Source organism: Gopherus evgoodei, chromosome 2, assembly GCF_007399415.2.
Source record: "Gopherus evgoodei ecotype Sinaloan lineage chromosome 2, rGopEvg1_v1.p, whole genome shotgun sequence".
NCBI classification, from domain to species: Eukaryota; Metazoa; Chordata; order Testudines; family Testudinidae; genus Gopherus; species Gopherus evgoodei.
In genome coordinates this window covers 245,258,172-245,319,119 of record NC_044323.1, presented here as the reverse complement: position 1 = coordinate 245,319,119, position 60,948 = coordinate 245,258,172, and the positions used below count along the sequence as shown (strand labels likewise).

The 60,948-nt window shown below is 42.1% G+C and overlaps 3 protein-coding genes across 3 annotated transcripts; 2 read left to right on the top strand and 1 right to left on the bottom strand.

Moving 5' to 3' along the window:
* Positions 1 to 4,099: 4,099 nt before the first annotated feature.
* On the bottom strand, positions 4,100 to 6,145 carry LOC115645207 (myelin P2 protein-like). The gene is made up of 4 exons (XM_030549580.1): positions 6,073 to 6,145; positions 5,060 to 5,232; positions 4,807 to 4,908; positions 4,100 to 4,244 (listed from the first exon to the last, which is right to left on the bottom strand). Exons 1-4 carry the CDS (start codon positions 6,143 to 6,145, stop codon positions 4,185 to 4,187), a joined length of 408 nt encoding a protein of 135 aa, XP_030405440.1. The 3' UTR covers positions 4,100 to 4,184.
* Positions 6,146 to 8,758: 2,613 nt separating this feature from the next.
* Positions 8,759 to 11,875, top strand: LOC115646908 (fatty acid-binding protein, adipocyte-like). Its single transcript, XM_030553346.1, has 4 exons — positions 8,759 to 8,885; positions 10,258 to 10,430; positions 10,638 to 10,739; positions 11,655 to 11,875. Exons 1-4 carry the CDS (start codon positions 8,813 to 8,815, stop codon positions 11,703 to 11,705), a joined length of 399 nt encoding a protein of 132 aa, XP_030409206.1. The 5' UTR covers positions 8,759 to 8,812; the 3' UTR covers positions 11,706 to 11,875.
* Positions 11,876 to 24,490: 12,615 nt separating this feature from the next.
* On the top strand, positions 24,491 to 29,065 carry LOC115646907 (myelin P2 protein). The gene is made up of 4 exons (XM_030553345.1): positions 24,491 to 24,649; positions 27,059 to 27,231; positions 27,481 to 27,582; positions 28,808 to 29,065. Exons 1-4 carry the CDS (start codon positions 24,577 to 24,579, stop codon positions 28,856 to 28,858), a joined length of 399 nt encoding a protein of 132 aa, XP_030409205.1. The 5' UTR covers positions 24,491 to 24,576; the 3' UTR covers positions 28,859 to 29,065.
* Positions 29,066 to 60,948: the final 31,883 nt, after the last annotated feature.

Genomic DNA, 60,948 nt, shown 5'->3' with positions numbered 1-60,948 from the left:
GTAAGAAAGTGAATGCCCCCACCCCCCAGGGTAATAAAGTTGCAAAGAAATCCATGCAGAGCTGGGACTAGAATCCAGGACTTCAGGCTCCCAAGCACATTTTCTAGCCCTATGAAGATCTATCTTTGTTTCCAATTGTGACTGTATGAACAAATGTCCAATCCTAGGTGGAATAGGTTAATAAAAGAAAGGGATTATGTTGTGATAATTGGGCCTACACATTTATCATAATTGTGATCTCAACTGTGAAAAGTGAGTGAAAGTTCATAAATTGTCACAATAACCTATGACAACAAATGTAGATGAGCAAACGCACAAAAGGAAAGACTGAATTAGAACAAACAAAAAGGCCTACTGGATATAATGCAGAGACTGTGTTAATAGCATGCCTGGAAACAAGAAAAATGTGGGACTGGCACTCAATGAACCAAATCTGGTGCATCAGAAATTACGGCAGTGGAGGAGTCAGCACACACGTGATTTAGCCTGCATCCCCTTTGTAAAGTGGGTGATTTCCAGCCCAAGAGTTCTGGATTCTAATCTATAACCCCAGCCAGGTAAGCTAGACTGGGTTTTAAACACTTCCTGGGTCAGAGAGTGTGTAGGGTGGACAATAGGAGAGTTAAGATAAAAACCAGGTAAGAGTCCCGGTTAGCTGTGTCATAAAGATATACCCTGTGTTCTAGCACTTTGAGGGAATCACTCTATGCTGGCACAGATGACTCCTCCCCCAGTTTGCTGTCTGTGGTCTGGATATGGCTGGATATTGTATCCTCCTTTTTGACATTGGGTTCCTTGGAACCAGTGCTATCTATTTTTTTCTCTAAAGGTAGAGATTATTTCTGGGCCTAGGTTCAATTAGCACTTGTAACCAAAGTCAGCAGTCAAATCCAGAATTATGGGTCAGATTCTGCTGCTCTTACTCCTGTGAAGTGGTACCTTGTTCCTTACCCTTTGCAATCAGTGAACTACATGAGGAGTCAGGGTGGCAGACTCAGGCCCCATCATGGCATTCATGGAAAATACTGTATGTTTAAGCAATAGAAAAAACACTTTAAAGTGCAGCCTTTAAACTTAGCTTGCCTGGGTGTGGGCTTGGACAAGCCAAGCTGGAACAGATAACTTGCTTCAGGAACCCTTGTATCTGCAGTTCTCAACTGAGAGAAGAAATTCACACCATTATCTGCTACCACAGCTTGTCCTTCGAACCTGTTTGTATGTGCTCCAAAATGCCTGCCTTCTCCTTCCAAGAGTTCAGGCTTTCCGGCTGGAACTGGGGCTTTGTTTTTCCCAAGACACCTCCACCCTCTGCTGTTTTTCTTGTCACCGCCCCAACATGATTCTTTTGATGACTCATTTTAGTCTCCTCTATATAGCCCACCACTGTCATCTTCAACCCTGTATAACGGGAGCCTCATGCTATCTTTTCCTTCACCCCCTGGAATGCCAAATGGGCAGAGTTTTTCTGATGCTGCCAGCTGTGTGCCTGGCTTTTTAACTAACTAAGCTGATGCTGCTTTCTTTATTTTGAACCGTACAGACAGTAGGCAAGATTTACCCCCTGGAGCTCAAGCATGTGCAATATCCCCCCCTTTTCCACTGGCAGGAAGACACCTTTAGACTCTGATGACCAGGGGCAGCTCCAGGCACTAGCGTATGCCTGGGGTGGCAAGCCAGGGGGGTGGGGTGGCAGCCTGCCAGTTGCTGTGGGGGCAGCAGCTAAGGAGCCTTCAGCAGCATGCCTGCAGGGTGTCCGCCAGTCCCACGGATTTGTCGGCAGGTATGCTAAAGTTGCAGGACTGACGGACCTCCCGCAGGCATGCCGCCGAAAGCCACCTAACTGCCTTGCCTGGGGCGCAAAAGACACAGAGCCGCCCCTGCTGGCAATGGTGAAGACTGCCCATGAGATCAGCTGAATCAGCACATTCCAAGCTGCCCTAACCTCTGTCATCTTGGGCTGATGACTTTGCAGGCTCTGCAAGCCTGTCTCCAGGCTGCCTGGATAGTAAAGTTATTAGGTAGCTACTACAAGGGTGCACCTTACTTGAGGTGGACATGTTGGTGGTAGGGCTTGGGTGCTGACATCTACAAACAAAAAAAGTCATCAAGACCCAAAAAGCAGAAGGAGTTGGGAAGATAAAATGGTAGGCTCCCTAGGGGAAGTGTATGAAAAGTTAAAAATTGGATCCATCCTATTGTCTTAGGGCCTAAAAGTATTGATGTAAAGACTAGGTATTAGTGTTATTTTCTCCCCTTTTTATCTGTTTACTTATGGCAGTGGAATTGTTTGTTGCTTTTCTAGTAATGGGATTGTAAGAAGATGCAGCTTCTTAATTGTCTTGTGTAAATTGAGTGACTAGACTAGCACACACCTGTGTTCTTCCTTCAAGAACTGATTCATACAAGAGAAGCTATAGTGCACACTACTGCATTCCAGAGACAGGTCAATTCTCTCTTCTGTACATTACAGAGTGAGTATAAAACACTAGCAGATCAGAGTGGCTTCATTGTAAACACGTGTGTAAATGTCTAATCAAGGTAACAGAGAAAGAGCTACTGTGCTTAGTCTCCCTTAGGGTATCATTTGTGCTGTCAGATTTATCCTCAAAGCAAAGCTGGCTGTGAATGCTGTGCTAAGGTTTGATTTCACTGTGGATTACATTTTCAGATAGAGCAATAGCATTCAAGGCTCTAGGGGACCACCGGCTCATCTAGTCTGATCTCCTGTATAGCCCAGGCCAGCAGGCTCACACTAGATCCAAACAACTGAAATTAGAGCTAAGTATTACAGCCTGTAGGAAACTAGACTATTATATTCCACAGGCAGAAGATAGGAGGGACTGAGGTGCACCACTGCCCATTGCCCCCACAATGGCAGGGAAATTATTAAGTGAGATATACCCAAATAATCTTAGCAAGAGACCCACCCACATATGCTGCAGAGGACAGCAACACAGACACCATGCTCAAGGTCACTGCCACTCTGACCTAGGGGGAAATTCCTTCCAAAACCCACATCTGGTGATCAGAGAGAAAATGCTTGCTGCCACCCCAGAACCCTGGCCCACCCCTTCCCATGTGCCAGCTCTAGTCATGGCCACCCCTGATGCTTCAGAAGGAGATCAAAAGTACTTTTCCTCCTTTGCATCAATATAATTCATTTCTTTAACATGAGTGTTTGAGAAAAGCAGCTGCCTCTATCAGTTGGTATTTTCACGTGAGGAAAAATAGACAGGAAATAGGAGTGTACTCTAAAGGGAAGCATTGAAGAAATGCAATGTACAACAGAATATACAGAGCAGCTATAATGGCATCCAGCCCATTCATGCATTAAACATAAGAGACTTTAGTGTGAAGTATTGGTTTGTGTATTACGAGCAATGTGATCCATCCTATGAACTGAGCAGTGGTAATAGTGGAAAACCAGCATACAGAATAGAGAGGTGGGGTGGGGGGGAAGATTGCACCCTGTCCCATCATGTGAGGATCCATGTTAAATTTGTTTAATCTCTAATATAGTCAGTTAGAGAAGGAGATACAGCTTTTAAGATTACATTAATATCTTAGTTCTTGTCCTCCCCACTGTTGTAGTAGTTATTTCAATGTCTGTGGGGAGATGTTCATGGTTTAGGGTAGATCAAGGGGATATAACTTGAGTAACGTTAGAGAGACAACTTAAAGCTTTCCTATAATATTAGGATGGAGTATTCACAAGTCTCAAGGGAGTTAGGCACTTATGCCTTTATACACCTTCCAAAATCCCAGCCTACATTTATAGGAAAGCTTTCTAGAAGTGGCCTTTCACTAAGCTAGATCTATTGGACTAGTTCAGAAAGAATTAGTGGAATTATAAAGCATTTTAAGCCTAGAATAGACAAGCAACTTGGAAACACTATTGTTCTACAAGAATGGAGGACAGAGTAGGCTGGAGAAGATAGACTAGACACCTTCATCTCATCTCCATTTTTACAGTTCTGAAGGTCAAGTCTCCATGAGTAGTTACAAGCTAATAAAGAATATGGACTCTAATATTCAGTGTTTGAAAGCTTGTTTGTTTAATACGTTACATGAGTACACTGTTTCTCTGAGACAAGCCTGTACGCACTTGAGTTGGAAACAGAAGCTTATAATGGAGCTTTCTTGTCAAGAGCCATCTCAGTGAGTTTTAGTCCAGTGGGCTGGGATTAATGTCCTCTTGCTTTCTCATATATTCTGATGCATGTGATGTTGTTCATGGTACATTCCTAAAAGTGTAAAGTTATCACAGTATGATTTTAAAATGCCTCCATATGCAGTTCAACAAATACTATCACATTGTTTTCAGAGAACACTATGGGTAGGTCTTCACTACCTGCCAGCTTGGCAGGTGGCGATCAATCCAGCAGAAATTGATTTATTGCATCTAGTCTAGACACAATAAAATCAACCCCTGAGCTCTCTGTCAACTACTGTACTCCACTGCTGTGCTAGGCACAGGCGGAGTCAACAGGGGGGGGCAGCAGCAGTCGACTCACATGGTGAAGACACTATAATAAGTCAATCTAAATATGTTGACTTCAGCTACGTGAATAACATAGCTGAAGTTGCTTAACTTTGATCAATCTCCCCCCAGTGTAGACCAGGGCTTAGAGAAGCAATGATGCAGTGCTGACATAAGGTAGTGTTCTTTGCCTCTAAGATTTTCCTCCAAGTTTAAAAAAAAAAAAACACCAAGTAACTTTTTTGTTATCTTTGCTACAGTTCAACTCATTCAGCATTTACTGTGGAGATACTAGTTTCAGTGATCAGATGCAGGAATGAACTCACCACCACCATCTTCCCATCCACTAATCTTCTCTTTATTGTGGTCTCCTTGCCATTCCACTTCTGCACCTGAGTCAGTGAGCCATCATCTAAGGTTACAATACTCTACCAAAAAACAAACAAAACCTCACATAAAGTAAAGTGTTTAGCCCACTGTCCTGCAGGTTAGAAGTGATTCAGTTTGCAGGGAGTTAGAAAAGATTGGGGTTTTACTTCTATAAGGCTTGTCGCTTTGCCCCCATTATTTAGCCCTCACCTTTGTTTTTCTGTCATCTGCTGTAGTTTCCTCAAACTCCTCCCCAAGCTTGAAGGAGACCTCAGTACTTTTGAAAGTGCTCTTGGTTTGGATTGTTAGCACATCCCCATCAATGCTGATAGTCACAGTGGGTTTGGTTAGGCTGCCCAGTTTCCTGGTGGCTAAACTCACACCTGCAAGTTAACATAAGATGTCTCAAATACTTCAAGATAAACATTAAGGTCATGGGATAAAAGTTAAAGGAATAAGAGTAGGACTAGTTTACTGTGCTCTCTGTACCAGCAGTTTGTTACTATAGTGTTTAGACCCTTTAGTTCAACTGAGGTGAAGTAAGATGTATATAGTAGTTTTACTAAGAAAGAGCATCAGTGTTACAAGCACAAGTGTATCATGTCTCATAGAGAAGTCCTCTCATGTACAGTTTGAGTTAAATTACAGAAAAGCACAATTAGTCAATTTCCTTGTTGAGGTAGAGTCTAAGTCAGCAAGATATTCCAGTTCACTTATAAGGTAAACAAAGCTTTGTTGAAACAATGCTGTGGGCTTAATTCTTCACTAGTTTGCACTTTGAGTCATTCATGCAGAGTGACAAAGAAAGACCAGTTAAGAAAGGTAGCATTTGATAGTCACTTTGCACAGGTGCAAAGTGACTACCTGAGATGCAATGCAGAGGCGGTCTAGGCCCCATGTTACCTAGAATTTAAGTTTCTTAATGTTTAGTTACTTCACCCCTGCTATTCTCTTTTCAGTAGTCCACTCACCCCCCAAAAGACATAGCCAATCTTCCATTAAGAGCAGCCCTAGGGGCAGCATTTATGAGAACAGTTCACATCAGAGAGCCACTTCCCCTTGTCAGCTTACAGTTCTCAAAATAAACCCCTCATTTCCCTTCTGAAGAAATGAGCACTAGGAGGCTGCAAAGCAAAGAATCCCCAGAGCCAAAGAGAAGAAATGTAGGAGCAGAGTTCAACTAGAGCATATCCTTTCTAAATCCCACACATTACATTACTCACCCAGCTCTTTCATGTAGTCATCAAATTTTTCACTGGAGCTGAGTTTCCATGTTCCCAGGAACAGGTCACACATTGTGAGGGTTTTCTGGGTAGACAAACTCAAGAAAACAACAGCAGCTCTGAGAGAAAAGCACAAACTCTATAGGCCCTGAAAGTCTGTTTTTAAAGCTGATTTGATCATGTGACATTCTGAGACAACCAATCAGGAAAGATATCATGGACTCCAGTCAATAGGTAATTTTAGTTTGATTTCTTTTAGCACAAGTCCACAGTCAGTAAATACAGCAAAGGGTAAAAAAAAAATCACAATTTTAGCCCCAATTTAAAACATAGCTTTTCCAGAAATAAAAAAACAAAAAAAAGAAAATCACCATTCCAAGACAAGAGCAGCACAGTCTTAAAGGGATGTGTGAAGGCTCAAGAAGTTCATTGTTTAAAAAAACTCCTAATATCCCATTCATAATGTTATTTATAAAGCACTTGGGCCCATAGGTGTTGGAACTAGAGGTCCTGGGGGTGCAGCAGCACCCCTTGGCTTGAAGTGGTTTCCATCACATACAGGGTTTACAGTTTGGTTCAATGGCTCTCAGCACCCCCACTATACAAGTTGTTCCAGCACCCCTGCTTGGGCTTAGATGCCCAACTTTAACTTCTAAAATGGCTCTACACCAGCTTTTTGGCACTGGAACTTCAAAGGCAGTTAGGAAGAGGGTTGAGCAAATGGTGCATTGGCCACTATAGTAAAAGCTCAGTTACCTTCTAATACTAATACTAGTTATTATTTGTGTTAGGCATAGTGCCTAGAGGCCCAATCAAGATCAGGGCCCCATTGTGCTAGGTGCTGTACAAACACATAACAAGACAGTCCGTGCCCCAAATAGCTGACAATCTAAATACACAAGGCAAAGGGTCAGAGAGGAAACAAAGGCACAGTGACCTGTCCAAGATTACACATCAGGTGAGTGCCAAGAGCTAAGAGTAGAATCCAAGGTCTCTGGGTTCCACTCTAGTGCTCCAATCACTAGACCACACTTTCCCTGATATAAATCACAATAGTGGAATTTATAAAAGTGGGTGTTACCAGATACATGCCAGGAGGGTGCGTGGGTGGGGTGGGTGTGGGTGTTAAGTCTCAAATATCACTAAGCCCCTTCCATGACTTTAAAAATTAACAAGACCACCTTAAAATCAATCTGTTACTTTATAGATAGCCCATTTAAGATTGCTGGTGATTGTGATCATCACAACAACGCTCAATCTTTACAAGCTATAAGTAATGAAGACTTGCTGGAAGCCCCGCTAAGGGAGATGTGCAGTAATTGACTCTCGGCATGTCTTGGAAGGCACATGTTGAGAAGAGAGCAGCCTGTGCATGTAATGCAGCTGGAAGGAACATCTAGTCAGACACATGGATTTCCTTGGAGCCCCCTTACAGCATCAGTGCTTAAACCAACCAAGAGCAGACACTTCACTGGAGAACCCTTTTAGATACTCCAGTACAGCTTCAGAAATTTACGACGTTTAACTGACCTGAAATCTCCTCCCTGCCCAAGTATACCACACTTTCTGCTACCCGAACCTTGGCAGAAAAAAGATCTGCTGCTTGGTTTGCTCAGAGAGGTCCGGCTTTAATAAGAATCTCCTCAGTGAGGTCCCTCTCCTCAAAACTCACTTCTAACATGAAGTCTAGGAGTGCTGGGTGTGTTCTGGTGTGTTGTGTGTGAAATCTGTTGCTTGTGTTCTGCAGGAGGTCAGATGATCATAATACTCCCTTCTGGTCTTAAAATCTATTACTCTAACTATATTTGTTTAATAAAGAGGGGAGAAATGCAACAAGAAGTAGGGAACATAAATTTCTATGATCAAACCTTCCCATGGCTCTACGAGTGTTTTTGCTGTCCATCTGTTTAGATTGTAAGGCTCAGATCATCAAAGATATTAGGCACCTATTTCCCATTGATTTCAATGAATGTCAGGTGCCTAAATACTTTTGGGGATCTGGATGCAAGTTTCTAACAGGAGGACCATTGTCTCCTTTCCTGTCTCATTCTGCATTAAGCACACCATTGGCACTTAACAAATAGCAATAGAATTCTGGGGATAGGAACAATATAATATATTTTAATAGATGTGCAACCCTAATGGGATTAGGATAAACTATGACCCAGATCCTGCAACTAACAACAGGGTTCCACGTGGACAGAGAGAGCCACTCATGCACAGTCACTTGCAAGAAAAGGGCAAAAATCTGTTCCTGGGATCATAGCAAGGTCTAAGCAGATGCAAGAAATGTCAGCTGACCAGAAGCTGAGTCAAATGCCAATCCTGCAAAAATTTACACATGTGCTTAAATTTATTAAGCACTGTGAGTTCTCGCACTGATCAGGGCCTAATGCTGCAGACTTTTCTTCCTGAACAAAATGCTTTTTAAATCTTTTTCTTTAATGCAAACTATTTTTGAATGCTAAAGACCATTAAGTGCTGAGGCCACAGTGATCCATGTGCCAATGAGGATAAAGGAATAACAACACTATGACCTACTAAGAAGGAAAAAAGGACAAATGCTCATAATTGGAGTTCCTGATATTCTCTCTCACCATTGGTCATCCCAGAGGGTCACATGGTCAAGAGTCCTTTTTAAAGAGGCTATGTGGTTTTGTAGAATTCATACTACCCTTCTGTCTGATAGTGAGAACTGTTGCCTGATTTCTGCAGAAGCCTGTTTAAAAAGCTCTACATAATGTGTGATCTATTTGTGGGCACCTGGAAACTCATTTCCAGTGAAAACTTTGAGGACTATATGAGAGAACTGGGTAAGGAATGCTATGTGGTGTTACCTCTGCTTATATCTGTGTCTGTATAGGGAAAGACTAGTGAATTTGCATTTTAATCCAGATTTTTTCTTCCTGGCTTTGGGAACTTTCCTGTACTATTCACTAAGGGCTTTTTTTATCCTGGCTGATAAATGGTCTTAGCCAGACAATCTTAAACTGCAGAGTTCTTGGGGAAGCTAGTTGCTTGGCTTAGTGTGGTGAGGCTTCTTAATGTAGAAAGAATTGGACTGGAGGGAGTGGTATCCTGTTAACTGAATAATGCATAATTAATTTCTAGCAGAAATAATTCAGTAGTGCTATTGTCTAGGGCAGAAAAATCCATTGACCTGCTCAGTGCCTTTGTGCGTTGGAAACACAAAGCAGTAGAATGCTGAGACTATAATAAGGTCTGTAATTAAACACTTGTCTAATCTGGATTTTTGTCTAAGTACCTGTTTCATTGAAATACAATCTTATGTTGATGTTGGAGTACTAAAATTTGTGGTTCTTTGGAATTGGAATTTGTTAGGTGCCCCAGGGACTAGAAGTAGTTGCTACTAGCTGGCTAGTGTGCCCTTAAATTAAGGAATTGCATATGACCCAGTCAAGACTTCTCCAGGTATCTAGTCAGGAGTCCATGCATCTCTTAAACTCCTAGTTTTAAGTTGAAGTTGGTTTTAAAGGGTCTTCTCTCCCATAGACTGGTGACTCTGACTAGCTTATTCTGAGTTAGTACTGTAATCTAACAAGTCTCATTTAGAGACTAGAAGCAAAAGTCTCAAACAGACTTCTAAGTCCTGTTTCTCTTAAGACTTGAGCACCCTGGAAAACTTGCTTAAATCTTAGAGAGCACTAGAGTTGCCAGCTTCTTTCTTAAAATTTTCCTTTTTAGTGTCACTTTTCAACTGCTACTAGTTCTGTAGCAAACAGTTTTTTGGGGGAAGTGGTCTGGGGAAAGTGGTGGGGGGGGGTTTCTAAATTACTCTAAAAATGTTTATGCTCTTTGGAGGTAAAAGGTTGCTTAACTTGGTGAAATTGACTCCCTAGCATTCTCTGGGCTCTTAAACATTCAGCTGCATATGCCCTTGGATTTCATTTGCATTGCACTTCAGAATAGTGGCTGTACAAAAAATATCCTGCTTTTGTATTCCCTGGACTAGGCTTGGAATGCCTTTATCAGAAGCTTCAGGCATCCTTGAAATGCAGGATTACTAAAACATACAGAGCAAGGGCAGATTCTTGTGGGGGAAAAAGTCAAACATTTTAAATCCCTGATCCCCTGCCTTCCCTTAGTTGAAAGCAACACTACTAGGTAAGCGGGTGTTCTGGAAGTGAATAGACTATCTAATATAGTCTCCTGTCTGATCTACAGGTGTGGGCTTTGCTACTAGGAAAATGGCTGGTGTGGCCAAGCCCAATGTGATCATAAGCACCAGTGGAGATGTGATAACCATCAGAACAGAAAGTACCTTCAAAAATACAGAGATCTCTTTCAAGCTGGGTGAGGAGTTTGAGGAGACCACAGCAGATGACAGGAAAGTTAAGGTGAGTCTTCCTTAAAACCAGCTGCAGTTGTGGGACGGGAGGGATTTCAAAATTGTATACCATGGAAAAAAGTGCCACAAGTGTTCTGCAGAACCACAGGCACACCCAGTCAGCTGGGTTCAATTAAATGTTGGACTTGTAGACAAATCTCCTTTAGTCTGCAGGACACAGACTAAATAGCAACACTTTGTTTCCTTGTCTCTGCAGAGCATCTTAACACTAGACAATGGCTCACTGATTCAGGTGCAGAAATGGGATGGAAAAGAGACAACATTAATAAGAAAATTGGTGGACAGGAAGCTGGTAGTGGTGAGTTAATGCCTGGTATTTAATCGCTGAATACAACGTGTTCTATATTGGCTTCTAATGAGGTGATGGGATGGGAAAAATGTAGGATATTAATTATGATAGAATGTGGGTGGGGATGTAACTTCCAAACTAGTGAGACTTGCACATTAAAATTCAGGAGTGTTAAAGATGGAAGATCTGGAGAAGTCTTCAAAGTATGTGCATTCTTGCTACCCTTCCCTCTACCTATCCCAAACTGAGGTGGAGGAAGATGTGCATATAAAGCTGTAACAATGAGTGGGTGAAAGTCCCAAACTCAAATTCTCATTAAAAGGGCCAAAACTTTCATGAAAATGATGTCTTGACCAGTTGTAATAAATACTGTAAAAGCTGGAATGGCTCTATCTAAATACTCCCCACAGAGCCATGGTCACAGCATGATAATCTAACACACTGACTGGCAAGCTTGCATCATTGCTTGTCAGTCAACATACCACAATGACGTGATCTGTCACTGCTGAATTGACAGTGTGACTCTGCCATATTTCTTCCTGCTCTTCTTGGTTTCTAGGGTGCTGGAAGAGAATTTTTGTAGCAATTCTAAACCCAGGATGTTGCAGAGAATATATAGAAGCTGCTCAAGCTAAGTAAATGGTGCCTGTGCTCACTCCCTCCCCAGGCTGTCTAGCATATTAAAAAATGCTCCTGTCAGGTTGGCCTCCAGCTGAGACCAAACAGTGATTGAGAGGCCTATCTGCCCCTTAGGTACAGGGAGTTCTGAATAAAAGCATGAAGCTCTCAGCCTGAGTTGTTCCATGCCTCCCTTCAAGCAAGCTGAAAGGGAGGCATGGAAGTGTTAGCTACAGCTTGCTGTTGGTAAAAAAGTGAGTGCTTGACATGCTGCCTAACATGCATTTGTTCAACAATCTGTCCTAGGAATGTACCATGAACAATGTTACCTGCACAAGAGTCTATGAGACTGCATGAAGAAACCCTATCTCCACAATGGACTGGGGATCTAAGTTGTGGAGAATCAGCTCAGTTCCAGGAGTGAAGCTCCACAAGTCTGCTTTGTGACGGAACCAGACGGTTTACAGACTCTTATGCCAAAGCAGTGTTATAGCCAATCTGAACTCTCATGGTTATACAATAAAATGTTCAACTGTCTAGAAATGGTGTTGGAATTTGTACAACATAGCACTAGTAATGGGTGGTGGGTCTTAAACTGGGACCAGGGTGTGCACTAACTTTGGACTCCATTACTATGGCAAGAGTAGGTAGACATAACATTAACAAAGATCAAGCAGTCAAGACATTCACCACTTTGTCAAGCACCTATCCCTAAGTAGGGCTTCCTGTGTCCACTCTCAAGGCCTAATTTACTCTAGCCTCTGTTCCTATAACAATTATCCTCTAGATCCAAAACAACTGAAGATCATTTGCTCCTCTGTCTTGATAAAGTCCTACTTATTTAACTAGTTCAATCCCTATAATAAGGTAGAGGATCATGATAGAGCGAACTAAAGTTTATTCTCACTTTAACACAGTCTTTTATGAGGTTTAATTTTTCCTGGTCAAAAAAGGCACTACACAAATCATTGTAGAGGCTTGCAGAGGTGAAGCTGGTACACCCTGGTATGGCATACCAGCAAGAGCCAGTGTGCTGTACCAGGGTAGATCAGCTTCCCCTGGCAGCAATTTAAAGGGCCTTGGCCCTTTAAATTGCCGCTGGATCCCTGAGGAAGAGGCAGGGCTTGGGTGGTGGTATAAAGGGCCCAGGGTGCCTGCCACAGCTACTGTGCTGGGCCCTCTAAATTGTCCCCAGAGCCCTAGGCTAGTGGCAGCAGGGCTCCCGTGGCTGGCCCCCTCTGGGGGTGATTTAAAGGGCCCCAGGGCTCCCAGCTGCTGCTACCACAGCCCTGGGCCCTTTAAATCCTGATTTAAAGCACCTGGGTATTTAAAGGCCATCTGTCTTCTGCTAGAGGCCCCACCCCCTCATAAGGACTCTAGAGTACCAGTAAGTGGTTTAAGTTACTTTCACCCCGTCTGCTAGCTTATGCGCTGGTATACTGACCAATGCTTAAATCCATTAGCTGTATCCCTGGGAGTGGGGGTGGCAAACATCCAGTGGTGACTTGTATGCATATGAGAGGGGAAATAATCTGACAGATTTGTATAATAGCTGTGTGAAGTCTGCTGAATTATAATGGGTGTAGTTCTGCTACCTTACTCTGCCTAAGTACTACCTTACTCAGGTACAGACCCCTTACCTCTAAGGGCTGTCTGCAGACAAAGATACTTCACTACATAAGTAGAGAGAGCAAAATCTGGCCCAATCCAAGCAGCAATCATGATTTAAATGAACTTGTTCCACTTCTAAAATTAGTATTTTTTGGTCAGTGATCCAGGTCACTTTACTAGTGTTTGCTGCTAGGAGGCTACAACTCTTCCTGATATGTTTCTGTCACACACCCAGGCCCTGAATGACTTTCACTCTCCTCTGCATTATTCATGGCATCCACTGATAGTTTCTGAATAAGTGTTCTCAGCTGTATTCTATCGTGTGCCTTTCCTTCTCCCCCTCCAACTCCCTTGGGTGTGATCTGGTTTGGTGGGAGGTAAAAATCAGGAAATGATGCAGACAGACTTGCTGGGAAGGGGAGGGGGGGGGATGGTCATGTTGATGGAGCAGTTTCAAGCAGTAGTGGGGAGAGGAGGCCCAAAGCACTGGTGGCTTAAAGCGAAGCACCTCCTTCAGGAGAAGAAATCTGCACTTGTGTAACATCAAAACAGGTGTTTTAAATTTCTAATTTAAAAGTTAAATCATAACTACACACTGATAGCAGTATTGTTCAGGATAATACTGCAGTTCAGATGGCAGAAGCACTCTTCCTTTAGAAATGAAAAACAGCTGATTCAGGGTTACAGCAATGGTGACAACACCTTTGTGTATCTGGCTATACTTCTCAAAGCTCTTCTGACAGAACTCATTTTCAGTATGCCTGAAACAGGTAAATAGTTACAATTTTCTAAAGGGGACAGGTGACACAGGACTGGAGTGATTCCTCCACAGATAGTCGTCTTGTATCAAATAATCCTCCTTTCTTCCTCCAATTTAATATTGGATCTTTGTTTTCCAATCTATGTGAAATGGAAGTTCTTTAGACTGAGAAAAATCACCTCTGTCACTGGGTGAGGAGCAAAAAAATCTTAAAACAGGAAGAATACCTTTAGAAATAGAAAACATTCCAGGGCAGGAGCACTAATACAGGCAAGCAGTGTACAAGTGTATAAAGGGATGGTGAATTCAATATAACACAGTGCCCTCAGAATGGCAGGCAGATACTTTAGTCAAGAGGTGGGATAGGTCTCAATGGGTCAGGTGTGCTAAAAATCCCAGGGTCTACAGGTGGGGCCATATTGTCAAGAGCTCAACTTCACTTAGCCCCTACATAAGGACCCCATTTTCCAATGTACTTGGTATCCAATGTACTAAGCTCCTTTTGAAAATCAAGCTGCTTATTTTGATGCCAAAATGGTGCTAAGCTCTTTTGCATGCACTTAGGCCTAGATTATCAACATAAACAGGGTACTTAAAACTTCATTTATTATAAACTCCAATACGTTGGCACTATAGTGTGTTTGGATGTTTTAATTCAACAATTCATAGTAGTGATGCTGCTTTCTTGAAGAAAGAGCTGCATGGAACTTTCTTAACTTAGCTGGAGTTTATCTGGTGTACAGAAAGATGGCATTGTCTCATATGTTCAAACCCTGCTGGAGGGAACATTGCATATCCCAAGGAGATGAAAGAACAATGAATATAATGTACTAAATGTCACAGTAGAATTTGTGATTGGTAAATAGTCTTTATAATTAACAAGCAAAGCCTCTTTTCTTGTATCAGGTGTGATATCTTGTATTGACTCTGTTATGATCAGTCTCTAATTGACTTCTCTATGAGGGCACGCAATGGCAGAAAGTTAGTAAGGAAGCAATTAGAGAATGACCAGAACAGAGATCCTGAACACAATCACCAATATGTTTTGGGGATGTTGAGATTCAAAGCTCTAAACTGACTGGTCTTCAGCCTTCTCAAATTGCTTTTCAGTTTAGGGCAAATAAATCATAATATAGCAGCATATTGGCTTCTAGTGTTGTCAGTTCATTATGGCTTCTCTTTTTCTTTGTCAACTTTCCAGCATCTACTTTTTCCTTCTTTTCCAGGGTTCCTTCCCCACCCCATCCCTTTTTTTTTTTTTGTCATAAACTACATCTAAAAGCCTAACTACATACAACATGAATTTCGCATGAAGGAGCTCCAATATTCTCTGTATCTGTGTAGCACTCAGGTCCAGATCGTCAAAGGTATTTAGGTCAGGGCTGGCACTTCCATTTAGGCGGCCTAGGCAATCACCTAGGTCGCCAGGATTATTGGCGGGCGGCATTTTGCCAGGGGGGCGGCAGGCGGCTCCGGTGGAGCTGCCGCAGTCGTGCCTGCGGACGGTCGGCTGCTCCTGCGGCTCCAGTGGACATCCCACAGGCACCACTGTGGCAGCTCCACTGGAGCTGCGGACCAGCGGACCCTCTGCAGGCACGACTGCGGCAGCTCCACCAGAGCTGTGGGACCAGGGTGCAGGGTGGCGAAATTGCCGTGCTCCTAGGGCGCTAAAACCCCTAGTGCCGGTCCTGATTTAGGTGCCTACCTCCCATTGATTTCCATGAGAGCTAGGCACCTAAATACCTTTGGGGATCTGTACCCCCAATAAATTGGTAGTGGGAAATTAAATCACCCCCACATTTTTTCCTATCTGTCAGCTTCCTGTAGTCTCTTCTCCATTCCACTTCTGCACTTGAACAAGTGAGCCATTCTCTAAGGTTACAACATTCTGAAGAGACACAAGGTTGGAAATAATGAGTATTTACCACCAAAGTCCTTCAGTTTAAAAATGAAGCAGCTCGCCTAATTCTCAACAAGTCCTGTGGTCTATGTACCTAGTACATGAGGCACCTTTCAGTTCCAGTAGGACATTTTCTCCAACTATTTTATTTGCCTAATTAATCATTTGCAGATTTCTTAATGAGTGACATTGAGAAAAAGCCACTCATTTATACCAATATCCAGAAACTATTTTTTACCTTGATTTTAATGTCACATGCGGTAGTTTCTTCAAACTATTTGCCCAGTTCAAAAGAAATCTCAGTATTTTTTACTGTGCTCTTGGTTTAGATTGTCATTACATCTCTGTCACGGCTGATGATCTCCCACTAGATTTTTCTGACTTCCTAGTTTCCTACGGTGTGGCTAAACCCATTTCTTTGAGTCAGACAAGATACCGTCTCAGGCTTTAAATATCATGCAAAAGTCATTGAGGGATGAAAGAAGGAAGACCAGGGTTAGTTTTCTGCCCACCATGTCAAACCTTAGTCCCAGATTTGGACCTTAGCGTCCAAAATATGGGGGTTAGCATGAAAACCTCCAAGCTTAGTTACCAGCTTGGACCTGGTACTTGCTGCCACCACCATAAAAATTAGAGTGTTTTGGGGCACTCTGGTCCCCCCGAAACCCTTCCCTGGGGACCCCAAGACCCAAACCCTTGAGTCTCACAACAAAGGGAAATAAATCTTTTCCCTTCCCCCCCCTCCAGGTGCTCCTGGAGAGATACACAGACACAAGCTTTGTGAATCTAAACAGAGGGAATCCACCCTCTGTAATTCCAATCCTGGAAACAAAAGCACTTTCCTCTTTACCCAGAGGGAATGCAAAATCAGACTAGTAAATCTAACACACACAGATCTCCCTCTGACTTCTTCCTCCCACCAATTCCCTGGTGAGTACAGACTCAATTTCCCTGAAGTTTCTCAGAAAAGAAAACTCCAACAGGTCTCAAAAAGAAAGCTTTATATAAAAAAGAAAGAAAATACATACAAATGGTCTCTCTGTATTAAGGTGACAAATACAGGGTCAATTGCTTAAAAGAATATTGAATAAACAGCCTTATTCAAAAAGAATACAATTCAAAGCACTCCAGCAACTATAGACATGTAAATACATGATCTCTGTACTCACAACTTGGAAACAGAAGATTAGAGAACAGGAAATAGAAATCACTCCTCATAGCTGAGAGAAAAGCAGGCAGACAGACAAAGACTCAGACACAAACTTCCCTCCGCCCAGAGTTGAAAAAAAATCCTGTTTCCTGATTGGTCCTCTGGTCAGGTGCTTCAGGTGAAAGAGACATTAACCCTTAGCTATCTGTTTATGACACTATGGTGTGGCTAAACCCATTTCTTTGAGTCAGACAAGATACCTGCTCAGGCTTTAAATATCATGCAAAAGTCATTGAGGGATGAAAGAAGGAAGACCAGGGTTAGTTTTCTGCTGAAATTCCCTACTTCAGCTCCTCCCCATTAGTGTGACCAGATGTCCCGATTTTATAGGGACAGTCCTGATTTTTGGGTCTTTTTCTTATATAGGCCCCTATTGCCCCCTCACCCCGGGTCTGGATTTTTCACATTTGCTGTCTGGTCACCCTACTCCCCATATACAGTTGATGGTGAATATTTAGGCACTTTGGCCTAAGTTTTCAAAACGTAGTGATTTTGGGTGTCCTGCCTGAGTGACTTAAAGGGGCCTGATTTTCAGATGTAGATACTCAGCACTTTCTGAAAATAAAGCCCCTTTATTTTGGATACTGAAAAATCAAGGCTTCCAAAAATATTAGTCACTTAAAAATATTAGGCACTGATGTAGAAATTGGGCCTCATTCTGATCTCACTTATCTAAAGTAATTCCACTGATGTCGGTAGAGTTCACACTAGTGCAAAAATGGTGTGAAATATGAATCAAGCCTAATGTATTAAATGGTTGACTAAAATATTGCCTCCATTATATTTCTGTCACACACTATTTTTGTTATTCTGTTTAAAATATCCAAGTTTGCTTGGCAATACTTTTTTCAAATAAAGGCATGCTTCTGGCTGTTTATGGCACTGTTACTCTCTAGGGTGCAATCCTGGCACCACTGAAACAGCAAAACTTCAATGGGGGTCGGAGTTTCACCCAAGGTTTTTTGTTTTTACTATTTTCTCCATTATTCCATGAGGAAATGAAGTTAAATTAATTGGATGATATTTGTCCAGATCTTCCTTCTTTCTTTCTTTTGTAAAATTTTGTAATTGGATTTGTTTTCTTTCAGTTTTCTAATTACATCCTCTTTGAAAAGGAGAATCTGCATCTAGACTTTACTCCTGGACTGTTCACTCATGGCTCCTGTGCGGTCTATTGTTTACTGCTACTAATTCACTGAGGTAAATGAATTTTATTCTGATCTTAATCTGACAAAGGAAAATGTAGCACCATCTTTCCCCCACTCACCTGAGCTCAGAATCCTTGTCTCTTTTTAATTTGCTTAGGAGAAATGGTTTGGGCTTCAAGATATGTTATTTCCACTTGTGATGGTGCTGGTATTTCTTGCTATTCTTCTTTCTTGGCTATAAATCCTTTAAATGAGCTGCTGTTTCTGCATAGGGGCACAAGGATGGATGGTAGTAACATTGACACTGTTTGAGTAGCTTAAGAATGGCTTTTTGTCTGTATAATTAATGCACTGTCATCTTCGTTCTTAACGGTACTGGTACTGCAGTATAGCTGCTGTATTCTGACTAACGGCCTGCACAATACATTAGTCCACGCTAGAGGGTGTAAATTCTAGTGCAGAATAATGTATGATGCATTAACTGGCCTGTATGGACCCTTTTGGTGTGCAATAAACATTGCCTAGTGCATATTAACTTAATACTGTTTGAAATGAGGCTACACTAGGGGACATTTTGTGCACCTGCAGGTTCCACATGGGTCAGTATATGCTAGTGGACACTTGAATTCACACTCCTCTAATGCAGACTAATACTCCAGGTAGACAAGCCTTAATCCTCTCTCCTAGCATGTCTTAGAGCCTGATCCTACAAGTTGCTGATCACTTTCAACTCCCAATGACAGCAACAACTAGTTGCCTTGTAAAAGTGCTGCCCTTTGGATGGGAACATTAAATGGAAAAACTGAAAAATTCCAGTTGACTAACCATAGTAGGATCCTTGTATAATTCACATGAGGAAGCCTTGTGAAACAACAGAAGAATCTGATTTAGAAAAAGTGTCCTAGCCTCCTGGGTAAGGGGGCTGCCTTTGTTTATTCTTTGAAACATGTGATAAATTAATCTGTGCTTTGGAAAATGTGTCATATGGACAACAGCTGCTAAGACTAACATCAGTCTTAATTTTGTGGATTTACTCTCATGTTGGCATCTTTATACTTTTTTAAAAAATGTTCTGCTTTTGGCAATTTTCCTTCCCTGTATTTCAGATATTCCTCAGTCACTGCAGCCCCGGGATCAGGACTGTGCCATAGAGCAGGGCAGAAAATGGATGTCCTGTCCTGCATGAAGTTTTGTGAGTTCAAAAAAATTCCAGTTTCACAGCAGGATAAAACTGAGACTTTTTGAAAATTTTCACAGCTATCAGAGGTGCAACCCCTCCCCACCACACCCCCAGTCACTCTGCTTTCCTCTTAAGAAAATAGAAAAGACTGTCTCTCTTTTGCCCATAATGAATATTTAATTATTTATACAAAGTAAAACAGCTTTAACAGGAGACTCTACCTCAGAAATAGCTAATAGCCTAGTGGCTAGGGCACTCACCTGGGCTGTAAAAGACCTGGTTTCAAATCCCTGTCTTGAATCAGGTAGTGCCGGGACCTGAACCTGGTTCTCCCATGTCTCCTGCATCCCCAGTGATTAGAAAGATGGCAACCCTAACTGGTCCTCTCATGGAAAAGTTTCAGGTTTAGCTAGTCAGCATTTTGCAACAAAAAACTTGTATCAAAACATTCCCAACCAACTCTACTGGTAGTAATGGAAGCTTAACTTGACTAGCTTACTTTTGTCAATATTATGAGATACCTGATGGAATAAAAGTAGATTATTTACATATACAGTTGCATTTAATAATGTAAGGCCCAATCCTCCCCCTGCTCTCATGGGATGACCAAAGAAAACAACATGTTATCTACCATTCTTCATATCAGTTCCACGCTCAAATATGATCCCTATTTCATTGCTCCTGGATCCCACATTTGGCATCTCAATATTGGATAGCCCCAAGCTCAAGCTTGAGGGGATATAAATACTGTTTCTTCTTTCCATCATGATAACCTGAGACACAACCCCACCATCTATATTCCCAGTATTCTGCATATCCTTACAGTGTAAGCCTGAGAACCCAGTGTGCTTAATATAGTCCAGAAGTATGAGCACATTATAATCATGCAAAAAAGATCATATGATCAGAATTCATCTACTTCAGGAAAAAGAATTTCATGTTTTCCAGGTAGCATAGTTCCCTGCCAACTAAAGAGCATTTGGGAAGGTGTGGCAGGATAGTGGTAAAACCTCCTTTAAAACCCTGCCAAAATGCTGGCTGCAGTCTGCTCTCTGACCAGGAGGCCAGGTGTAGAGATGCAGGTACTCTTCAGGGAGCCCAGCTGCAAGCCCTAACAAGGGCTGGCTCAGAGGAACATACTGAGCTAAGTAGTGACAGCTAGGCTGGAGCAGAAGAGGGCTATAAAAGCCCTGGGCACACCTCAGTGAGGGGGCTAGCCTGGGAGGAGGTAGGAGGGTAGTATTGCTGTCCCCTGGTTAACAAGGAAGCCTCAAGGGCCAGGAGACCTTGGGGAGGGTCTATGGGGTGCTAACTGTTGGGGATCTGGGAACTGCACAAGTACAGTAAATAAAGACACTGGGGTGATCCAACCAAAGGTGTGGAAGACTTTTTATAATACCAGCCAAAACACAGGGTGCAGGCCCAAAAGTGGGAGAGCCCACATGGGACCCTGTGAAGAAGATGAGAGGTAAAATATGAGTGATGTAGATGCTGGTCAAAGTTCAGGGCCTTATAGGTTGTTTCCAATAGGAAGATAAATGGATGATAGAGACAATTATTTTCTTTGATGCAATCTTGTTTGTTTACAAAGATTATACATAATGTCCTGTTTCCTGCATTCAGTAGGAATCAAACAGCAGGAGACAGCTACTTTGCTCACTATTTCAAACCTGCCTTTCCAGACAGCATTCTGTGCCCTAAAAGCTTTTTCTCTTAGCTTTTTGTCAGGACCTCATTACCAGTACTTCTGTTATATTTGTCTACCTAGCTTATGCTCTCTCTCTCTCTGTCTATGCCCCCTTCACCCCCAAACACACACACACCAATCAAAACCCTAGTCCAAGCATTTGAAAACCCTTGGGCCACATTTTTTTTCCTACTCAAGCTTTTTCATGTGCTTTTGTTTGGTGCTACTGAAATTTTCAGCCATTTCTTTACATTTATCCTAAAAGAAAAGCAGTGGATACACCCAACCCATAACAACAAGGTTTAACCCAACTCACAACAATACTTTCACTTCAGAGTTCCAGAATGTGCTGTAATTCAAAGAAATACCAAAATCTATACTCCTGCCTCTCAAATGTGTTTGCTAACTGCAATACCGTGAATGGTCCTTTTTAGAAGCTGAACTTTATATGTCTGCAAATACAAGTACATTGATAAATTTTAAGTTATGCATTTGGATAATGGAACTCTAAAACAGGGGTTCTCAAATCACCACTTAATGATCTCATCTCATGGTCATATCTCTGCCATTCATTATACCATGAATGACCTCTCTTCTCCACCTGTCCACTAGTCATGGGGGAAGGAAAAACAGCAGGGTTTTTTTGTCTTTTCTCTTAATAGTGTGATGAAAAGAGCATTTCACAGTTTGGGATGAGAGCTCCAAGTGGAAGGGTAAAAGACAGAGCAGAACAAAGAGATACATGTTAAAAAGATCAAATACACATGTCATTTTGAAGGTGATTCATGAGAGAAAGGTGGTTCAGTACTTAAGTACAGAATGTTCTGCCTCCAGCTCTTCTCTGTCTCATAGACTCGTGGCCAGAGAGGACCATCATGATCATCTAGTCTGACCTCCTTCACACTGCAGACCACAAAAGCTCACCCACCCACTTCTGTAATAAATCCATAATCTCTGGTTGAGTTACTGAAGTCCCCAAATCTTTATTTATAGGCTTCAAGTTACAGACAAGTCACCATTTACTTTAGTTCAAACCAGCAAGTGACCCATGCCCCACACTGCAGAGGAAGGCAAAAAAAAAACCACACCCCAAAAATGCAGGGTCTCCACCAATCTTACCTGGGGGAAGATTGCTTTCCAATCAGAAATATGGTGATCAGTTAGACTCTGTGCGTATGGGTGAGATCCACCAGCCAGACAGCTGTGAAAGAATTTTCCGTGGTAATTCAGAGCCCTCCCCATCCTAGTGCCCAGTGGAGAGATTTACTATTAGCAGTCACAGATGGGCCATATGCCATTGTAAGCAATCTGCTCATACATTTCCCTCCATAAATTTATCAAGCTCAGTCTTAAAACAAGTTAGGTTTTTTTGTCTCCACTGGTCCCCTGAAGGCTGTTCCAGAACTTCTCTGATGGTAAAAAAGCTTCATCTAATTTCAAGCCTAAACTTATTGACGGCCAGTTTATAGCCATTTGTTCTTGTACCAACATTGTCCTTAACTTAAAAAATTTCTTTCCCTCTCTCGTGTTTATAGACAGCAGTGATATCTCCTTGTTAGGGTAAACAAGTCAAGCTCCTTAAGTCTCCTCTTGTAAGGTAGATTCTCCATTCCTTTGATCATCTAAGTAGCCCTTCTGTGTACCTGTTCTCATTTGAATTAATCTTTTTTAAACATGAGAGGCCAGAATTGCACACAGTATGCCACATGAGGTCTCACCTGTGCCTTGCATAATGGTAATAACACTTCCTTATCTCTGCTGGAAATATCTCACTGGATGCATCCTAGGATTGCACTAGCCTTTTTCATGGCTGCATCACATTGGCAGCTCATAGTCTTCCTGTGATCAACCAATACACCCAGGTCTTTCTCCACCTCTCTTATTTCCAACTTATAGGATCCCTTCTTATATCAAAAAACCTTATTAGCCCCTAAGTGCATGATTTTTGCACTATTAAATTTAATCCGATTTCTATTCCAGTTTTCAAGGTCGTGTGCGATATTTCAGTTCTCCGGACTGGCAATACCTCCCAACTTTGTGTCATTCACAAATTTTATTAGCACACTCCCACTTTTTGTGCCAAGGTCATTAATAAAAATGTTAAATAAGATTGGTCCCAAGAACAATCCTTGAGGAACAACACTAGTAACTTCCCTGCAGCTTGACAGTTCAATTTTTGAGCATGACCCATGTACTCTCCCCTTTAACCAGTTCCTTACTCAGCTTTTGATTCTAGTATTAATTCCCATCTTTTCCAATTTCCCATGTGGAACTGTATAAAATGCTTTACTGAAATCCAAGTAGATTTGATCGACTGCATTTCCTTTATTTAGAAAATCAGTTATCTTCTCAAAGAAAGAGATCAGGTTGGTCTGGCACGATCTATCTTTTGGCAAACCATGTTGTATTTTATCCCAATTACCCCTATGTCCTTAACTACCCTCACTTTTAAAATCTATTTTAACATCTGACGTACAACTGAGGTCAAACTAATGGGCCTATAGTTTCCCAGATCACTTTTTAATCCTTTCTTAAATATAGGTACTATATTTGCAATTCTCCAGTCAGAGAGTATGACCTCTGAGTTTGAGTCATTAAAAATCCTTGCTATTGGGCTTGCAATGTCACATGCCAGTTCCTTTATGTTCTATTGGTTGGTGATTATTCAGGTCCTCTGATTTGGTCCCATTCATTTGAGTTTGGCTTCCATTTCAGAGGTGGTAAATTCTACTTCCATATACCTGTTCCCATTAGTTGCCCTGCCACTGCCCCCAATGCCTCATTACCCTCATTAAAAACTGAGGCAAAGTATTCGTTTAGGTGTTGGGCCATGCCTAGATTATCTTTAATCTTCACCCCATCCTCACTGCTTAGCTATCTCATTTCTCTTTCCCTGATTTTTTTTTATTTATATGTCTAAAGAACCTTTTACTATTGATTTTAATTTCCTTTGCAAGGTCCAACTCTCAGTGGCTTTTGGCAGTTCTCACTTTTTCCCTATGCTTACTGACCTGCAAGAGGTAGCTTTCCCTGCTGATCCATCCCATCTTCCATTTCTTGCAGGCTTTCTACTTTCTCTTAATAACCCTATTTGAGATGCTTGTTCATCCAGCTTGGTCTGCAACCCTTCCCTAAGATTTTTTCCCCTTGACTTGGGATGCAGGCTTCAGCTAGCTTCTGCAACTTTGACAAAGTAATTCCAAGCCTCCCCCACATTCAGATCCTTGTGAGATGATCCGTCGTGTGGCTTTAGCTTAATTCACTGGCACCAGGGTGACAATAGCAGTGATGATGGTGGCAATGGAAGATGTGCTGGTGTTGGGAGGAAGACAGCATTAATGTTCACAGTGGGGTGGTGCCGTGCTTGGCATCATGATTTGTCTCAGATTCTACAGCAACATCACTGAAATGTTCTCCTGGCACTGCAACAGTAACCTCATGTGCTGGCCCCCACGCCCTTCTCATTATTCTGCTTTATTCAGTGGAGGAAGCAGTGGCAGGCGCAACCCTGAGTCTTGGTACTAACACAAGTGGCTTTGGACAAGGTGTGCATTGTCTTGCCTCTGACGTTCTTTCTCCTGGTTGGTCAGTCTTGAGAAATACAAATTCAGGGCATCTTTATAAAGAAGCTATTGAGGCATGCACAGCTCACACAGTCCTTTTGCCACCCACTGAGAGCTGCTGCTATCGTTGCCTTTCTCCTGAGGGATACTGCCTCACAAAGCCAATATAATGTGTAACCGGTTTGTGGGAACCTGGAAACTTGTCTCCAGTGAAAAATTTGATGATTATATGAAAGAATTGGGTGAGAAATGCTATTTTTATAAGCTTTGCTTGGAAATGTCTCTTCTTCTATTTACTCCTGGAAAATGTCTTCTTTCCGGGCCTGGGGACTCTTCACTCTGGTTATATCTGTATTATAGTTCTTTTCTTTTCTTTTCTTTTCTTTTTTCCAATTTCAGCATCTTAAAATGAAAAGGAGAAATCTCTGGTTTGTTATAATAAATTTACTAACTAACTAATCTGCATCTCTAACTCCCATTCAATGAGAAATGGAAAAAAACATATTTTTTGTCCCTCTTGCATATACTATTAAACTTAGAACTTACAATCACTTACTGTATTCCGTCAGCTTGTGGTGGTGCTGCTGTCTCCTGACACTGAGCTCCCTGAGGTCTAAATCCATGAATGAATCCATCTGTAACTGAGAAATGCTGGGAATGAAACAAATTACGCATTGTTTTTTTCAGTTGAATACTGGCTTCATCATTTTGTAATGATTGCACTGGTAGTCAGTGTCAGCATTACTGTTGCTGAGGCTTTAATTCCCTTTACTTTAAAGATTAAAGAGAGTAGCAGAATAATTCCAATTGACTAACTACAATCAGTTTTGGGTATAAATTCTGCTAGGGAGATTTTTGTGACAATACCAGGCCTTAAGAAAATATTTCAGCATTGAATATTTGCAGTGAATAATGCTGTACTTTACAAATACTTTGATCTCACTATACCTGGTACCTTTCATAGAATTTAGAAAGATGGTAACTATTATTATCAGCCTTTTACATTTAAAAAACTGAGATACAGCAAGTCAGAGGCAAAAGGAGGAACAGAAGTCTCAGAGTACTGCTCTAACTAGTTGACCAGGATGTGGACTGTCCAGTATAGCAAACCTTGTAAAAGGAGCCTTGTAGATGGCAGTTGTATTTGTATCTTTTTGCTCCCATTCACTTTTGTATTTAAATTTTTCTCTATTTGACATGTTTATGTTTCACTGATATTTAGATGTTCCTGAGATACTTAGGTGTTGTAACTACCCTTCCGTAGCAGAGAATACTAAATAAGAGTACCGCACTTAGTCTCTTGTATATTTTATGTTGTGAAGTGCAAACAGAAATGCACTAGATTCTAGATACTTTGATTCTCTACTGTAGCAGCTGAAAAAAAATTGAATTTTGAAATGCTTTGACTAGTAAAAAGCAAGGGGCAAATGTTTCAAACATATTTTTGAGAAAAAATTTCCATGTTTGCCACTAGCTGTATTCTCTACATAGGTGCAGTGCAGATTAATAGCTGCCTGTGTTCCCACCTACCTAAAAATACATACTTCATGTATCAGAGGGGTAGCCGTATTAGTCTGGATCTGTAAAAGCAACAAAGAATCCTGTGGCACCTTATAGACTAACAGACTTTTGCAGCATGTGTAGTCAGTATATTCTGGTTTCTAACTAGACATACAGTATAATTCCAGTTATCTGAATTTAATTTATCTGAAAATCCTAATTTTCTGAATCCACAGCGTGTCCCCAAGTAGCCCTATGTGAATTAGTCACCTGATCATAACTTCTAAATTAGCCTCTGAGAGCCTCTTAGGACAGGTCGATACTGCAGCTGGGATTGGTGCTCTGAGATTGATCCACAAGTGGTCCATTTAGTGGGTCTAATGAAGACCCACCAAATTGACAGCAGATCACGCTCCAGTCAACCCCTGTACTCTACCCCTGATGAGAGGAATAAGGTGAGTCGATGAGAGAGTTTCTCCTGTCGACCCCCTGCAGTGTAGACCCCGCGGTAACTTGACCTAAGGTACATCAACTCCAGCTGTGTTATTCATGTAGCTGGAGTAGCATAGTGTAGGTTGACTTATGGCGGTAGTGTAGACATAGCCTTAGTGCTAATCAATGACTTTGTATTTTTGCAGTGGTTCTGAGGGCTTATCTGCAGTTACTGAGACCAAATCCAGTTTCAGCAGCAACAGCAGCTTGGAAAGACAAATTAAATTATGTTTAATTTGAATGAGTCAGAATTACGTTATGTCCACGATGATTCTAATACCACTGAGTAAAGTTGTTTTTTTATTCTTTTATAAAGTACAAAGTATTAAGCAAACATCAGCATTACACCCTTCATTCCCCATATTTCTCTATCAGTAAAACTGCAGCTCAAAATAGCACTTCTGTTTATCTCAGTGCCTGACTATCCAAAACTTTCAGAAGTACCCCCAGCCCATTCAGATAAACAGAAATGTACTGTACATACACTGGATTTGGGAATGCCTCAGCCTATGAAATGCAGCCTCTGAATCTGAGGAATTAGTGTCACATTCCAAACAGAGAAACTGTGGTATCTGTTTAAAAGGAAATTGCTCTGATGCTCTGTAAAGTGATAAGGAATTTCTTCCTTCACAGAAGGTATTTTTATGTCTGATTTTCAGGAGTGGGCTTAGCCACCAGGAAACTAGGTGGCCTGGCCAAGCCCAATGTGATCATCAGAATGAAAGGGGATGTGATAACCATCAGAACTGAAAGCACCTTCAAAAACACAGAGATCTCCTTCAAATTGGGCCAAGTGTTTGATGAAACCACAGCAGATGACAGGAAAACCAAGGTGAGTATAGTGATTTCCTTCTGAGGGTTTCTGATCTGCTAGATGACAAATGGGAGGATTTTTTAATCCTTAAAAGCATAAATCTACAAAGCACCATAAGAGGAGCAAATGTTGTGCTGAAACCAACATTGCTGAGTGGGCTATGTGTCGAGAGTGTGGAATTTGCTCAATGTTAAGTGAATTGTCTCTTTAACATGCAAGGCTCTGAGAAAATAGTCACATTTTGACAAATTCTTTGGGTCTTTGCAGAGTGTCGTAACCTTAGAAAAAGGGTCATTGGTTCAAGTGCAGAAGTGGAATGGCAAAGAGACCACAATAAGGAGAAAATTGGTGGATGGGAAAATGGTGGTGGTAAGTGACTAGACAGTTTAATAGTTTAAATTTAATTATAATGTCAATTTTCACCTTCTTTTTGGTTTCGTTACATTATTTCATGATAAAAATAGTGAGAGGACGGGGAGAAATAACTTTAGGAAGCAAATGAGAATGAAGTAAACATTATATTCCATGCACAAATCCCCCTCTACATAAAGGTGAAGTTACAGGTAAGACTAATTCATAGATTTGTAGATGTTAGAGCTCGAGGGGACCATTGTGAACATCTTTTCTGACCTCCTGCATAACACAGGCCAGAGGACTTCCATGAATTAATTTTTGCTGTGACAGAACTAGAGCAGATCTTTTAGAAAAAACATCTAGTCTTGATTTAAAAATCTGCCAGTGATGATGAATCCACAACAGCCTTTGGGTAAGTTGTTCCAGTAGTTAATTGTCCCCACGTTGTTAAAAATGTGTGCCTTATTCCTACTCTGAATTTATCTAGTTTCAACTTTCAGCCATTGGATCTTGTTATACCTTTGTCTGTAGCCGCTATTATTGAATTTCTGTTCCCCATATAGGTGCTTATAGACTCTGATCAAAGCACCCTTAACCTTTTCTCTGATAAACTAAATGGAGCTCCTTGAGTCTCACTAGGAGGCATGTTTTCCAATCCTTTAATAAGAAGGGCACGATGGAACTGAAAGAGGTAGAAAGTGCTATATACCGTCTTCCTGTCCCCCAGTCTTAGGAAGCCCCTTCGTTTATTTACAACTTATGAATTATAGGTGGTTCATCACTGCCCTTGCAAGGAAAAGTTCATTTATCTAGTGACAGTTCATGCTTGCAATCGAGTTACACTTTGAACTCTCTACAAGGAAGAGGGGACTTCTTTTTAAAATGAAAGCAGTCATGTGATCTTCTATATTAAGCTTACCAGAGCTGATGTTGGTGCCATTGCAATAATACTCCTGAAGGCAACATGTGTTCTTGAAAGAAATTTGAAATCTGTGACTAGCTATTACATCATGTCTAATTTTATGAAGTATGGTTTTCTTTAAGCACTCTTTTGAAAGTTTATGCTGTTGAAATAGAATCCCACTTGGAGAATAAAAAATAATGTTGCTGTTTGGGGATCTATATAAATTAATGAAATAATATACAGGAAATATTTCTATTGACTTCATTGGCCTTTGGATTAGATGCTTATGCACTGTCATTCAGAAGTTTCAATTAATCCTTCTTTTTTTAATCTTAGGAATGTGATATGAAAGGTGTTGTCTGCACTCGAATCTATGAGAGAGTGTGAGGAAATTCCATCTCTACACTGGACTAGAACTGGCTCTGGAAACTCAGCTTAGTTCAACAAGCAAAGCCCTACCTATTATGCACCGTTTTTCCTTATTTCCTTTATCAGGAAAACAACTAAATTATCAAATGATATTTCAAAGCTGTAGTGTAACTAATCCAAAGTATCGTGGTGATTAAATAAAAGCTTCCCGACATGTGAAATGTAGCTTTTGTCTGTGTTGTAGAATTGTTTTGATTTCCTTTATTGGGAATTGCATGCCTTTCCTTAGGGTTGATATACTGCATAGAAGATATGAACCTATTTTCCTTGATGTATGGACGAACAAGACTATTTCTATTTGAAATGGTACAGTACAGACTGCAAAGCACTATCTTTCTTTGGAGGTGGTAAGACATTTTTACCAAAAGCATCCTATCTGGAATAATCTTATTTTGTGGCTTTGAGATTACAGTTTCTCAAATGGTTTTACTATTGAACAGTACACATAAGGATATTATCTTTACCCTACAAAACTCATAAGGCTCTCCATACAATGTATAGTGGCCGTGTTTACAGAAGAAATTGCAGTACATCAGTATTACCACATTATTACTTCATTCTGAAATTCTAATCTGATCCCACATAGTTTATACCTTTAAATGTGGTGTTTTTGCCATCTTGGATCTTATTCCCAAAAAGACTTCCTGGAGAAAAAGAAGCATGTGTCTCATTCAGTATTTCTACCTGGAAAGGAATAGATTCTCTAATGTCAAATGGTTCTTTCACTGTGAAATGAAATGTGCTGTCTTGAATCCATTCTTGAAATCCCAGATCAACAAGCACTTGACCTTTGAAGGTGGTGAGCATTCGGGCTCAGATCCAACACAGGACTTAAGCATGTGCTTAACATTAAGCACAAGTGATCCCTGTGACTTCAATGAAATTACTCACATGAATAAAGTTAAGCATGTGCTTAAATGCACATTCTGCTTTGCACCTTGAAGGATCGAGCCCTAGAAGAGAAGATTTTCAGACTTTAACTGTACACATATTTTGAAGATCATTTGAACACCAACTCTTCCTTTTCACTTATCTGACTTGACTTAGAGTTAAGCGTATTGTGCTTCACTTGCAGGAACTAGCTTAAATGAAAGCAGAGCAGGAAGGTAGCATCAAAACCTGTTCTTAAATATACACATAGAGCTCACATTGACTAGAATGTGAGATGCACAAAGAAAATGCAATATCCTGAACTGGATGGTCACATTCTACAATCAGTTTACTCCCTATGAAGTTTCACTGGAGGTTTATACCAGTATAACCAAGGCTAGAATATGTCACTAGGGCCCAGATTTTTAAAGTTATTTAGGCATTGCTGTGCTCAGTGCTGCAATGCCTTTCTAAAGGGATTTAGGTGCTTAGCAGTCTCAATCCCATTGGCAGTCATGTTTGTAACTTACATAACAAAACTGTATTTAATTGAGCTGCATATTTGGCTGGTCAATACTTCTCTCCTTTAGTTCTTCCACTTTGTGATGCCAGGTCATTCAAACTGAGCACATCCAGCAGTATCTATTGACTCGTTAATCAGACTAGCCTCTGTACTATGGCCTAGCTATGTGGGAAGTTTACACTGGACTCCATGCCTTTTCCTGCTTGGCTAGAACTGATGTGATAGAAATGTGTTTACTTTGGCTTGATATGCAGCATAGTACTGGCGTTAATCTTATGCTGGCCAGCTGTATGACCTTGACTATATCATTTCAAGTCTTGGTCTTGATTTCCCCATCTGTAAAGTGGGGATAATGATATTTTCTTCCTTTGTAAAATGCTGTGAGGTATATGGACAAAAATCGCTCTCTAAGAGTTATGTATAATTATAGGGCTTCTATTCTGATTCCCTTAGACAAGTCAATGGGAATTTTGTCTTTGTCTTCAGTGTGAACAAGTTCCAGCCTTAACATTTGTGAAAGTGAAGTATGAACACTTATGATCTGAAGCAGATACAGATATAGACTCATTCTTGCACTACAGCAGGGTCCAATGCAGGGGCAGAACATAAGGCCTGTGTTCATGGAGAGCACTAAACATTTCCAGGTAGCCATCTTCTTAATACACCATGCTTTCTGTCCAGATCAGGAATCTTCAGTCTGCCGTGTGGCATTAGGACACTCTCAATATAGAAGAGATACCACTGATTTTAATACACAGGAGAATGCAGTTATAAATATTTAATACCAAGACTTTCCACATTTCTAAGAGGACAATGTGTTAAAGCAATCAGTATGTGGGACCATAGATCGACATTGCTAATATCGATATCATTTAAGTGGTCAGTACTCTGAAACTGTTGGGGGGGGGGAACATTAAGTGAGGCTTGTTTTTAGGGTTCAGCCAGTTTTGGGGTAGGGGAAACATATGTACTACAGCCAATTTCTGGAGTTGACTGTAAAGATATGAATTGTAGTTAAAAAAGAAGTGTGGCTGTCATTTACATGTACACTGAGGATATGTCTACGTTGGAGCTGGAAGGTGCAATTTCTAGCTTGGGTAGACATACTTGGGCTAGCTCTGATCAAGCTAGTGTGCTAACAGTAGCAGTGTAGCCATGCAGCATAAGCAGCGGGAAGGGCTGGCCACCCAACTCCATACCTACAGTCTCAGATGAGATTGTACTCAGAGTGGCTAGTATGTCCCACCACTCACACCACCAAGGCTACACTTCTGTTTTTAGTGCACTAGCTCAATCAGAGCTAGCAAGGATATGTCTAGCTGAGCTGGAAATTACATCTTTAAGAGATTCAAAGGCCAGAAGGGGCCATTGTGATCACCTAATCTTACCTCCTGTATAACACAGGCTATAGAATTTCCTCAAAATAATTTCTAGATAATATCTTTTAGAAAAAATTCCCAATCTTGATTTAAAAATTGCCAGTTATGGAGAATCCACCATGACCTCTGGTAAACTGTTCGAAAGGTTAATTACCCTCAATGTTAAAAATTTACACCTGATTTCCAGTCTGAATTGTCAAGGTTCAGCTTTCAGCAATGGATCATGTTATATCTTTCTCTGCTACACTGAAGAGCCCATTATGAAATATATGTTCCCCATGTAGGTACTTATGGACTGTAACAAAGTCACCCTTTAACCGTCTTTTTGTTAAGATGAATAAATTGAGTTCCTTGAGTCCATCACTATAAAGCATGTTTTCCAATCCTTTAATCATTCTTATGTCTCTTCTTGGAACCTTTTCCAATTTATCAACTTCCTTCTTGAATTGTAGGCACCAGAACTGGACACAGTATTCCAGAAGCAGTTGCGCCAGTGCCAAATACAGAAGGAAAATAACCTCTCTACTCTTATTTGAGACTCTCTTGTTTATGCATCGCTAGGTACTACTGAAATACAAGAAGTAAATAGTAATAATGGTATAAATATATAAAATTACAGAGAAGCCTAAACTGCTAACGTCAAATTCTGACCCGGCTCTAGATTCAAACTTTTCCGAAGTTCCAGGTCATTTCAGTTAAGCCCCGTCTCTAATCTCTGCTGTATTAAACTAGACCTATGGTGATTTTACTGTTTGGATGATGAACATGAAAGCAGCCAAGGTTTCAGAGTTTCCATTTAACTATCTCCTACAGTTAATGACAGCAACCGAAGTGCATGCCTCTTAATACTAACTTAGTCACTTAACACTTCACCTAGTGCTTAAATAAGCAAGATCAGCTCTTGTGAACAGTTCAAAGCTAGTCGGCAGACACATTGACATCATGCTGACCATACAGATCGGAAATGAAAATTCTCTAGACTCTTTCCTCAAGCATCCTTCTCCAGGAAGGTGACTCAAATGTTCCATTACATTCTAAATAAAGCCAAGATGCAACAAATGAGAGTAATAAAAAACAGGACAAAAGGGGGAAAGGAGGACAAAGGTAACAAATATGTGGTTATATAGGCTATTACTGGGCCCAATTCAAAGGTCACTGGAAGACTTTCCATGGACTTCAATGGACGTACCATCAGGCCTAGTGTGCACAGCCTGATGGTCCTGAATCATCGAAACTTTTTAAAGTTATAGTCTTAAAGATTCCTTATCAAATCATAAACTCTAGTGGTCCCTGGACATTTGCTGTCCACTCAGAAACACATACCTTGTGTTCACTGTCTGCCATTAATTCTTTATGGGTTTATTTGTCTTTCCTTGTTTTACCCCTTTCACTGGTATCTGGCTAACCCCTCATATTCTGCCTTGTCTGCCTAGTGTTTTTGGATTTCATTTCCCCCAGCAATTTGGGGCCATGGTAATTGTGGCTTTAGGTCTTTAGCTCCTGAATAAATGTTACTACTTTTATGAACTCGGTATTTGGCATGTTCACTCTACACAACAATCATTTTTAAACTGTCCTGGGAGCTGGGATTTTTCCAGAACAGGAAAAGTGCAACTTAGTTGATAGTGAAGAAAGCAGAGACAGCTGGAGCGGGTGCAGGGGTGAAAGTATCTTAAAGGACTTACCGGTACACTGGAGTCCTGAGTGGAGGTGTGACCTCAACCAGAAGAGGCGGAACCTTTAAATCAAGATTTAAAGGCCTTGGGGCTCCGGCTGCAGCTGGGAGCCCCTGGGATCGGGGCAATTTAAAGGGCCCAGGACTCTGGCCACTGCTACCCCAAGAGAGCTCCAGGCCCTTTAAATTGCCATCGGAGCCCTGCCACTGCTACCCTGGGGCTCAGATAGCGGGGCTCAGATGGTGCTTTAAAGCGCCCACGGCTCTGGCCACTGCAGGGAGCCCCGGGCCTGCCGCTGCTACCCCAGGGCTCCGGCAGCAGGGCTGGAAGGCGATTTAAAGGGCCTGGGGTGTCTGACGCTGCAGGGAGCCTCAGGCCCTTTAAATTGCCAGCCTGGGGAAGCCGGTCTGGTCTGGTCTGGCACGACGTACTGGCTCTTGCTGGTATCCCGTACCGTACCGGCTTACTTTCACCTCTGAGCAGGTGCTACATTCTATCAGTGACATGAAGAAGCATTTTATAACGCTAGTGTCCTTAAAGTAATGCTGGGAGAATCAGGAGAAACTTGTGGGGTTCTGAAACCTCAAGAACCTTTATAGAAACATATTTTTTTCCACAGAAAATTAGTTTTTCTCCACTTCTATGATTCTTAAATGGAACAGGTGCTGTTGAGACACACACCATGATAGTCTCAATGAACTACATCAATACATTTTGGTCTACACTTCGACCTGTGCTTACACTCAGACAAGCAAGTTTATTTGCTCTTTCCTCATCCCATGGGCCACAGTCAGGAACTTGGTTCATTCAGAAATACCCTTAGCTCATTCTCAATACTTGCATATACTCACTAGTCTGTTATTCAGCACTAATGGCCGGATCCAGCACCCACAGAAGTCAGTGGAAAGATTCCCTTTGATTTCAATGGCTTTATGTCCCTTACCATGCCAACCTGCTTATCCGGTCTGTAACACTTGTTTTTTTGGGGGGCGCTGTGAGGCTCTCTGTTGCCCTCAAGGAATACCTGTGGCACCTAGGGGCAGGCACATCACTGCCATCAATGCCCTCCTCTGTCCTCCCTGCCATCTCCTGTCATAGGATTGTGCCAGGGTTGAGAAAGGCAAGTGACTGGGCATGGCCACAGCTTGTGGTGTTCCACTTATTCTTGGTATGTAGATGACCCATAGGAGGCAGTATTGGGGCCACTGCAGCCAGAACATAAATTAGAGCTATCCTGAGAATGCTCTCACTCATGCCAGGGGATAGGAAGGTCTCATGTAAAGACAGAATACGAAATCAGCTTAAAGCCACCTATGCTGCCTCCGTGTCCCCTCCCCCAACCTCACACACATCTTTTTCCTGTACAAAGAATTGAGACCACTGATTTTAATGTGTGGATGTGACACAGCCGGGCCTCTCCCCATCTTGACAAGCACTCACTGCTATTCTCAATGTCCTTTCAATAGGTTTATTTGTCCAAACATAAACACATAACACAGTTCCTCAGCTCACCCTTTGTCCTAGGATTTCACAGCCTCCCGTCTCAGGGGAATCTGGTAATCCTGCTTCTTGCAGCTTCCAAATCCCAGCCAGCTCCTTTCTCACAGCCAGTTCTCATTCAGGCAGCTCTGTTCCCCCTCTGGAACACCAGCCCCAGGGTTACTTCCCTCAGCACCTAGCCCCTTGTTGCAGAGACCCACCATTGGAGTTAATTCCATTCCCTGTGGATCCTCTCCCCAGGCAGAGCCTGCCCCCATCACTCTCCTTCTTCTTCTTGTATTTAATGGCATAGCAGATTCACACTGGGAGTCTATGACTGCCAGGTGCTGGATTTCATGCTCTATAGTTACAATCTCTTTCTCTTCAAATATTTTTTTAAGAAATTGTAATATTGCTTGCTTAATGGTGCCCCATTAGCCTAATGTTCTTACAAAGTATTTTAGTGTAAATTTTGTCACTTCTGGATGTCCAAGTTTGTCATACAACCCCCGCTACAAATGTTACACTTTTTATACTCCCAGAGGATGTGATAAACTATTGTTTTTACCTTGTTTGTCTCACACTGCCCATCTTTGCATTTGTTAATTAAGGCCAAGTTACTGTTTAAGCCACAGTGTCTGGTAATTACTTGAAATAGAGCTACCTCACTCTTTCTCTCAGGTTCTTGCAGTATGCCAGCATTTTCAGTTCTAGGGCATATGTCATGAAATCTTTTCCCCCTTGTTTCTTTTGTCCAGTTCCTTCCTCTCAGTTCATGTTTTAATTAGCTTTTTAAATTCCTATTTACTAAGAGCAGTGGTCATCAACTGGTAGATCGCGATTGACTGGTGGATCCTGGAGCCTTTGACAGACGATCACGATCTCCAACCGCTAAAAGTCTGGCAGTGCAGCAGGGCTAAGGCAGGCTTCCTGCCTGCCCTGGGCCCACATCACTCCCACAAGCGGCCAGCATGCCCCTGCAGCCGGCGGGGTGGGAGGGGCAATGGACCTCCCAGTGCTGCTCCTGCCTGCAAGCACCACCCCCGCAGCTCCCATTGGCTAGGAACAGGGAACTGCAGCCAATGGGAGCTGTGGGAGCAGTGCCTGCAGGGAGGGGCAGCACACGGAGCCACATGCACCCCCAGGGGCCACGGGGTATGCTGGCATCTTCCAGGGGTGACCTGGGGCTGGGGCCAGGGCTAGGGCAGGCAGGGAGCCTGCCTTAGCCTTGCTGCACTGCCAACTGGGAGCTGCCCAAGGTAAGTGCCGCCTAGCAGGAGCTTCACCCCAGCCCTGAGCCTCCTCCTGGAGCCAGCACCCCACGTCCCTTGACCCAGCCCGGTTAAAGTGAGTGAAATGAAGGTAGAGGAGAGCGAGCGATGGAGGGAGAGTGATGGAGTGAGCAGGGCACGGCCTCAGGGAAGGGCATGGTAGATCCTGGGTTGCACTTAAATTCAAAAAGTGATCTTGTGAATAAAAAAATTGGAGACCACTTACTTAGAAGAATCTCTATGTCAAGTTTTTCATCTTTTACAGCATTTTTTTGCTACTTTGTCAGCTGCTTCGCTTCCTGCTATCCCAACATATGCTGGGATCCATGCTGTTTCAATGTTTGACCTTCCAGCTGTGCCAATTCTGTTGTTAGTAATAGTATTTCATTAATTATATTAATATGCTATCTGAATTTCCAGTTTTGAAAGCCAGTAGTCCTGATAGTGAATCTGACAAGATGAAAATGGAGGCAGGTTGCACAACTGATATCAAGTATAATACCAACATTATCTCTGCTAGTTCTGCTCTCATAGTGGGTACAAAATTTGATAATCTGATGTATTTCTTTATTTCAAGTGTTGGGATACAGAATGCTGTCCTCATTCTTCTGTTTTTTTCATTCTTAGACCATCCATAAATATTTGGCAATGTTGCTCAGTTTATCATATATACTGTGTATCAATCGGCTAAATTTAATACTTTAGCTCTCCTTTTCCCCTTTTCCACATTTTTAAGGGCGGGTGATTTTTTACCCTTATGTATTTTCCTATGGCTATACATGCTAACTTTCTTTTAGGTTTTTTTTCTTTTACTTCCTTTGTCCATAGTTTAATCCTATTAACATGATGCATTTTGGGTTTTTCTCCCTATGTTGTCCAGTATTCTTCATATATTTGTTTAGTGTTTCCATTTTTCCTGTTTCCTATGACGTTTGCTCAAAAGGTTAAGTCCAATAACTTCATTCTTAATGCTCCAGATATTTCACCAGCAGTTCTCTGCATTAAAAAAATGTCATGATGAAGATACCACATGCAATGTGTAATCCCAGGTCTTGGATTGAGTCTAGTTTCCTTCGGTTCATTTTTGATGCTGAACTAAATGGTTAGCATCTGGTCCCAGTGTTTGGATTTATTAATGCTCCCTAAAGCTTTACCCTTTCTGTCTCATCTCTGCCACAGGTGGTTTCAAAACTACTTTTAAGCAGATTGATTTTACCTTTACATTTTCAATGCGATCCTTCAAACGTTAGCGTGCTATCAAATATCACCCCAAGGAATTTGTAGCTCTTAACTATGCCTATTTGCTGTCCATATAGAGACAGCTGACATTTTTTTTGAGTTTTCCTTTTAGTGACTATCATTCCTTTAGTTCTGAGAATTGAAATTTATAGCCCATGTTTCCCAATTCTGCACTTTTCCTAAGTGATCCATTAATTTGCTTCCAGCTATTTCCAGATTTGTGTTTTTAGCCCATATGGCACAGTCATCTGCAAACAAGGAAAACCTATTCCTGCACTTATCCTTTTCAGAAGATCATTTATCATTATGTTGAATAAGATAGGGTAGGTGACCCTCATCTTGTGGAGTGCCTTTTGTAATTGTGTATATGCTAGAACAGGCTTTCCCCACTCTGACCTGCATAATTCTTTCTCTTAAGAAATCCTTTATCCACCAATATATTCTTAGGTTTATGCCCAGGGATGATATTTTTTGCAATAAGCACTTTCTCCATAATGTATCATGTGCCTTTTCAATATGTAGCAAAGCTGCTGTCATATATAGATTCGTAGATTCTAGGATTGGAAGGGACCTTGAGAGGTCATCGAGTCCAGTCCCCTGCCCTCATGGCAGGACCAAATACTGTCTAGACCATCCCGGATAGACATTTATCTAACCTACTCTTAAATATCTCCAGAGATGGAGATTCCACAACCTCCCTAGGCAATTTATTCCAGTGTTTAACTACCCTGACAGTTCGGAACTTTTTCCTAATGTCCAACCTAAATCTCCCTTGCTGCAGTTTAAGCCCATTGCTTCTTGTTTTATCATTAGAGGCTAAGGTGAACAAGTTTTCTCCCTCCTCCTGATGACACCCTTTTAGATACCTGAAAACTGCTATCATGTCCCCTCTCAGTCTTCTCTTTTCCAAACTAAATAAACCCAATTCTTTCAGCCTTCCTTCATAGGTCATGTTCTCTAGACCTTTAATCATTCTTGTTGCTCTTCTCTGGACCCTCTCCAATTTCTCCACGTCTTTCTTGAAATGCGGTGCCCAGAACTGGACACAATACTCCAGTTGAGGCCTAACCAGCGCAGAGTAGAGTGGAAGAATGACTTCTCGTGTCTTGTTTACAACACACCTGTTAATGCATCCCGGAATCACGTTTGCTTTTTTTGCAACAGTATCACACTGTTGACTCATATTTAGCTTGTGGTCCACTATGACCCCTAGATCTCTTTCTGCCATACTCCTTCCTAGACAGTCTCTTCCCATTCTGTATGTGTGAAACTGATTGTTCCTTCCTAAGTGGAGCACTTTGCATTTGTCTTTATTGAACTTCATCCTGTTTACCTCAGACCATTTCTCCAATTTGTCCAGATCATTTTGAATTATGACCCTGTCCTCCAAAGCAGTTGCAATCCTTCCCAGTTTGGTATCATCTGCAAACTTAATAAGCGTACTTTCCATGCCAACATCTAAATCGTTGATGAAGATATTGAACAGAGCTGGTCCCAAAAAAAGACCCCTGCAGAACCCCACTTGTTATACCTTTCCAGCAGGATTGGAAACCATTAATAAGTACTCTCTGAGTATGGTTATCCAGCCAGTTATGCACCCACCTTATAGTAGCCCCATCTGAATTGTAGTTGCCTAGTTTATCGATAAGGATATCATGCGAGACCGTATCAAATGCCTTACTAAAGTCTAGGTATACCACATCCACTGATTCTCCCTTATCCACAAGACTCGTTATCCTATCAAAGAAAGCTATCAGATTGGTTTGACATGATTTGTTCTTTACAAATCCATGCAGCCTATTCCTTATCACCCTACCACCTTCCAAGTGTTTGCAGATGATTCCTTTAATTACTTGCTCCATTATCTTCTCTGGCACAGAAGTTAAACTAACTGGTCTGTAGTTTCCTGGGTTGTTTTTATTTCCCTTTTTATAGATGGACACTATATTTGCCCTTTTCCAGTCTTCTGGAATCTCTCCCGTCTCCCATGACTTTCCAAAGATAATAGCTAGAGGCTCAGATACCTCCTCTATTAACTCCTTGAGTATTCTAGGATGCATTTCATCAGGCCCTGGTGACTTGCAGGCATCTAACTTTTCTAAGTGATTTTTAACTTGCTCTTTTTTTATTTTATCTTCTAAACCTACCTCCTTCCCATAAGCATTCCTTATATTAGACATTCCTTCAGACTTCTCAGTGAAGACCAAAACAAAGAAGTCATTAAGCATCTCTGCCATTTCCAAGTTTCCTGTTACTGTTTCTCCCTCCTCACTGAGCAGTTGGCCTACCCTGTCCTTGGTCTTCCTCTTGCTTCTAATGTATTGATAAAAAGTCTTCTTGTTTCCCTTTATTCTCATAACTAGTTTGAGCTCATTTTGTGCCTTTGCCTTTCTAATCTTGCCCCTGCATTCCTGTGTTGTTTGCCTATATTCATCCTTTGTAATCTGACCTAGTTTCCATTTTTTATATGACTCCTTTTTATTTTGTAGGTCATGCAAGATCTCGTGGTTAAGTCAAGGTGGTCTTTTGCCACATTTTCTATCTTTCCTACCCGTCCGAATAGCTTGCTTTTGGGCCCTTAATAGTATCTCTTTGAAAAACTGCCAACTCTCCTCAGTTGTTTTTCCACTCAGTCTTGATTCCCATGGGACCTTACCAATCAGATCTCTGAGATTACCAAAATCCGCCTTCCTGAAATCCATTGTCTCTATTTTGCTGTACTCTCTTCTACCCTTCCTTAGAATTGCAAACTCTATGATTTCATGATCACTTTCACCCAAGCTTCCTTCTACTTTCAAATTCTCAGCGAGTTCCTCCTTATTTGTTAAAATCAAGTCTAGAACAGCTTCCCCCCAGTAGCTTTTTCAACCTTCTGAAATAAAAAGTTGTCTGCAATGCAGTCCAGGAACTTATTGGATAGTCTGTGCCCCGTGGTGTTATTTTCCCAACATATATCTGGATAGTTGAAATCCCCCATCACCACCAAATCTTGGGCTTTGGATGATTTTGTTAGTTGTTTAAAAAAAGCCTCATCCACCTCTTCCACCTGATTAGGTGGCCTGTAGTAGACTCCTAGCATGACATCACCCTTGTTTTTTACCCCTTTTATCCTAACCTAACACTTCCGTCTCCTATGTCCATCTCCACCTCAGTCCAAGTGTGTACATTTTTAATATATAAGGCAACACCTCCTCCCTTTTTCCCGTCTATCCTTCCTGAGCAAACTATACCCATCCATACCAACATTCCAATCATGTGTATTATCCCACCAAGTTTCAGCAATGCCAACAATGTCATAGTTGTGTTTATTTATTAGCACTTCCAGCTCTTCCTGCTTATTACCCATATTTCTCGCATTTGTATATAGTCATCTAAGATACTGGTTTGATCTTGCCTCCCAGTTTTGCCCTGACCCTCCTTTCTCTCTGCCATTATAGCCCACGCTCCCTCTTGTTTCCGACCCATCTCCCAGGTCTTCATGTTCCCCACTTACCTGTGGGCTTTGCTCACCTGACCCGTCAAACCTAGTTTAAAGCCCTCCTCATTAGGTTAGCCAGTCTGTGTGCAAATAGGATCTTTCCCCTCCTCGAAAGGTGAATGCCATCTCTGCCTAGCAGTCCTTCCTCGAATAGCATCCCATGGTCGAGGAAGCCAAAACCCTCCTGACGACAACCATCTTCGCAGCCAGGCATTCACCTCCATGATGCATCTATCTCTGCCCAGGCCCCTACCTTTGACAGGAAGAATCGAAGAGAATACCACCTGTGCTCCAAACTCCTTCACCTGTACTCCCAGAGCCCTGTAGTCACTCTTGATCCGCTCAGCGTCACACATGGATGAGTAGCATGAGGTAGCAGTCAGAAGGCTGGATAATCCTCAACAATGCCTCTGTAACATTTCGGATACGGGCCCCCGGAAGGCAGCATACCTCCCGAGATGAAATGTCAGGGCGACAGATGGGCACCTCCGTCCCCCTCAGCAGAGAGTCTCTGACCACCACTACCCTACGTTTCCTATTTTCAGTGGAGGCAGCAGACCTCCCAGCCTTAGGGGTATGAGGCTTCTCCTCCTTTACTGCAGGGGGTGATTCCTTCTCTCCTGTATCAAGAAGAGCATAACGGTTACCTATTACCACGGCAGGAAGGTTCGCAGCAGGGGTGGAGCACTGCCCGCTACCAGAAGTAACCAGCTGTCAGTGTCCACCCTGAGCCAACTCCTCCTCCACCAGTGGTGTGTCAGCAGTCCTGTGAACTGGGATAGCTACCTCAGCTGTCTCTACATGGACACTGTCCAGGAATTGCCCGTGGATACGGATGCTCCTCAACCTAGCCACCTCCTCCTGTAGCTCTCCCACCTGCTGCCTGAGAGATTCCACCAGTAGGCACCTTTCACATTGGATTCCCCCCCCCCCCCACCAGCCTGGATATCAGTAAGTGGAAATTGCAAGTTACAGTCTTTGCAAAACCACACCAGTATCTGGGTAGAAGCATCCATGCTCTGGTGCTCTGTCTGGCTACAGGCACAGGTGGAGGAGATAGAAGCAGTGCTGCCACAGGTGTTGCTGGTCTTCCTAACCATCGTAAGCCTCCCTCTGTCAAACTCCCTCTCAAACTCTCCTGTCTGCAGCTCCCTGTCTGCTCTGCTCTGCTTTAAAGAGAAAGGTTTAAGATGTAGCTTGGTTTATAGGTTTTCAAGGGACCCACAGGTCATGGATAGGACCGACAAGGGACCCCTGCTCCCTTCCTGCTCCCCTTCCCAACTCCCTGGCGAAACTTCCTGTTAGTAGCCCCTGGTCGCAAAGCTCCCTGGTCGCTTGTGCGTGGCTTTATAAAGCCCTGGCCTGAGTGAATGTCCCGCCCACTGGTTAAGGCTCAGCCAATTACCAGAGGCTTCTAGCTTTCAAACCTTCCTTGGTAGCTCAGCCTCCAACTGCCAGCTACAGCACACGGTCCTTCAAACAACCAAAACAAACAAACAGACTGACAAACACAAGCTCAGCACACAGCAAGTAACCCCCAAACACAAACAAACACACACACTGCAGACAGTCACTTACCCCACAGATGCTGTATTTGCTCCTCCTTCACCTGGAGAACTCCCTTGCGAAACTCCCTGTTAGCAGCCCCTGTTCGCAAAGCCTTATTCTTTATTTACTCTTACTATATGATCAGCTGTACTCCTTCCTCTCCTTGAACCCACTGTGATGACTTTCTATAAGTCCATCTCTCTCTAGATATGTGATAATCTTTCAGTCATCATTCTTTCCAAGGGCAGTGCATATAAGAAGCCAGAGGAGACTAAGTCTCCCTTAAAAAGGCCAGCCATGCAGGGGGGAAATGCTGCAGATGCAGGGTGAGTCACTCCTCTGAAGGCATGCTGCCCCACCACCGCCTATGGAGCTCTGGAAACTAAGCTCCATAGAAGGGGGGGCACTGACTCCAGGACTGTGGTCCCACCTGTGCTCTGCCCCACCCCTATTCCATCTCTTCTCCCGAGACCCCCCTCCTCTATGTCCCCTCCCTTCCCCTCCCATTGCGCAACTAAGGCAGGAAAAAGTGATGGGGCCATGGCTCCATGCCCCCCTAGCTCTCTGTTCAGAGAAGGGAGTGGAGAGGAGCCAGCAGCGGGTGGGAGAGGGCTTGGATAAAGAGACAGAGAGGATTGAGCAGTGGATGGGGGGACCTCAGGGGAGGAGGTGGGGAGAACGGAGTGGCAGGTGGGCAGGACCTCGGCGAGGTGGTGCAGGGGAGCAAGCAGTGGGCAAGGGGGATCTTGAGGGAAGAGGCGGAGATTAGCGACCAATGGGTTGAGGGAACCTGGGGGGAGAGGATGCAGAAGAGAGAGTGGTGGGCAGGGCCTCAGGGGACGGGACAGGAAGAGGCGGAGTGAGGGCAGGGCCTCATGAGGAAAAGGCTGAGTCGGGGCAGGGCCATTGTCCAAGTGCCAGTGGGCCCCCCACACACTTCTAAGGAGCTTCCAGCATTTGTGGGTGAGCCTCCCCAAATGGAAAACTCATGCACCACCTATGAGTCTTTCCGTGCCTATACACATGTAAATGCAATTGGACTGTATGCATCAGGTCTTGTTCACCTCTATCCTGGTTGCCACACTGCAACTACAATCAGTTCCGTTGGTAGCTTATGTTTTTCCCATATACTGTTGTATAGTCTTAGTAATATTTTCAGACTCCGTTCATCCAGGTTTTTTAGCATTTTGTTAATATGCTGCCCTGGCATGGTGCAGAGTTTTTGCTTTTAGCTGTAGATTTTTGAAGTTCCGTCATACAGAAGGTTTCATTTAATTGCATATCTTCATCTTCCTCCAACCTCCTGCAGTTCTGATGATTCTCTTTAATATTTTTTTAACCTAAGCACATTTTCATCATTCTGATTTTCATCATTACTAACACTGGAAATATTTCTGCCAAACCTTCTGCTTCTTCTTCATTTGAACTTTTTATCCCTTGGCCTTCTACAATGAGATCTGGTATAAAATTGCTTTTACTCTGTATTCCGTTCATTTTCCTAATCTGCCTATATACCACTGATGTTTTAGTATCGTTATTTATTTTCCCACAATACTTGATCCAGTTTTCTTTTTTTGCCTTTTTAATAGTCCTGTGTACAGTTGCCTTGCTTCATTTATCTTCCATTAAGTCCTCACTATTCATTGTATTTTTTGCTTTCTTAAATGTTTTGTTCCTTTTTTCATTGCTTTATTACATTCCTCATTCCACCATTGTACAGTATATGTTTTCTACCTTTAGCATGACTTGACATCTTAGGTATAGCTAACTTGCTGCCATCATGATTCCATTAGATATAATGCTACTAAACTCCTCAATGTCATCACTTATACATTGTTCAATGATTTTTCCTACATTTGATCACTTATACATTGTTCAATGATTTTTCCTACATTTGCTTCTAAACAGTTCCCAGTTTTGCTTTTCTTATATGCCAGATAGAAGGAGATCCAACTCTTCCTGCCCTCTGAAAGGCCTTTATAGCCCCAGGTGTGGCTGTGCCCCCTTTAAATGGCTGATTTGGGCCCACTTGGTCTGACACAGTGACACTGGGCCTGGTCTACCTAGCTACCTTGTGAGAGTAGGAATGTTTGTCTCTGCAGACATCATACACGGTAGCTTTTAATTCTCCTAAACTGCTTTAGTGAAGTGAACTTGCACGTCAGGTTGGGGGCAATAGTATTCTGTCAGGGGTGAATTCACACTTGGGCAGAGGGCCAGCGCAAGATGCTGTAAAAAATGACTCAGAAATTCTGGAATTTAGATGTAATCAACTTCTTTGTTAGGGAGGTAATTACTGCATATCCTTGTTATTTCAGTGTGAAGTATCATGATTGGCTATAGGCCATAATACTGCATATGGGAAAATAAAAGTCCTTAAAATAACAATGTAATTTTTATCTAATGGCAAAACAACATTAGAAAATGATGTAGTCCCTGAGGCAAGCCTATGGTAAATAGATACATCTGTTCATACAATATTTTGCGAGGAACAGTAAACTGCTTTACAATTTGGGTAGCAAATCAACATTTAAATATGCTTTTCCCATATATTGTTGACTTTTTTAAATTAAAATGTGTTACTAAGGAAACAAGCAGCAAAGAGTCCTGTGGCACCTTATAGACTAACAGACGTTTTGGAGCATGAGCTTTATTGGGTGAATACCCACTTCGTCAGATGCATGTAGTGGAAATTTCCAGGGGCAGGCAAGCTAGAGATAATGAGGTAGTTCAATCAGGGAGGATGAGGCCCTGTTCTAGCAGTTGAGGTGTGAAAACCAAGGGAGGAGAAACTGGTTCTGTAATTGGCAAGCCATTCACAGTCTTTGTTTAATCCTGAGCTGATGGTGTCAAATTTTCAGATGAACTGAAGCTCAGCAGTTTCTCTTTGAAGTCTGGTCCTGAAGTTTTTTTGCTGCAGGATGGCCACCTTAAGATCTGCTATAGTGTGGCCAGGGAGGTTGAAGTGTTCTCCTACAGGTTTTTTTATATTGCCATTCCTAATATCTCATTTGTGTCCGTTTATCCTTTTCCGTAGCTACTGTCCAGTTTGGCCGATGTACATAGCAGAGGGGCATTGCTGGTATATGATGGCATATATTACATTGGTGGACATGCAGGTGAATGAACCGGTGATGGTGTGGCTGATCTGGTTAGGTCCTGTGATGATATCGCTGGTGTAGATATGTGGGCAGAGTTGGCATCGAGGTTTGTTGCATGGATTGGTTCCTGAGCTAGAGTTACTATGTGCGGTGTGCAGTTATTGGTGAGAATATGTTTCAGATTGGCAGGTTGCCTGTGGGCGAGGACTGGCCTGCCACCCAAGACCTGTGAAAGTGTGGGATCATTGTCCAGGATGGGTTGTAGGTCCCTGATGATGCGTTGGAGAGGTTTTAGCTGGGGACTGTAAGTGATGGCCAGTGGAGTCCTGTTGGTTTCTTTCTTGGGTTTGTCTTGCAGTAGGAGGCTTCTGGGCACACGTCTGGCTCTGTTGATCTGTTTCCTTATTTCCTCATGCAGGTATTGTAGTTTTGAGAATGCTTGGTGGAGATTTTGTAGGTGTTGGTCTCTGTCTGAGGGGTTAGAGCAGATGCGGTTGTACCTTAGTGCTTGGCTGTAGACAATGGATCATGTGATGTGCCCGGGATGGAAGCTGGAGGCATGAAGGTAGCCATAGCGGTCGGTAGGTTTTCGGTATAGGGTGGTGGTAATGTGACCATCACTTATTTGCACCTTGGTGTCTAGGAAGTGGACCTCCTGTGTAGATTGGTCCAGGCTGAGGTTGATGGTGGGGTGGAAGCTGTTGAAATCGTGGTGGAATTTTTCCAGAGACTCCTTCCCATGGGTCCAGATGATGAAGATGTCATCAATGTAGCGTAGGTAGAGAAGGGGCGTGAGTGGACGAGAGCTGAGGAAGCATTGTTCCAGGTCAGCCATAAAAATATTGGCATATTGTGGGGCCATGTGGGTGCCCATAGCTGTGCCACTGATCTGGAGATATATATTGTCATTAAATTTGAAATAGTTGTGTGTGAGGATAAAGGCACAGAGATCAGCATCCAGTTGTGCTGTAGCATCATTAGGGATACTGTTCCTGACAGCTTGTATTCCATCTGTGTGTGGGATGTTCGTGTAGAGAGCCTCTACATCCATGGTGGCTAGGATGGTGTTTTCTGGAAGGTCACCAATGCATTGTAGTTTCCTCAGGAAATCAGTGGTGTCACGGAGATAGCTGGGAGTGCTGGTGGCATAGGGTCTGAGTAGAGAGTCCACATATCCAGACAGTCCTTCAGTGAGAGTGCCAATGCCCGAGATGATGGGGCGTCCAGGATTTCCGGGTTTGTGGATCTTGGGTAGTAGATAGAATAACCCTGGTCTGGGCTCTAAGGGTATGTTGATTTGTTCCGGTGTTAGTATAGAGAGTGTCCTGAGTAGATGTTGCAGTTTCTTAGTGTATTCCTCAGTGGGATCTGAGGGAAGTGGCCTGTAGAATTTGGTGTTGGAGAGTTGTCTGGCAGCCTACTTTTGGTAGTCAGACCTGTTCATGATGACAACAGCACCTCCTTTATCAGCCTCTTCGATGATAATGTCTGGGTGGTTTCTGAGGCTGTGGATGGCATTGCGTTCTGCATGATTTAGGTTATGAGGCAAGCGATGCTGTTTTTCCACAATTTCTGCCTGTGCATGTAGGCGGAAGCATTCAATGTAGAGGTCCAGACTGTCATTTTGACCCTCAGGAGGAGTCCATGCGGAGTTCTTCTTCTTGTGCTGTTGGTGGGAGGGTACCTGCGTATCAGTGTGCAGTTCAGTGTTGTCCTGAAAGTATTCTTTGAGTCGGAGATGGCGGAAGTAGGCTTCCAGATCGCCGCAGAACTGTATCATGTTGGTGGGGGTGGCAGGGCAGAAAGAGAGTCCCCGAAATAGGACAGACTTTTCTTCTGGGCTGAGTGTGTAGTTGGATAGATTGACGATATTGCTGGGTGGGTTGGGGGTACCACGGTTGTGGCCCCATGAGGCAGGTAGTAGTTTAGACAACTTACAGTCCTTTTTCCTTTGTAGAGAGGTGAAGTGAGTAATGTAGATCTCCTGTCTTATTTTAGTGAAGTAAAAATGTAGTGGAAATTTCCACTACATGCATCTGACGAAGTGGGTATTCACCCACGAAAGCTCATGCTCCAAAACGTCTGTTAGTCTATAAGGTGCCACAGGATTCTTTGCTGCTTTTACAGATCCAGACTAACACGGCTACCCCTCTGATAAGGAAACAAGATAGCTCAGGTGACTGGAAATGGGACAAGTCACCAATCTGAATGTGGGCTAGTCAGTATTAACCATGACGTTACTGGTCAGAGTGGTTGTCTGTGAAATGAGTAAAGGGGTCTCTATCTGCTTCCTAGTATACATATGTCTGTATTACAGTTGATACCCTTGCAGACATAGCTGCAGAGAGATCAAAGATGCTATGAGAACTGAGGCCATGCTTCCCACTTTACTACTAGATCCAGTCCCTCCGTGTCAGGATTGAGGCCCATCAGTGCAAGAGAGATGGGAAGTCTGTACTGGAGCAGTGTAAGAACTTGTCAGAAATTCCAAATCAGTGGTTGGCCTATAGTAAGTTTGATTTGCTTTAGGAGTTCACTGTTAATTTTGCACTGAGAAGTAATATAATGGGGAAAGAACTGATGTTTCTGTGTTTCTAGCTTGCTGTATAATATCAACAATAGTAAGTGAATCAGAAAGAACACAGCTTGTCTTTCTGATCCCAGGCTGAGTTATCAGGGCTGGCACCTAAAAAAAAACCAAATATATGTTTAGAAACTGAACATATTTGAGATGAAAAATCAGTGAGTGACAATGAATGTGGAGCTCCCTGGTATCTTTTTTTACAGCTTCTTAGCAAAGGATAAAAACATTTTTAATTACTGCACCACTCTTTCCTATATTTTGTACTACATATAGTCCAAGATCTTACAGTGTATTAATACTTGTAAATTTAATTTAGGCAGTTTGTAAAAAAGGCATATGTGTGTTAAACTATAGTTAAATATTCTTTGACAAACTCCTCCACTATTATTTTCTGCCAGCTTTCTCAGAGAGCTTTCAAGCAACTTGAAGTCAATAGGTTCAAGGACTAGTTTATTTAAATAACACTAAATTCTGTTTTTAATTAACGAGAGGTAAAGATGTAGGCCCTATACACAAAGGTGTGTGCAGGCACGTCATCCAGATTCCATAAAAAATCTGGATTAGCAAAGGGAGTGTGTTCCTGGGTTCCTCCCTCTGTCTCTCTTTCAGTGTAAACATGAAGTCCCATTACAACTACATTATGTTGGCTCTGTTGCTAGTTGGGAAGAGTACCACACTGGGCAATAAAAATGTAATCATTATAACTTGAAAGTATGAAGTTAGAAACATTTTGTCAGGGAAGACTGAGAAATTTGACCATCGATGTTTCTTCTTATATCTGTTTGCAAAACCCAGACTAATATAGGAGCAATCTGGCTAAATCATACCTTTTCTGCTGATGGCCAGAAAAAGGACATCAAAGAAGTGAGAAAAAGTTGCAACACTTTAATTTCAGGTCAAATGTGACATTTTAAGTGAATGTAATATGTATGAAAGGTGCCAAATTCACAGCCCTGGAGCAAGATCCAAAGAATAGGTAAATCACGGGCAGCAGCAGGTCAAGCTTCCCACCCTGTCTTGCTTTTGTGCCTCAAACTTGAACAGGAAGGCTCTCTGATAGAGGAGAGAGCTAAGTTCAGTCAATAAGGGTACCAATCAGATGGTGGACTGAAGAGAACCCTTCACGAGGAACTCATTTCCTATATAGTAGGCCATCAAGCAACAGCTATTTTCAGCTACCCTGAAGAACTTCATCACAGCAATCTCATCTACTCCATCAACATTACTGTTTCTCCTGCTCAGTCAGGACTCAATTCAGCAAAGTCCTCAAGCACTCGCATAACGTTTAGCACTTGCTTAAGTGTTTTGTTGCAGTGGAGCCTTAATTCTCTTGAATCTTGGCTTTTGAAACTGTTTTGACTCCATGGGTGACTACATACCATACCCCTCCAAAGGCTGACTACGTGACAGAGCAGAACTAGAGCATGTCCTTGTGCTGTCTTCGTCCGGGTGGAGTTGCCTGGAAACTATTGTTTATCTGATATTTAGTGTGAAAGCCAACTGTCCTGCAGCTAGAGCACCTTATGTTGTTATTCTGGCAGCTCTTATAAACTAAATAGGATTAGGGTTGATCAGTATTTGGGCAGGTCCAAAGGAACACCCAGCTCCTGCATGAAGTAATGTTGGTCATGCAATGGGGCGCTCATATGTCTCTGCCAATACTGGGCCAAGGGCACAAAGTGACACTAGTCTAGAGCTACTGCGCCAAATTCTCTGTGGATATAAATGGGTGCAGCGCCAATGACTCCAATTTGAGTTCAGTTATTTACACCAGCAGAAAGTCTGGCCCACTGTTTTTCCATGAGATGTTAAACTGTGGCCCTCTCTGTCATAGTTTCAAGATAACTACACCTGCATCCCCCTTCTGTGGTCCACTCTAGGAGTGCCCAGTCAGGTCTCATTTCCAGCCATTACCTATGTCATGGGAGGCACCCTTGCATACTCGCTCCTGAGCAGAGTTTTTTTTAAAGCTGCACTGGTCTCTGCCTTATACTGTGATATCCCCAGCAAGCCAATCTGCCTAGTGACCAGCACGTCTACTGTGCTTTCTCTCCCAGGGCCTTGACCAGTGGTGTGCCTACAATTACAAGTTACCCAACAGCTCTTTCTACGTAAGCACATTTATCCTTAAGGCAACAATGTTCCAGAGAAAAGGTATAAACAGATTTGAACACACACCGAACGCACCAGGAGTCACCCATCAGCCTTATACGGTCCTAGTAGGCCAAAGTCTTTCCAACACTTCCGCAAGGGTTGGGGCCCCCTTTAGACAGCTGGTCCTGTCTGTTTGCTGGATCAAAAAAAGGCAACAAGTCAGTCCAAGCTCATCCTTTTATATCAAAAACCTTTTCGTTGTTTTCTGGTCTCTGGACATCTCAGCTTGAACCAGTATATGCAAACCACTCCAGGGGGTGCTACCTCTCTAGAATTGTTTAGACTCGTGATTCACGTTAATCATGTCTATTATTTTTAACTCCTGTAGGAGCTACAGTAACCATTCATAACTTTAATACAATATGGTCCCCAAAGATATTGCATGGGATTGCAACATCTGTCACGCTGATCTTTGATCATTTAACTTCCCAGGGCTCTTTTCATAGATTCATAGATTCATAGATTGTAGGGCTGGAAGGGACCTTGAGAGGTCATTGAGTCCTGTCAGCTGCCCTCATGGTAGGACCAAATACTGTCTAGACCATCCCTAATAGACATTTATCTAACCTACTCTTAAATATCTCCAGAGATGGAGATTCCACAACCTCCCTAGGCAGTTTATTCCAGTGCTCAACCACCCTGACAGTTAGGAACTTTTTCCCTATGTCCAACCTAAACCTCCCTTGCTGCAGTTTAAGCCCATTGCTTCTTGTTTTATCATTAGAGGCTAAGGTGAACAATTTTTCTCCCTCCTCCTTATGACACCCTTTTAGATACCTGTAACCTGCTATCATGTTTTCTCTTTTCCAAACTAAACAAACCCAATTCTTTCAGCCTTCCTTCATAGGTCATGTTCTCTAGACCTTTAATCATTCTTGTTGCTCTTCTTTGAACCCTCTCCAATTTCTCCACATCTTTCTTGAAATGCGGTGCCCAGAACTGGACATAATATTCCAGTTGAAGCCTAACCAGCACAGAGTAGAGCGGAAGAATGACTTCTCGTGTCTTGCTCACAACACACTTGTTAATGCATCCTAGAATCGTGTTTGCTTTTTTTGCAACAGCATCACACTTTTGACTCATATTTAGCTTGTGGTCCACTGTAACCCCTAGATCTCTTTCTGCCGTACTCCTTCCTAGACAGTCTCTTCCCATTCTGTATGTGTGAAATTGATTCTTCCTATTGATCCTTTGCATTTGTCTTTATTAAACTTCATCCTGTTTACCTCAGACCATTTCTCCAATTTGTCCAGATCATTTTGAATTATGACCCTGTCCTCCAAAGCAGTTGCAATCCCTCCCAGTTTGGTATCATCTGCAAACTTAATAAACGTACTTTCTATGCCAATATCTAAGTCATTGATGAAGATATTGAACAGAGACGGTCCCAAAACAGACCCCTGCAGAACCCCACTTGTTATACCTTTCCAGCAGGATTGGAAACCATTAATAAGTACTCTCTGAGTATGGTTATCCAGCCAGTTATGCACCCACCTTATAGTAGCCCCATCTAAGTTGTATTTGCCTAGTTTATTGATAAGAATATCATGCAAGACAGTATCAAATGTCTTACTAAAGTCTATGTATACCACATCCACTGCTTTTCCCTTATCCACAAGACTCGTTATCCTATCAAAGAAAGCTATCAGATTGGTTTGACATGATTTGTTCTTTACAAATCCACGCTAGCTATTCCCTATCACCTTACCACCTTCCAAGTGTTTGTAGATGATTTCCTTAATTACTTGCTCCATTATCTTCTCTGGCACAGAAGTTAAACTAACTGGTCTGCAGTTTCCTGAGTTGTTTTTATTTCCCTTTTTGTAGATGGGCACTATATTTGCCCTTTTCCAGTCTTCTGAAATCTCTCCCGTCTCCCATGGTTTTCCAAAGATAACAGCTAGAGGCTCCTCTATTAGCTCCTTGTATATTCTAGGATGCATTTCATCAGGCCCTGGTGAGTTGCAGGCATTTAACTTTTCTAAGTGATTTTTAACTTGTTCTTTCTTTATTTTATCTTCCAAACCTGCCCCCTTCCCATTAGTATTCACTATGTTAGGTATTCTTTCAGACTTCTCGGTGAAGACCGAAACAAAGAAGTCATTGAGCATCTCTGCCATTTCCAAGTTTCCTGTCACTGTTTCTCCCTCCTCACTGAGCAGTGGGCCTACCTTGTTCTTGGTCTTCTTCTTGCTTCTAATGTATTGATAAAATGTCTTCCTGTTTCCGTTTATTCCTGTAGCTAGTTTGAGCTCATTTTGTGCCTTTGCCTTTCTAATCTTCATAATAGTGGGGTTGTTAGTACCTGCATGCATTTCATCCCAGCTGCATTCTGCCTGCTTATATTCACCCTGTTCTTTCAGTTGGCTATGTACTCACATAAATTGTTGTGTAGTAGTGATGTGTGCTCTCCAACAGTTGTCAAGTTCCAAGCCAGCACTGGCTTCATCCCAATGGTGGAGGAAATTATTCTTATATATGTAGTTTGTATAAGTTTATAAGATGCTTTGGGATCCAGTGGGATCAAAGGTGCTCAATAACTGAATATAATATTATTCTAGTGATTCTCTGTAGCCCAGTATGGCATTTCCATGAGGTTCTGATCTTTCAGATAAGTTGGGGTGCTTGATGGAACCAAACATCTTTAAATCTTTTTACCTTTATCCATCACAAGTTTTTGCTTCTCATGCATTTTTAAAAATAATACTGTTTTCATCGTGAAATAGTAATGTGAACTATCTCTAAGGTTTTCAGGGTGAAAGTTTATATAGTAATGCAGGAAATTACTCAGTGCCTTGCAGAATACCATTGCATAGTGCTATTTGCAGAAAACATTCTCAACATTTGGGTGAAGGGTGAAAACACAGAAAGGATTTCAGAGTTCAGAAACCATGTACTACACTTCAGATCTGGGGCAGTGATTTGTTTACTGAAAATCCAGACCTGGAAATTGCTCATGAGTTTATCTTAAATGATATGATCTACTGATAATAACAGAAATAGCACCCCAGGGACCTGAGCTGAACATTGAATGAAGCCTTTTATTAACATTTGAAAATTCAGATTCGAAGCCAAGAGATTCGAGAATAGGTAATTTATCTTTGTCATGATGTTAATAGCGTCACAACCAGGTGTGGTGGAGGTATGCATGGCAGCCAAACGGAAATTCTAAAAGCACTGCTGGGAATGTAATTGGAGCTATTAGTTAAAGGAAATAACATATAAATTATTCAGTCACTCCTTTGCAGTTGACATGCCTTTACACACACGTCCATTATTATATCACATTCACAAATATATGCACTCCCGACACCAAACAAGAGACATGTGGTTAAACTGGTTTGCATCCTCCTGGACTCATGAGACTCAAGTCTGAGTTGCATGAGCTATGGTGGAGAGGAGAACACATGTGGAAGATGGAGAATCTAAGGCCAGCCACCTTTGCATCAAAATGTGAAACTGGGTGAGTTTTGCTTTTTTTTTAGTTGCTTGGTTAGTTTTAAAGTAGTGTATATTAAACATTATTGACTCATATACTATGGGTAATATGGAAGAGCTGAATCTACGTAGGTGGAGCTACTATAAAATGGATGAATAACTGGTTGGAAAAGCGGTCCCAGAGAGTAGTTATTAGTGGTTCACAGTCAGAGGTGAAAGTGGGCTGGTACAGCATACCGGTAAGAAGTGGCCACTGGTACCAGCCCATACACAGCTGCCCCTTCTCCGCCTCCCTCACTCGCAGGCTACTGACAGCGTGGGGGCAAAAGGGGCAGCTGCCCTGGGGCCTGGAAATTTAAAAGGGTTGGATCCCCAGACAGCATGGGGCAGGCAGCGTGGAAGGGCTGTCTGGGGAAGGCTGAGCCCCCAGCCCTGCCCCTTCCATCCAAGACCCCACCCCTTCTGCTGGCCCAGAACCAGGCCCCCATACCGGTAAGATGTTTATATTACTTTCACCACCGTTCACAGTCAAGGTGGAAGGGCATATTGAGTGAGGCCCAGCAGGGATCAGTTTTATGTCCAGTTCTGTTCAATATCTTCATCAATGGTTTAGATAATGGCATAGAGAGTACACTGATAAAGTTTGTGACATCGAGATGGGAAGGTTGTGACATCAAGATGGGGTTAACCGCTTTGGGGGTTAAAATTCAAAAAATTCAAAAAGACTTTGACAAACTGGAGAAATGGTCTGAAGTAAATAGGATGAAATTCAATAAGTAAAGAGTACTCTACTTAAGAAGGAACAATCAGTTGCACACGTACAAAATGGGAAATGATTGCCTAGGAAGAAGTACTGCAGAAAGGGATCTGGGAGTCATAGTGCATCACAAGCTAAATATGAGTCAACAGTGCAACACTGTTGCAAAAAAAGCAAACATCATTCTGGGATGTACTAGCAGGAGTGTTGTAAGCAAGACATGAGAAGTAATTCTTCTGTTCTACTCCATTTTGATCAGGCCTCAACTGGAATATTGTGTCCAGTTCTGGGTGCCACATTTCAGGAAAGATGTGGACAAATTGAAGAAAGTTCAGAAAAATTATTAAAGGTCTAGAAAACATAACCGATGAGGGAAAGTTGAAAAAATTGGGTTTGTTTAGTCTGGAGAAGAGAAGACTGAGAGGGGACATGATAACAGTTTAAGTACATAAAAGGTTGTTACAAAGAGGGAGAAAAATATTCTTCTTAACTTCTGAGGATAGAACAAGAAGCAATGGGCTTAAATTGCAGGAAGGGAGGTTTAGGTTGGACATTAGGAAAAACTTCATAACTGCGAGGGTGGTTGAGCACTGGCATAAATTGACTAGAGAGGTTGTGGAATCTCTGTAATTGGAGATTTTTAAGAACAGGTTAAACAAACACCTGTCAGGGATGGTCTAGATGATACTTAGTCCTGTCGTGAGTGCAGGGGACTCCATGAGATGACCTCTCGAAGTCCCTTCCAGTCCTATGATTCTATGATTTTATGGGAGCATGAAGTTTAGACACCTGTGCCCTTCTTCTGCACTCTCTTGTCACATCTGTCCAGTATCTGTCCTTACAGAAAAGTTTTATAGAATTTAAAAAGAATGAAACCAGTAGGGAACTATAGAAATGTAATAGTCTTCTCTAGGAATTATTCTAAAATACTATAGAATTTACTAGAGAATGGTTTCCTTTCTGCAGATTTTTAAACCATCCTGTAGAATTCCATTGCTGGGCCATAAGTCTTCATTAAGTTCCAGAGGTTGGTTTAAAAATTCGATAGGAAGGGTTTTATTCTCCATTCAGTTCTATAGTTTTTCCATAAAGGAATGCATATTTGCTCCCCTAGACAATGCAGAGCTGAAGGGAATATCTAGCCACATGATCAGTGATGCAAGTAGAAATCATTTCTTGCTGGTATGCTGTACTCATGGAAGGGAAACAAAGGGGGGGTCCGTGACCTCCCCACCTGACTCCTCCCTGCCCTGCCCCATGATCTACATCCATCCCACATTACCTGGGGGAGGGGGCTCTGTCCTCCTCCCACTGTGCCGGAGACTTCTGCTGTACAGACCACAGGCAGAAGGACTCAGGGGACACAGCTGCATAGAAGGCTGGAGGTGGTACAGCCACACCCAGTGGAGCTGTTGCCTTGAACTGCAGGGATCTCCCGGGAACCATAGCTAGGAAAGGAGCAGAATGTGCAGCTCCTCCAGTATGGCTGCTGTACCACCCCCAGCCCTGCCCCAGCCCTGTCTGTGCAGCAGCCACACCAGAGGACAGGACTGGAGTGGGGCTGGAGGCAGTACAGCAGTCGCAAGAGAGGAGCTGCCTATGTGGGGCTACCTGGCCAGGGCCGGCGCTACCATTTAGGCAACCTAGGCATTGGCCTAGGGCGCCAGAATTTTTAGGGGGCTCTATTTTGCCGGGGGGGCGACACGTGGGTCCGGTGGACCTACCGCAGTCATGCCGGCGGACAGTGTGCTGGTCTAAAGGCTCCAGCGGACCTACTGCAGTCATGCCTGCGGCAGGTCCACCAGAGCCTTTAGACCAGCGGACCATCTGCTGGCATCACTGCAGCAGCTCCACCGGAGCCTTTCCAGCAGCGGACCGTCCGCCGGCATGACTGCAGTAGGTCCACCGGACCTGCGGGGGGCGGCGAAATGGCCGTCCGCCTAGGGCATCAGAAACCCTGGCGCCGCTCCTGTGCCCGGCAGCCCCACATTCTGCTCCTTTCCCCGCTGCAGTTCCCAGGAGAGCCCTGCTGTTTCTTTCTAGTACAGCGTACCAGCTATAACTATGTTACTGGTACGGCGTACCGGACTGTACTGCCATACTTGAACCACTACACATCATATATCCAAAAATGTGCTTTCTTGAAATCTGATAGCCATATCCATGTACCTGCAAGTCTAAGCTACGTGAAATTTAAGTAGTTGATGGTCGCTGCTACTAATGTTTTCAAGTATTCTCCCATTCCCCATCTGGTCCTCCCTATCAGTAAGAAGTAGATGCAGGAGGAGCATTTTATTAGCCCATATCATCTAGAAAATAATGTTTTATCAGAGTGTTGACATTTTTCTTAACTATAGTAAAATAATGATAGTGATTTATTATAGGAGGTTTTGTTTGGAAGTGAATGAGTTCATTATCTCAAGGGAATTATTGTATAATATAGACATTTTCACAAGGTGGTGGAGCCTGGAACCAACTTAATTCACTATTCTCCAGCAGCATTTTTTTAGGGCTTCCTGTAAACTCTGATCCAGGGCAATAGTATTTTGTTGTGTCTTCCAGACCTAGTAAATCCAAGACAAATATCCCTTCATAAATGCCTTCTTTTGTCTAACTGAGGGTAAATTCTCCTGTTAGATGTGCACAGTGGATCTCTGTTCTAACATTCCATTCCACGCAACATACACACACATCCCTTCTGTGTAACTGACAGTGAACAGTGCGCATGAAAGGATAATTTTGCCCTAGCTTTCCTTAGTTTCCAACTGCATCGCTGTACTCTCCACCTTTAACTCTGTTTTGTGTGTCCCTCCTCAAGTACTATTAATGTTTGTTGTTATTACCACTGTAATCCTATTGCAGTAGCACTCAGAGGCCCAATCAGAATCAGGGCCCCATGGTGTTAGTACTGTACAATCACATGCTACAGTGTTATATATGTTTATACTGTGTTCAGGATTTACTGCTGTATAGCAGCTGAATAGCAACCTAAAGAAATACTGAAGCAAAGCAGAGCAGCTTCATTTGGATTCACTAACTGCAAGCAAGAAACCTTATCATGTAAATGCCAGTAATTTTCAAGAACTGTACAAACACAGGCCCTGATCTTGAAAAGAAAACCACACAGGGGTCCACCTGCATTGTTCTCTCTGAGAATTACAGCCATATTTTCTTATACCAGCAGTATGTTGATTTTTTGTACTTTTCACTTCTAACCCACACTTTCCCCTGTCCTCTCTCTTCAGGGGCAAGTACAATGGAATAGTCTTTTTTTGGAGGAAGTCTCTGGCTCAATAGCTTTCAATGTATAAGTGTAGAAATGTTTGCACAATCCAGATACAGTCTCTGAGTGGGTGAATATCCATCAACTAACAGTACGTAAAATATAACCTTAGTAAACAGCAATAGCTGCTATTCACAGCTGTTGTGAAATGATTCTGATAGAAACAAAACAAAAAAGGATGCTGTATAGATTTCAGCAGCAAAGTACCCTTTTCCTCTCAATTGCAGCAGTAAGACATGCTGGCATTACTTGTTCAAGAACACAGTGATCTTCCTAAGTTGCTCTGCTATGATTTTATGCATTAACAAAAAGGCAAACTACATGCCACTTTTGCCTCTGGTCATTTTCACAGGCAAAAATTCAGAAAACAAAATCTGGTAGTTTTCACTGCCCCCTACCATGTGACAGAGGTATTAACCTTTTGTTCCTCTACAACACGATGGGAGATGACTGCAGGCAGAAAATAAAGACTAGCCTCCTACCAATACTTCTGTATGCCACACAGTTATTATATACGGTGGAGCTGGTTGAAATCTTTCATACAAAAATAATTTTGAGTTAAAAATTGTGGATTTTGATCAAAATGAAAATTATTTTAAGGGGAAAAAAGCACTTCCTCTCACTTTTTTTACTTTCCTGCCTTTTTTCCATTTGGGGGAAAAGGACGGGAGCTAAATAATTAAGAAGAAAATGGGTTTTCCTCCCAATTTTCTCTCATACTTATACTCTCTTTTCCCAATGGGAAAAAGTAAAAAAATGAGAGAGTGTTTTTCTCTCATCAAAGTAAAATGAATGTTTTATTTTTTTTTTAATTCAGAAAATATCATTTAGATTTTTTCATTGAAAAATGTTGGAAAATATTCACAAAAATTTTATATATTTAGGGGGGTTAATTTAGGGGGTTTTGCTTTTCATGAAGCATTTGCCATTTTCTGACAAGCTCTATTATATAGTATGGTGTCAGACATAAGCAGAATCTTTGAATTTAAAGGGAGTTACTTTTGAGGATCTGGGCCCTGATTCCTTGAATTTGGGATGGAATCTGGCAGAGAACTACAGAAGGTCATTGGGTACTTTCAAATGTTATTGGAAGCTAGTGGTATAGAAGAGAAAACAGAGAGGCTGAAATTCTCCTCATTACCACATATGGTAGGCTCAGAGGCAATAGAAAGACTCAATGAATTTCTGTGGGAGTATGAAGGGCACAGCAAACTACTAAACAAAGTCATTCAGAAATTTCAAGAACGCTTTTATCCATGCAGGAAGGGCACACAGGAAAAGTACATTTTCTTTACAAGACACTAGCTGCTAAGTTTCAGAGTAGCAGTCGTGTTAGTCTGTATCCGCAAAAAGAACAGGAGTACTTGTGGCACCTTAGAGAGTAAATTTTTGCCCAATAAATAAATTTGTTAGTCTCTAAGGTGCCACAAGTACTCCTGTTCTTTTAGCTGCTAAGTGAGACCATGGATCATTATGAATCATTAGAGTTACATTAAAAAGTTAGGTAACATGAATTTGAACAGTTAATAGATGGACTAATAAAAGGCTGAATTATTTGTGAAGTAACTGATAACCAGGGATCCTAGAAATCCTTTTGCTATGGAAAAATGTGCAATTTGCATTTTTACAGAGAATTTTTAGTTTTTACATTTTGTGAAAATATATGAACATATACAATAGCACTCCGTGCCACAAGCGCTCACAAAGGAATATGGGAAGTTGACGTTTCAGCTCCAGGCAGCAGGATTCCCACTGTCAGATTTAATTTGAATTGTGGAAAAACGCAAATATTTATGTTTTTTTATCTGTGAAGTTTGGGGGTTTTATCATGAAAAACTAGGATCCCTGCTGATACCCAGGTCAGAACAAGGTATTGTGAAAAATGAACTTGCCTTTGGATAGAACAGAAGATGTTTGTTGGACTCATGAAAACTCTGCTTTCCAAATGAACATGAGAGGATACAGTTGAAACTGAGTAAACATGATGACATATATGGAAGGAAAATATAATCGGAAGCTATTGTTTTTCTAAGAGATGTAGATTTTCCAAATCCTAAAAGGAAGGGTGTTTAGTGAAAGTATGAAGCTCAGAAAAAAGAGGAACTGAGTGATCTGAGTCAGAAAAAGCAAAAAGAACAGGAGTACTTGTGGCACCTTAGAGACTAACAAATTTATTTCAGCATAAGCTTTCGTGAGCTACAGCTCACTTCTTCAGATGCATAGAATGGAACACACAGGCAGGAGATATTTATACATACAGAGAACATGAAAAGGTGGAAGTATGCATACCAACAGGAAGAGTCTAATCAACTGAGATGAGCTGTCATCATCAGGAGAAAAAAAACTTTTGAAGTGATAATTGAGATGACCAATGGAAGGTGTGAGAAGAACTTAACATAGGGAAATAGATTCAATTAGTGTAATGACCCAACCATTCCCAGTTTCTGTTTAAACTTAAGTTAATTGTATCTAATTTGCATATTAATTCGAGTTCAGCAGTCTCTCTTTGGAGTCTGTTTTTGAAGTTTTTTTGTTGCAAAATTGCCACCTTCAAGTCTGTCATTGAGTGGTTAGAGAGGTTGAAGTGTTCTCTCGCTGGTTTTTGAATGTTATGATTCCTGATGTCAGATTTGTGTCCATTTATTCTTTTGCGTAGAAACTGTCCGGTTTGGCAAGTGAAGGCAAAGTTATTGGTGAGACAAAGTGGCAATAAAGAGCAAATTAGCTGATAGTCCTATTGACTTCAGTAGCTTCCCCCTCCAGATCCTGTTATCATGTTTACCCAAATTCATCTGTCCTGCCTTCACTTAGATAAAGATTTCCTGATTTAATGTTTTTAATAAACAATATATTTTAAAAGCACTTTTGTCCCTTTGTATTTTAAGGGAAAGGAAGGGAGGGTCTCTTCTTTCATATATCCTACAGGAAGCCCATTGCATAAAATTCATTTTATTAAATTCTTTTCTTCACCATTCATTTTTAGATTTTTATTTGTGTTTCTTTTGCAGGAGCACTTAAAAGTAAAACATCATTTCTCCGAATTCCCAGCTGCCAGAGTTCTTGGGTCCTGTTGTCTTGCCTTTCATATATCTTGCACAATTGAGATGGGTGCCAGGACATACATTTGATTTCAAGCCATTGTTTCCCCTAGCCTAGAGAACGATATCTTTTGTATTTTCTGGCACGCTGACTTTCTGATTACATGGTTTTCAGAATTTCCTTTTTTTTTTGAGTTCTGAATATTTTATAGCTTTCCACAGTGATTTAA

Bases quoted from the DNA above. Each gene is read 5' to 3' on its own strand.
- LOC115646908 (XM_030553346.1), top strand. From the start codon at position 8,813: ATGTGTGATCTATTTGTGGGCACCTGGAAACTCATTTCCAGTGAAAAC. The intron at 10,431-10,637 runs GTGAGTCTTCCT...TTGTCTCTGCAG, and splicing joins CAGATGACAGGAAAGTTAAG to AGCATCTTAACACTAGACAA. The intron at 10,740-11,654 runs GTGAGTTAATGC...AATCTGTCCTAG, and splicing joins TGGACAGGAAGCTGGTAGTG to GAATGTACCATGAACAATGT.
- LOC115645207 (XM_030549580.1), bottom strand. From the start codon at position 6,145: ATGTGTGACCTGTTCCTGGGAACATGGAAACTCAGCTCCAGTGAAAAA. The intron at 4,909-5,059 runs GTGAGGGCTAAA...GTTTTTTGGTAG, and splicing joins CAGATGACAGAAAAACAAAG to AGTATTGTAACCTTAGATGA. The intron at 4,245-4,806 runs GTGAGTTCATTC...TTACACTTTTAG, and splicing joins TGGATGGGAAGATGGTGGTG to GAATGTACCATGAACAACAT.
- LOC115646907 (XM_030553345.1), top strand. From the start codon at position 24,577: ATGTGTAACCGGTTTGTGGGAACCTGGAAACTTGTCTCCAGTGAAAAA. The intron at 24,650-27,058 runs GTGAGAAATGCT...TCTGATTTTCAG, and splicing joins TGATTATATGAAAGAATTGG to GAGTGGGCTTAGCCACCAGG. The intron at 27,583-28,807 runs GTAAGTGACTAG...TTTTAATCTTAG, and splicing joins TGGATGGGAAAATGGTGGTG to GAATGTGATATGAAAGGTGT.